At 48.5% G+C, this 71,867-nt stretch overlaps 3 protein-coding genes across 3 annotated transcripts in view; all 3 read right to left on the bottom strand.

Moving 5' to 3' along the window:
* The window catches only part of slc35e3 (solute carrier family 35 member E3), a 4,161-nt gene extending 3,620 nt beyond the window's left edge, over positions 1-541 (bottom strand). Inside the window, exon 1 of the mRNA XM_036520437.1 lies at positions 1-541. This exon is cut by the window's left edge and continues 131 nt beyond it. Coding sequence (XP_036376330.1) covers positions 1-271 — 271 coding nt within the window. The 5' untranslated portion in view covers positions 272-541.
* Positions 542-1,274: 733 nt separating this feature from the next.
* Positions 1,275-12,708, bottom strand: nup107 (nucleoporin 107). The gene is made up of 28 exons (XM_036520128.1): positions 12,576-12,708; positions 12,047-12,135; positions 11,394-11,486; positions 11,047-11,153; positions 10,737-10,866; positions 10,216-10,319; positions 9,627-9,754; positions 9,240-9,288; positions 8,498-8,569; positions 8,174-8,262; positions 7,861-7,939; positions 7,392-7,505; positions 7,195-7,285; positions 6,633-6,712; positions 6,276-6,335; positions 5,792-5,937; positions 5,576-5,624; positions 5,417-5,486; positions 5,071-5,186; positions 4,908-4,946; positions 4,659-4,809; positions 4,155-4,267; positions 3,919-4,021; positions 3,371-3,531; positions 2,689-2,814; positions 2,406-2,519; positions 1,953-2,120; positions 1,275-1,462 (listed from the first exon to the last, which is right to left on the bottom strand). The coding sequence occupies exons 1-28, from the start codon at positions 12,581-12,583 to the stop codon at positions 1,355-1,357; spliced, it is 2,757 nt and encodes a 918-aa protein (XP_036376021.1). The 5' UTR covers positions 12,584-12,708; the 3' UTR covers positions 1,275-1,354.
* Positions 12,709-18,091: 5,383 nt separating this feature from the next.
* On the bottom strand, positions 18,092-66,018 carry LOC118771955 (ras-related protein Rap-1b). Its single transcript, XM_036520147.1, has 8 exons — positions 65,940-66,018; positions 35,614-35,693; positions 27,864-27,932; positions 26,957-27,013; positions 24,769-24,909; positions 22,879-23,022; positions 20,446-20,561; positions 18,092-18,335 (listed from the first exon to the last, which is right to left on the bottom strand). The coding sequence occupies exons 2-7, from the start codon at positions 35,668-35,670 to the stop codon at positions 20,475-20,477; spliced, it is 555 nt and encodes a 184-aa protein (XP_036376040.1). The 5' UTR covers positions 35,671-35,693; positions 65,940-66,018; the 3' UTR covers positions 18,092-18,335; positions 20,446-20,474.
* Positions 66,019-71,867: the final 5,849 nt, after the last annotated feature.

Below are 71,867 nucleotides of genomic sequence, written 5' to 3'. Positions count from 1 at the left end.
TAAAAACGACGAAGCCACAGAAGCTTAGAGCCAGGAGGACAATTTTGGTTGGCCGTAGGCTCTTTGGCGAAAATATGTCCATCTTTTGGCATACATAAAGTCCTAGCCATGTCACCACGAAATGAATCAACGTCAATGTCATGTTTGGGAAACCATAATGCACGTAAATCCATTTGTTGATGAACACGATGCATATGGACGAAAGTAAGTTCACCAACAGTCCTGCAACGATGCGACTGTTCCCAAAAAGGCGAGCGAGTCGAGCAGCCATGCTGAGCTAAATTCCCTCTAACGTTAGTCACAGTCGTCCGTAGTTAAGTTCTCAGCTCCTCAGTTCCCCAAATTCGCAGGAAAAGATGTCTCCGGCCGCCTCGTATCTGACAACGCGCTGGTCCTCGATCTACGAGCTTCTGACCACGGTTATGTCGAGGAAACAATGTGTCACATTCTGGATGTGTATGACCCCGCATAAAAACCGCACGATGCATTCATATTTACAGCGCCTGCCGATTGTATGTAGAAAACTCTTTCATTGAGCCCAGTGACGTCACAAAAAGCGCCACTGTCGAGCTCCAGCGACGGGAGTGTCGCCACGTCAGTGCTCTGCAGCGGCCACTAGCGGTCAATACGATGAACTGACAAAACCGAATCGTTGAGAAAAAATATCTGACACACTGGGCGAAGTGACGCTTACTTCATAAATTAGATTACGCGATTACGGCAAATGTTTCATAGAACATGACCATTTCAATGAACTTAAAGTTTATTAACAAAGGCACATTTTTTTCTTTCGTAACAGCAACGATTAGGGAATTAACACCAAGAGCTAACCCTGCGATTTATCTGGTAAGACCCTGTGCAGTTATTTCCTAAACCTAGTCCTTGTCACTAAACGCCGTCATACATCGGCCCCACCTCACTTCATTTAATTCATGAGACTGGAATCCAGCTGTATCCAGTGGGAGTGAACTGCAAGGTAATGATTAAAGCCCATATATTTTCAGGCTTTGCCTTTCGACTGTGAGCATCTTATCCTGAACACTTGTAGAAAAGGATCCACAAGATTGTTCTGTGTGTTTCCTTAAAAACGGTGAGAATTTCTCAATGTGTTCTCTAAGGAGGGTATGCGCACATAAAATCACACAGACTCGTATGCTGACAAGCCATGGGGATGACTTTGTCGCATAGATATACAAAGAAAAAAAAACTTTATCAAAAACAGATTTCATTCAAAAGTTACAAACCTTTATTGGATACAAAATACAGACCGATTACCCAAATTTATTTTCAAACACAGATACAAAATAACCCAAAATAGAGACAGATGTTCAGAGCCATGGTGTCAGGGGAGGTGTTAGGACTGGATCTCATAGCCCAACGGGTCCAGCCCTCGATCCAAAAGGAGCAGAGACGACTCCCGCAGCTTCTGCATAAACTTACGCAGCTCCTCCTTGGAGAAAACCTGGAGATGACGACCAGCAAGGCAAGGGTTCAGAAGGATTTGTTACAAGCAACTATCCCCGTGAGCTGACTCAGGATCAACTGGCACAGCCTTGATCATAACCCCAACAATTCTGTGTAAAAAGCTGAACCTGATCTGGGGTCAGCACTCTTGGAATACTACAGATCCACAACTGTCAGGAGTACACTTGCAACTGTGAACGGAGAACTCCAGTACTACACCGAATTTAGGCAAGATACTCTAAGCTTTCCCAGACCATTCTGTGACACACCCACAGCTCAACTGCCTTTATGTTGTGGCCTGTATTTCTGCACTGTCCCACCACCACGGCAGAAGAGAGAGCTTTGCAACTCATGCCCATGGGTGGCTTGTAGTTATTATTCCAATCAGTACGCAGGCTAGTCAGAGAAATGACTGGTTGCCTATGAGCTGGAGATGCTGACACTAATGATTGGCTGTAGTGGTAGGTGTGGCTGGAGTGTGCTTGCACCTGGTAGAGGCGATGCTGGTCGGAGGCGATGATGTCAGCCAAGCGCAGGCTCTCCTGGTGCTGGTCTGTGCTGTGCAGCACGGTCTGCAGCAGGAAGGTCATCATGGGCAGGCAGAGCCGCCGCAACAACGCCATCTGGTGGGAACGCTCGGGGTCCTCCTCCGCATCCTATAGAGTGCATTCATTAGCACAAACGCACATACTGCCAGCAACACATCGGCAGTACATATGCTCACATTAACACCGAGTACGCTAAGGTACACAGACATCTGTGCATATTAACACAGACTTCCACATCACTTCTCTTATGCTCCCCCCACCCCACACACACACACACACACACACACACACACACACACACACAGAGCAAAGTCAAAACCAGAGGTTCTTCTCTCGGCTTTGAGGAAAGATGTTTCAGTCTGACAGGAGGCTCCCAGGACGCTACCCTCTCACCTCCCGGACGTCCACCATCCAGCCCCCGTCCACGAACAGCAGCACGTTGTAGATCCTCTCCTTCACATCGTCAGTCAGGGACTCCAGACGGCCCTTCCAGTTGTCATATTCCATCTACAGGGAGTGAGAGGGGACAAAAATACGCCTGAAGCGAAGGGAAAGGCCAAGCACTAATTTGGGATCAGTCCGATTCCATAAGATGGACAAAACACCCAGAGAGCACAAGAGGCTGTTTCCACCTTCCTCATCTATTAGTGTGAGAACAGAACTGGCACATACTGACCTTGTACTCCTTCTCTTTCATGTCGTGGGCCACCTTCTCTGTGAACTTGGCCTGGGGAGGGAGCGTGGGCTTTTGTGGGGGGGAGTTCATGTGCTTGAACCACTCATTGAAGGCCTCGTGCGCCTCCTGTTACCACAGAGACAGAGCAGGGGTCAGGAGAACGAAGACCTCGCTCAGATCCAAAGACCATATCATGCAAACGCCTCAGAGGATTCCAGAACTGAAGGAAAGTCCTTAAAAAAGAAGCCATGATTGTTTTCCCTGTTGCAACATTTTATGTCGGGGAAATATGAATGGTTTGTCATGCAGGAGGGAGAACACACACCTCTGCTAGCGAGGTGAAGACTGTCTTAAATGCAGATTTAAAAAAAAGGCTTCAGGCCAGCCAGTGTGTGTGTGGAGCATTTCCTCATGTTGGGTTAATGTTCTGCTGATAAACTGAAGTCCAGTTGTACTTAGCATAAATGGAAAAGCAAGCAGTGAGGTGTCAGAGGAACATGGGCAGTCTGGTGAGTGATAAAAAAGTGATTTTATATGCCACTCAGTACAAGCTTTCACCCCGCACAGTCAGGCAGACATCTTGTTGAGAGCAGCTGCAGAAGACCTCCTGCCCTTTCTGTTAAATACTATTGGTCAAACACACCAGCCAATCAGAGTGAAGCAGGAGTGAGGGGGTTCTCACCAAGTAGGCACGGATGCAGAGGTGCTCGCGAATGGCGTTTGCGTCCTCGGCGGGCAGGGGCGTGTCCATTCCTTGCTCCTCCCACTGCCTGTAGATCTCTCGCATGGAGTCCTCAGGGACCTTGGCGAAGACAGCCTTGGCAGCATCGTGCTTTCTGGAGCCTGACGGACGTATCGCGGGTAGGGAAGACAGTTTAGAGGCTTACACCTGGCAGGCAAGGCTGCCTGTCGCACCTGCACTGCCAGCAACTCGGAAACATTCATCCAAATGTGAAGGATTATCTGGTTTATCCTTCACAAATGGAAATGTCAGCTCACCGTGGCAAAGCATAATTCGTACCTTGTCTCTGCAAATACGGTGAGTGTACTTTATCAACAGCATGGCACTTCAGTGCTGCAAGCTTGCCAAAACAGTGAAAACGCAGGGGTGAAAAAACAAGCTTTCTGAGAAAGGTTTGCACTTTTCTCTCTTCACAGCCTGGTCCCAGTTGCTCTGGGCTGTGCTACCCCACCCTGCCCAGGAGGGGGCAGTCTGACTGACTCACTCACCCAGGAACCTCCTCATAATGGCATTGCTCTGCTTCAGGGCCTCGGCGCGCTGGGAGGGGTCAAACACCAGCCAGTCGATGACATCAATCTTCCGCATGTCCTCCTGAGAAAGCAGGGGTGTGGTTACTTAGCATTGCGCTTAGCAGTAATTTCCAAAAGCACACCTGTGCGTCTGTGTGTGTATTTACGTGTGTGTATATGTGTGTATGTGTGTGTGTGTGTGCACGTGCTTGTACCTCAGTGGTTCCTGTGTCCAATGCAGGGGTGAGGTCATGGTGTGCAAAGTCATCCGTGTCCCTCTCTCTGACGTTCTCCACCAGAGTCTTAGTGACAGCAGCCACCTCCAGTCCTAGGAACCATCACAAGACCACAAGCTCAGGCCAACGGGGGAATCTCCTGTCACCAGTGTAATCAAGGAGTACCTCTCAAATATTAACCTGTTCAAATTCTAACTCGGCCCTCTCTGTTCGAGAAGCCTCAGGTGGTTCTGGATCAGGGCTTGGAGGCAAACCTTCGCTCATCTACATCTTCCTTGTCCATCCTGTCCTCTTTCACATGCTTCAAACTAATTTACCCCTCTTCACTCTCTCTGGTTACCCCCTTTCCTTCTCTCTGCCCCCCACTCACTGTCACACCCATTTTCTGTAGCTCCTCCCTGTTTTAGTCTCTCCCTACTGCTCATTGGCACCTCCTCCCTTTAACCCCTCCCCCTTCTCCCTGGCTCCTCCCCCCTCACTCACCTGCCTCCCGGGCCAGATCCAGGCAGTGCTTGCGCTGCTCCGTCTCCGTCACTGACTCCAGGAACTGGGCGTACTGGGCCACCGCCATGTCCGGGGGCAGGTGGCTGACATAGAAGGCGATGAGATCGACCTGCCTTCTACTGACCAGCAGCTGGAGGTGAAGGGGGAAGTAGGTTAACCCACAATCTTTTAGTCCTGGAGTTTGGACTCGCTTAAAATGATATAATGAAGAAAACGCATGCAGCATACCTGTATGTAAGCCTTCAGAACATCCACAGATACCTCCTCCTGCAACAAAAATGGTGGTCAAGTGTTGAGAGCAAATGTATTGAGAGTGCATGTACTTTCATGTACATACAACATTATGTATAGACAAAGCGGGTGCAGGTTTGGGTGAGGAGGAGGAGGGTACCTTGAGCTGCATGCCCAGGCTACGGTAGAAGAGCAGCAGGTGTGCCATGAAGCGCAGCAGGTGGGCGGGCAGTGTTGACCCCCCCGCCAGCCAATCACTGAACTCGTCCACCAGGCCTGCAGAGACAGACACAGATTAACACACACGCACGCGCACATGCACACGCACACGCACACAGAATATACCTCAAACAGGCACACACACACATACAGTGTATCCCTCAAATCAACACAGAGCAACTCACACACAAACTATGTGCCGCTAACAGACACACATCACATTTCAGCAAATCAGCACCCAGTACATGTGTCTCTATCCACACTGGAGACATCAGAACCCTGCGTACCATCCAGGTCCCCCAGGATGACGAACTTCTGGATGATGTGATAGAACTCTTTGGTCTCCTCCAGCACCCTCTGCGGAGAAGAGCACCAATCAGTCACCTGATCAGCCCGCACAGGTCATTTACGGTTCACTGCACAGCGCGCACTGCAGGTAAACGCACCTTTGATTCTGTGGCTTGCAGCTCCTCAAACACCTTCTCCAAAGTCCAGCTGAAACGAAAGGCAACAGTGAAAGCCGGTTCGCCTCCTGGCACCAGCAACATTGAAGCACTGTGAGTGGGAAGGGGAATGACTGGCAGGGGCCTGGGGCCTCCTGACGGCCCCACTGCACTGCCCCTCTCTGGGCAGGGGGCTCTACTCCAGGCCGGGGCTCTTACTTGGCCTCCAGGTACTCCCGCGGCAGCTCCTCCAGCTCCTCGCTCCCCATGCCAGAGGAGCGCACCTCCTGCTCCACCAGCGTGTCCACCAGCACGCGGAGGTACGCCCACACCGTGTCCTCCCACGACTCGCACACTGGGAGCAGCTGCAGGGGGGGAGAGGAGCGGTCAGAAACGCGCACACACGCACGCACGCACACGCACGCACGCACGCACACAAACCCCGAAATGGTTTTATTCATTTTTGCTCACTGATTTAAAACACTCATTAAATTTCCTGTGGAAAAAATTCTTGACTGGTTCAATGTTTTAGTAAGAGACCACCGTGTTGCTGTAGTTACATGGTTCATGAAGCCTCACTTTCCCGTAACAAAAATGCAGTGCCCTCGTTCCTTTATAGTTACAGAAACACAATGGTTAAAAATGTAAACCTAAATACTGTTCAGCTGACTCGGGATCAGTTCAATAGTGCTAGGATTGGTACCTGTTTGAGGTTCCCACTCAGGGCAGCGTAGATCGCGCGTTCGTACCGGTTGAACTGCTCCTGGAATACGAAGTAAACACAACCTCACTGAGATACAGGGGTTCACAGCTGTAGTCACTGCCATGTGCAGCACAAGAACCCATAACTAACAGCTCTCTGTTAGAGCAGGTCATGTTGAAAAAGACAGAGGCTCAGCGATAATCTGTAGCCAGCCCTCATTTTCACCACTGGATAAAGCCTTTTCCAGCTCCTGCACACATATGGAGTGAACAGGCTGGGTGACTGAGCACAGGGGTGTGTGGGGTGGACCGGGAGCTGACACAGATGTCACCAGCAGGGCGGCGCTCTGCCTCTCACCTCCTCTGCCAACCTCCAGCAGCACACCTTCCACACACAGCGCTGGGGGTTCCCCTCCACGGGCTGCAGCTCCACCCCTCCTGGACGCGCGCACACACACACACGCACACACAGGAACACATCAGGACCGCACAACGGCACTCCACATAAAAAGACACCTCAAGACACCTTCATTGGCTCTATGAGGAAAATAACTCCAGGGAAAGCGCTTGAATGGACATACTTTACATTTATATATCACCCCACCCCAGTATAACAAATTTACTTAGGGTGTGTTAAGCATTTCCTGTGCTCTCTGTTAACATTCATAATTACTGACTAAAGTCACATTTTTTGAGACAATTATATCAGAAATATCTTAAACATTAACTTCATTGCAAGCTGTTCTCATCTCCAGAGCACATCTTTCAATACACTGAACTATGGAGGAACCACTGAGTTTCATATCACAGCAAAAGAAAGGTGTCTGGGAGGGATACTTCTTACTGAGCGGATAAAAACAACACATGGACAAACAGACAGAATCTGATTGGACAGTGTCTGTAAGGAGGCGGGGCATCACCTCCGTTGATGTTGGGGTCGTGGTAGAGCTTCCAGCCTTCCAGCGTCGCTGCCCTCCAGGCCTGACCACAGCGCTTACAGAGCCTCTGTGCCTGTGTGCGGGAGACACACACACACACACACACACACACACACACAGGGTCAAAGACCGGGCCGTCTGTGTGAGGGAGAGCTGCTGTAGGGGTGACCCCGCCTCACCTCCTCCGTCATGCCCGCCCGCACCAGGGTGAACAGGTACTTCAGCAGCCGGGCGTCGTCCTCCCGGTCCAGGTCAGCCAGTGGGCGCTTCTGTCTAATCGGGGCGTCGGGGTCCTACACACACACGCGCGCACACACACACACACACACACACACATGACACCACTGCATCTCAGGTACACTGTATGGAGATCCACTAGCATCTCACTGTTCTGTAGTTCCAGAGTCTAGATTTAATATCATTGTTACCAAAAATATTTATGTTCTGGCATTACATGCATAATTATCATAGTGTCATGTTAGTGATCTGGGTGCATAATTGACAAGCAAATATATAAATCATAACCTCGTGCTACATACTGCTTTACCGTGTTACTAAATGGGTATGGTGCAGCTGAGCGTAAACGGTCAGCGTGGTGTGCTGAGAACATAAGCTGTCCTGTACAGAGGCTGAGGACTGCACTCTTACCAACTCAGTGACCAGGGGCCTGTTGAAGCCCGTATAGGAGATACTTCTTCTCTGCTTCAGGGTGTGTAGGGTGTTCTCCCTGACGTGCCACACACAGACACACACACACACACACACACACACACAGACACACACACACACACAGACAGACAGACACACAGAGCTGGATTTAGAAACGGTTTCCACTGTGTGTATGACTATGAATTTACAATATAAACAAGGTAAGTTCAGAGTTTCACCACACTTCAAGACAGTTATCCTTCCACAAATCCTGCCTCCACACAGGGAGCTGCTGACAGGAAAAGCTGCTTACCAATACACGGACTTGGCATGGAACTCTATGTTGTCTGCAAAATCCGCCACTTCATCTTTCGCAATGCTCTCCAGCCAATCGACCACAAGCTGAGAGAAAAACAAACACCACAACCTCAGTAATCTAAGGTGTCAAGCAGCATTACATAAAACATAGCTGGGATTTAAGGAGCCCAGACGGTGCCATGCAGACGTTACGTATAAATATAAACAACACATCCCTTTTGTCTGAACCTGAGGAGTCCGTTATAACTCTGACAAAGAAGGCAGATTACCCAGAAGGCAGTCTGGCGGAAGTAGGGGTGTGGACAGGAAGTGGTCTTACCTGACTCTGCCGCACCACTGAGTCCCTGTGGAAGAGCTGCTCCATCACCACCTTCTCACTCTCACTAGGAGCCTGAGGCAGAGGGAGCAGAGGCACACACAGTCAGTTATCTCCAACAGCACACACACACACACACACACACACACACACAGGCACACACACACGTACACACACGCGTACACACACATACACACACACGTACACACACATACACACACACGTACACACACACATACGTACACACACATACACAGGCACACGTACACACACACATACGTACACACACACACACAGGCACACGTACACACACACATACGTACACACACACGTACACACACACACATACACGTACACACACGTACACACACACACGCACACACGTGCACACACGCGTACACACACACACAAGCACAAACACACACACACACACACGCACATACACATGCACACACACGTACACACACACACACACAGGCACACACACATACACACACACGTACACACGCACACACACACCCAGCACAAAGGAGCCTGCTACAAACGTCAAACACACAAAATCGCCACGCAGTTACTCACCCGGCTCACTATTCAAACACAACATGGTCAACAACCTGGTGCACTGACTGTGTGCCTCTTTCTGCATGCACACTGTGGATGTTTCCCACAGTACACGCCAGGACAGCAGCGCCCGGGTAACACGCAGACGACACACAGAGCAGCGACTCAATGCGGCTCCACTTACCGCCACATCCATCATGATGTCATCCTCCAAAGCAGTCTGGATTCTGTCCCTGCAGACAGATACTCACGTTAGTGCATGTCCAAACTCTAATGCATTACAAATAATGAACATTTACTCATGTGTAGGGGGTCTTTGATGTGTTATTTATACTAACGTCTTCAAGCAGGTACACACTGAGACTCGCAATGTCCAATGCTATCTTAAATGAGAACAATACCTGTATTAGTAATAAAAATAAAGACGATGACAATAAGAAGAGTGAGTGTAATCAACACCCTATTTTAACGAAGGTCTGAGATTTATATTTATCAAGTGTGCAAGCGAGGACGACGGGATGCACGGACAGGCAGGCAGTCCGACAGACGGACCGCAGACGCGCAGACTCACCTGTAGAGGGAGGTGACGAGGCGCCAGGTCACCATCTCCTGCTGCAGCAGCCACTTGACGCTGCTGGTCTTGGAGAATTTCTGCTGGCCGGGCGTGGCCCTCAGGACCAGCCTCTGCAGCACGTCCACCTGGGCAGACACCACAGCACAGAGAGCAACAGTCACTACAGCTGCTACACTGCAGACGGACAGCATGACAGCAACTTTGAAGAATCTAAATGATAAGATTTGTTTTGATTTGTTTCGTACATTTTTTTGGTCACTGCATAATTCCATTTGTATTATTTCATAGTTCTGATGTGTTTACTATTATTCTAAAATGAGAAAAATAGTAAAAAAAAAAAAAAAGAATAAAAGTTGTGGCCAAACTTTTAAATGGTACTGTAGCTTTGCAAATAATTACCTATGCAGCTTTGATTACAACACAAATGACTTGCACATTTTTGGCCACAAGGTTTTGGCTTTAGGGCAACAATCATGTTCTGCTAGTTCAGGGAACGAGGAAAAATTAAGGCATAAAGGCATGGCCAATTCATTTTTTCGCAATGCATGCTGGGACAGCAGGCAGAACCAGGGAGGAGTGACCGCACCTTATCTTGACAGATGGTTTCGTACTCCTCGAGCAGCTCAAACACAGCACTGGAGGAGTGTCTGAGATAGGACTGCAGGAACTCTGGGAACAGGCTCATGGCAGCTGCAGGAGACACACACAGACAAACAAACACACACACACACACACTCTGCAATTAGGATTCAAGCTGTCACACACATTTCATTTCCACTTTTGGGGAATGTTTTTGCTGGCCGCAAAGGACACAGTGCAGTTCCGCACTGGTCTGGATGCACGCGAGCGTGCGCGAAGAGTGTGTGCTAAAACACTCTTGTGCGTTCTGTATGCACTGTATGCAGGCGGCCTGTATCTGCATGAGGGAGAAAATATACGATGTCTGTAAACGAGGTGAGCGTTTATGTACATTTTTGTCTGCATACGTGTAATCTCCAGTATAGGTACCGTATCAGAACGTGGTGCATGTACATGTGTAGGTGCAGTACATGGGGTCTTTATACAGGTATATGTATGTACGTATATACAGTCTGTGCTGCCACTGACCTGCCTCTCCAGGGTCCTCCTCCTTCAGCATGACTGAACTCATGTTGACCTCGTCAGTGATGCTGGCGTCTGCCGCCACCGACGCAGGGGAGAGGTACGGGCTGTTGGTCCAGTCACTGTCGTCCAGAGTCTGAGAGATCAAGCAGGGTGAGAGGGGACAGCTCCATTACGCACACGCACACACAGTGCGTTTCATCATGCTTCACAGCAGGGCTGCCTGGGAAGCCACAGTTCTTACATCACCTCTCAAACCCTACGGCGGCCCTCTCGTGACCTCTGACCCCAGGCAGCAGCCCCTTGGATGGCTTACCATGCTCATGCCCAGGGGGCGGGGCGTGTGGATGTAGCGTGGCGACCTGCTGCCGGTCCCCAGGATGGCCGACACGTCGGGGTTCCTCAGGGCGCTCCTGGGAGTGACTGAATTCAAAAAGAGCTTTATTAACTTTCCAATGTGTCTCAAAGCATGGCCAAGGGGACACTCAATACCGTCTGCTGGCACTGGAAACATCTATCAGCCAAACAGTCAAGAAGAGGGGAAAAAACTGTCAGTGTTTAATTCAACTTCTCTGTAAGACAAGTTGAAGGAGAACAGAGAAAGGATGAGAGTAAGATGGGGAAGGAGAGAGAGCTGAGAGAAGAGGAGTCTGAGGCACTCACACGTCTGTTTGAAGAGGGATCCAGGCGTGTGGCGCAGCAGGGGACGGGCGGGGGTGATGCTGGCACTGGGGGAGTCATCGTGAGGAGAGGGGACTGGAGGCCAGTCAAGGAACACCTGTGATGGTGTATTGTACATACCCACCATCTAACATAACATCACAGCTATGCGCCAAATGACACATCACTACCTAGGCAACCTCAGCACCACGGATAACCCCACTACACTGCTGCAACATGACAACACTGTCACATGAATACAGAAACACTTTGACAGCTTTTCCTTCTGCTGGTCTACAGAGAGTGGGAACACCCCTTTCCAGCTCCAAGCCGTTTGTCAGTTTATTCTGCCTGACAGCTGAAATAACCACCAATCAAAGCTTGCTGTTATAATTAACCCGTTCATACAGATGTACACTAACTGAAGCAATTCGGGTTAAACACCCTCGTCCAAGGGTGCTACAGCCGTAACCCACCTGTAAATCTAATCGTCACCCTTGAGGTTACGAGCCCTGCTCTTCACCATCCTACCAAGCTACTGCCTTGTCACACGGAACAAAATCTCATGATCCCCCATCTAGGCATAAGAACCTAGCCAGCTAACTGTGAATCGTTACTGACTGTGCAGTCTGTTTTTATGTCGCTTTAAAGGATACAGGCCACCTTTTTGTGGCTGCTTTTTCTGCGAGCAGCGCGGGTCACCTCGGTGTCCCGAACGATAGGTGACAGCAACGCATTTTGGGCCCTACGAAACGGATCAAGGGACAGACAAGTTACAAATCTGGCAAACTTGAGTTAGATAGGAAGATAATTAAATAGACATGGTTGTTGATGTATTCTCTAGCGAGGAAGCAAGCCTCATATTATTATTTTTAGCTACCTAGCGAGCTAACTCGTTGGCCAAGTTCATCATCACACAAGACTAGCCAACCTAACTTACATTCATTTCCATGTTTTTCGATATTACCTGTCCATACTAACAAACAGCAGATGGGTTAGCTAGCTACTAACTAATATTTAATATGAGAAGAACAAAACCAGGTTTGGTGTATGGCCTTTCCCCGGCGTTAATCCACATGTGGCACTTATGAAGCTAATGGATTTTTTTTTTAACAGTACTCCATATCCAACGTTTAACATAAAACGCGGTGACAACGGTTTAAATTCTCATTATAAATACGTTACCAGTCCATGGCTCCAGCATTTAACTCCAGCCAACGTAATGCACTTGGATAGCTAGCTAGTCCGCTAGCAAGATTAGGTAGCTAAAGTTAACTGCGCTTTCCCCATTCCCGCTCGGCCAGGGCATACCAATCGATCTCAGATGTAGTCGATTAAAAGGTATGAAATTTTGTTTATTTTGAGTAAAATTACTCTGCCGTACAGAACTAAAGCATCATTTTACAAGAAAGCATCAAATATAATAATGTATCTTATACGTGAAAAAGATTAAACGTTTGTTTTAAATTCCACTCGATTTATCGGAGTGCATCGACCAAAGAAACAAGAAAAACAAGAGGGTACGCCACTGACTGACTATTTCTTAGTGCGCCACCTGCTAGCTAATAATGGTACTGCAGAATTTGATGGTCGTCAATTAAAAATTGAGTAGATTTCATAGGACACGACAAATCTCGAAAATTTTGGTATCATCGCATGGTATCTTGCATGAACAAGTGAAAATAAATTTTGATAATTTGTCACTAGGTAGTGATCATAATTATTAATTCATTAAATACTATTTGATCAATATTCATTTTATCGGTTTCATTTCAGCAAATTTCATAAATAGTTGAACAATATTAATGTTAAAGAAGTAGACAGCAACTGGCTTTTTAAAAATGTCCAATGTAACCAAATTCTCTCATCTCTTGTTAACCAAATTGGACATATTTTAAGGAGCATACTGCCACCTGGTGGCCGTTATGAATGGGGAGTAAACGCTTTAAAAATATTCCCTTCCTTTATTTAATCAGAAATAAATTCTCAGAATTCAGTCATATTATAGTGATTCTAGTTCAACACCAAAATGAGATGTAGAAGAATGACCACACATAATCGTAATACAACTTTATTTTTTCTAAAAAAGAAAAAGGAAGAGTAGCAGGAAGATAAGTATGGCTTTGGAGACAGTCTGTGAGGGGTTTGTCCTGGCTCTGCTTCCCTCTGTCAGAAGAGAGTCAGGATGCACCTTTTGACCTACAGTGTAAGAAGGCCGCGCTACACCCATACACATGAAGGCAAGCTGTTTAGCAATATTCACACCACGGCACTATGGCAGTGTGTGCCATACGCCTCCATCCAAGCCAAGTTTAACACTGTGTGTCTTTGCTGACACCGTATAACAGAGACGCATGATGGTGTGATGTCAAAGACGGCATTCTGACGGACCGCTGTATAAAAAAAAAAAGAGCCATCCTCATGGTGAGGCAGTAATTTATCTGCTGGCTCTTCCTGGACGCTGAGGGACGGAAGCCCTCCATCAGCTCTCAGTGTTTCCTGGCTGCCCAGAATAGCACCGCAATGCAGGCCTCTCCAGGATGTGGTGAGCGTGAGGGGTGCATCCAGACCTGCTGTGTGGGAGGGGGAAGGAAGACCCACCCTGCTCGGTTCCTCCATCCGAACCGCTCATCGGAGACTGTGTGTATGTGTGTGTGTGTGTGTGTGTGTGTGTGTGTAACTCCTCCCATCTGTCTCTGCCAGGTCCTGGACCAATGGCGTCGCCCGCTGTATTCTGCCGAGTCTGGCAGACGCCATCTTCATTGAGCCGATGATGTCACCACGAACAGTTACATGATACAGTGAGATACACATACGCACACACACGCGTGAACACACCTGTGTATTTACACGTACACATACATGCAAACGCATATGCACAGACACACATTCACACACGAGAAGGGGCGTGTTGTAGTCCTTGTCCCTAATTTGTCCCCGCTGGCCCCGCCCCCAAGGTGAAGCCTGTTGCATTCCCGTGGCCTGCAGATGAAATTCCAGCCACATCCCAAATACCTACCAGGCCTTCTGCTGAGTACCTCTGACACACTTCAGACATACATAAAAGTCAGACACAGCTTGTATTCCCAAACACTGACCCTATTTCAGACTCTTCACCACCACATAATGATCAGCTTTGAGGGTTCTGTTTGCGGAAGATGATACTGGATCAGTTGCTCAGGGCAAGAAGTACCTGGAGATCTTGTAGAATCTCACATTTCACATTTCTGTGGAAGGTGTCCTCAGATTGTAGACCCAAACACTGAACCTGGATCAGCTGCTGAGGGAAGAAAGTGGCTTCTCCGGTCCAATACAAGGTCTGCCAGCTGTGCCATTTCTGTGATTCCACTCACGGTGAGTTCGAAGGTCATGCTTCAGCACCGCACGCAGAAATCTGAGGGTCACTCCCGAGAACCCCATGTCTACACCATCAGAGTCACATCTAGTTTGCAGCAGCAGGCCACACCAGTTGACAAATTCATGAACTAGGACTGAGAGCAATGAAAAGCTCTTTCAGGCACACTTACAAAGCACATGTGGCTTTTGAAATGGAGTGTCTCATTGAAAATATTAGGACCGTCTCATCCAGTTGCTGGTCACATTCTAATGCTGACATTACCACAAACACCTTTTTTTATTGTTGCTTATGATTGAACAGAATATATGGAGGGGTTTTATGCAGTGCAGAGTCCCTGCTCATACATTTTTTCCAGTGAATTTCCAGCAGCATGGCCTGGAGGCAAGAACATGTGAAATAACTGAAAGTCTGTCCCCCGCTAGCTGCATGCCAGTCCAGTATCAGGGATATCTGCAGGCCTATCAACAGGACGCAATTAATTACCGACTGCCTGGCAACTCCTGCTAAACAAGCCGTAAATTAGAACCAGCCATCCAGTGCTGGTGACCTCTGCTCCTTTCCTAAACAGGAAAAAGCGAAAACCATCCCTGTCGGGCCGCGACCGTGTCCGATAAACAAACGCGTTTCCCCGGAAACCGCCGCTGCGCTGCTCAACTTCCTGTCCTTTCAGGCTGATATTTCCTGCAGCGGGACAGTGCCGAAACAAAGGAAGGGCTGGGAATGGCTCAGGCAGATGTGCACAGCTCAGAGCTCACTGCTATTGGCCCTGACCTGTGCGTGAGCCTCGGTCTGTCTGTCCCCACCCACTAACACCTGCTGCTTGCGTTATTTGCTGTTTATTTTACGTGTAGTATTACGACGTGTTTTGGATTCTGTGATCTAGTGACTGATGTATGCTAGTGTAGTTGACTTCCCTTGTCTAGTCAGGTTGCACAAGTTAACTTAGGATACCCTTGAATAGTGCCATGAATAGGCTTGAATAGTGCCATGCTCAGATTCACTGGTTTGGGAGTGTTGTTAGCCTGGTCTGACACTGTTGCTCATTCCACCTGAATGGATACAATTCTGTTCTTTTGTGTTGGAAGTCACTCTAAATGAATGTAATGTAATGTAATGTAATGTAATGTGTGACACAGGAAAGGATCCTGTCTGCAAGCGGGACCATACACAGCAGAGCATGTTCACTACAGGTAACTCGAGCCCTGCACCCTTTGCCACTACACACCATTTTATCCGAATAAGGCTGCATATCCGAACCATGAGCACAGACGCAGTAACTCCATGCTACAGTGGATTTCAGGCGACTTTTTCTGGCTCGTGATCATCGCATAAATTATCTCCATGGTCATCTCAGCCTGGCGCTGTGGTTATTCTGCAGAGGAGCAGCCCAGCCAGTTCAGAAGGAGGAAATCTCAGTCCCGCTGGCAGGGCTGTGATTGGCTGGAGGCTCGTCACATGACCACCTCAGCAGAGCCATGGAGCAGCATGGAAGCTCATAGCACTGTCAGCACTGAATGAAATCCAGCTTCAGAGTCCGGAGCAGAGTGCAGAAAGCAAGGCTGTTAACAGGCTTCCTGCTTTTAAAAGGTTCACATGCTGACAATCTCAGTCTCAATCTCAACCTGTAAGTGGTATCAGACACTGTGCTGTTTCAGCTGGATAAAATACATTTTCTTCCCTCCTGAAATCTGAATACATCTGATGTTATTTGCATGCTCACAAACCTGACTTTCACAGCATTCTCTTAATGTTGTCTCCATGTTTTTTTTGGCATGCTGGTTAAAAGGACTCCTAATGTATTAAGTCTCTGCTGTTGATTATGGAATGTTTTGCTCAGCTCACTGCCTAGCCTGGAACGCAATGTTGCCATTACATTAGCGTAACATTAACCCAACATTTATCGTACCTGCAACCCATTCAGACAATACACACACATTCAGATGGCAGGCCGGCCAACTTGAGTGCGAGCCCTTGCATGGCAATCCAATTTATTGAACTACAGATGCGAGGTCATACAAAATTGCACCACTTTAATTAAGGCGTTTAAGTTTACATTTGGCCACCCCCAAGTAAGAAGCGGATGTTGCATTTCAAACACCGTGGCCCTGCACTGGAACATATACACATGGTCTTACATCCAGGAGTTTTTTTTTGTTTCGATGCATACAAAGCAACAAGGCATTCTTTTTAAATAATTCAGCAGAACTCGCGGGGAAAAAAAAAAAAAAACACCCTGCAACTTTCACACCACCCCTGATCATCACCCCGAGTTTCTGCCATTCACGACTGACAAACCCACAGTTACTCTTCCACCAAGAAACATCTCAACCCAAATATTACACAGGTGAAACAATCACTAACAGGCATTTTTTTTTTACTAAACTGGATCCAATATTTGGTTTTTATATCCTCATTTACAATGGATGCATGAGCAAGCATGGGGTGGGCTAGGTGGGGGGAGGGAGATACAGTGAGAATCTACAGCGACAGAATTGCAGAAGATGACTTCACTAATGACATTTTTATTCATTTTTTTTAAAAACCCTTATTTTAAAATATATACTTCCTGTTGTTGGTCAAGGATTCCGTGAAGAAAGACGGGACGGTCTACCCAGAATCTTGAGCAGGAAAGCAGGAGCCTCTTGGAGCAAAGTGTTCCCTATGGACCCTAACAGTTTGGGTCACACGGTCAACTGTCCCCTCCTTCTCCCAGGAATCCCTATAGTAAACCCCCACTGTACAAACATCTATGTAAACCAAACAAAGAAAAAAAAATACATTTAATCAAAGGTTGATTTGAATTCAGTTGGATTTACCTCAAAGAAAAACTAACATATTTGAAGGCAACATCTTAGGCTAAAGACAATATAATAGGAACAGGAAAAACCATTATACTTTTTTTTTTTTAAACTTTTTCTTTAAACACAGATATTACTGTATCCACAGGTTCTCCTAAGATAAAATCATATTAATAGCAGTCGCAATATAGCATCTTGGTAGAACGAAATCTAATAACTTTATTTAATAAAAAAAGTACAACAACAACAACAAAAAGGTCCAGAAAATAAAAAAAAGGAAAAAAAAGGTAGAAAATACCAGAGGAGTTTAGTCGGCTGTATGAAACAGGCTTAATAGGCGCTCTTTGGACTTTCTGGTTTCTCTTGCTAAAATAGTGGTGCTTTTATCCGTGTGACAGTGCTGTACTCACCAACATGAAATGCCTGTCAACTTTTACAGTCTGGACAGACATCGGTTTCTTACATTAACCACGGTAGTTGGAGAAGGGCCTGACTCCGTTAGCAATAATACTGTGTGTAGGCTCTGGGTCTTTTTTTTTTATTTCGGTTGCATACAGTTAGATATTTCTATATATTTATATATAAGTAAAAATCTCTTTCTCGCCACGCGGAAGGGTGATTACAGTTATTCTATGTGCAAAAACTGATGTGGTAGCTTTGAAATCCATTGGCCGGTGAGTTGGTTTTGGGTCGTTAAAGGGAGTCACCACACGGGAAAGTCCGCTGAATGTTAGGTTTAGTAAAGTCGGGATTGCTGGCGCTGTCGGGAGGGACAGCAGTTTATCAGACCTGGAGGGGGGGGTGGAGAGAGAGGAGAGGAGAGGAGAGGAGAGCGTTAGCAAGGGCTCATACGAACGCATACACACATCCACAAGCTCCCAAGCCTGGGGTGAAAGGTACATGGTTACGCTGATAAAGGAGCAGTGCCCTAACATGGCTATAGCTCCCACATAAACCTTTGTTGCACAGGCACAATTCTTTGACATATAAGGGCTTTTACAAGTGAATTACAACCACTCCTTTACCAGCTACAGTCTGGTACAGCCAGGAGAGAGTGTATTTCACCACAGAGGGAGGTGTTTTAAAGGGCTGTGTTAAAAGACATGATGGCGGATTGTCTTCTCTATGGGTACATCGCATTACATTAATGGCATTTAACAGACGCTCTTATCCAGAGCAACTTACACGGATTAAAATTTTTACATCATCCATTTATACAGCTGGTTATTTACTGAGGCAATTCTAGGTAAAGTACCTGGCCCAAGGGTACAGCAGCAGTGCCTCAACAGGAAATTGAACCAGCACCCATTCGGTTATGACCCCTGCTCCTTACCAGTATGCTACACTGCCACGCTTAATTTGGGTAAATCATAATTTGGGTAAATTAAGACTTCCGACCTGAGACCCAGTGCAGCACCCTGCTCTGTGTGTGCCCGCTATGTCCATCTGAACACCCTCCCTGGGGGTGCTTTGCAGATGCTTACCCCCTTCTGAAAGCTTTCATTTTACATCACATATACAGGCAAAATGAATGGAAACCGCTAATCACTTTTACTGAACAACTCAGGTGGCCTTTAAGTCCTTAAACCCAACCCATCAACCACCATCTGTGTGCTTGAATTTGGACTGAAGTCGGGTCAACCAGAGGGAGCTGACTACACAACAGGACGAGCTGAATACACAACAGGACGAGCTGACAACAGCCCTGAAGTTAAGATGCTCTGCGGCATTTTTTTCATAAAAAGAATCCTTCACAGCGGCACAGGACGGTTGCTATTAACATTGTGAAGCTCGTGTCAATTGAACAGGCTGAGCATGGGCAGTCAGAAGTTGCTTTAGGGTGGCGTTTTGTTTTGCAGACCTGATTGATTCGATTAAAACGAGCGTCTGGTCTTGGGACGTTTTCTCCGTATCAGATGCTGAGGCCTTCAGGCCCGGCACAGTCTGTTAAACGCGCAGGCTCAGCCAGAAACACATCATTAGAATGCAGCGCAAGATTCGGCCAATGAAACGTGAGGAGAGAGTGCCGGTGCCAGCAGTTTTGAGAGAGGTGGCTTCGAACAAAGGGCTCACATGGGTTTGGAAAACGGCACAGCTACCAGTCAGTGGAAAACAAATGTAATTTGGGACTTGTATCTTTCAGAAACCATGTTATATATTGTGTGTTGAATATCTGTATTCTGCAGGTATGAGGAGACTCTGGTTCCTCTCTGGATCACTCATGGTTAATAACAGCCTGGCCAAAGACAGCGTGTGGCTTTTTGAGAGTCTCAGTGGAAATATTAGCATCGTCTCACCCAGTTGCTGAGTGAGGCACAGAGTCACTTGGTGTATAGAGACAGAAACGGCGTGCAGCAGATTCTCAGGCACATTCTAACGCTGACATTGCCGCCAGCACAGTTTTTGTTGCTGCTTATGAATGAACTGAATGGAGGGGTTTTGTGCAGCGTAGAATCCCTGTACATTTTTAACAGTGAATTTCCGTCAGCATGTCTTGGACACAGTTATCAGCCAAGAAAATGTGAAATAACACCCCGCTCAATGGTCACCAGCAAACACACTGCACCGCTGTGTCTTTAAAATCCCAGCCTGTCACTTTGGTTGGGAGAGTGATGCTTCCTGAGCCTCAAAGTGGGCCGAGGGGTCACATTTCATCAGCGACCTGCTGATCTGAGCCAATCACAGCATTCGCTCGAGTCACTGACCGGGAGTGTGTGGGAGCTGTTCCTATTACAGGGTTCAGGAAGCCCCCATCTTCCATCCCCACCTCCCCCACCATGCCGGAACACTCCCCCTCACACCACCCTCTCCACTGGCCCCTCCCCTTTTAAACATCCCGACCCCCTCAGCCAATCCCATCCTCCCCCATGCCTCCTGACCCCTCCCCTCCCTCACTCACCTGGCTCAGAGCGACAGTACAGTTGTGTATTAGAGCAGCTGGCAGTTGGACTTTTTGCGTGCTTTCCCAGGTACCGGGGTTTTCCTGTTGATTTGCCGCACCAGGTCATAGAAGATCTTAAAAGAAAGGAAAAAAAAAAGCAAGAAAAGCACACGCGTTACAATGCTCCAGTCAGACAGAGTGAGTCACAAAGGGCCTAAACACACTTAATATAATGGAAATAATAAGAAGCACAATGTTTCCCCGATTTGTGTCTATATAGGGCGAATGAAGCCGTTTTTTTAGCAGAGCGATGGATGGTGCTCTCCTACTATGGGGCAGACATCTGGCGGCCCAGCGGGTCTCTCGGCAGAGCTCTCCTGGGACAGATTCGGACGCACCGATGAAGCTGTGCAGTCCTCTGCCAGTCAAGCCCGCTCTCACGCCCACGTGTCAGGCGCTGAATAAATCGCTCTGCATTTGCAATCAGGTCCGCTCACTTTCAACCCCGTCCTGAATCTCTAATGACAGCCTGACTGACGTCCCTCGTTGCGCTGGCTGACAGCCAAGCTGAGGCTCCGGGCCAAAATTCGAACACGAAAGACAGATTGCCCCTCCACTCGCGAAGGCACGAGGAACACCCAAGGGCACGCGCGTGCACGGACACAAGAAACCGCTGCCCCCGGGACATATGAGTCTCAGCGCAGCAGCGACAACACAGCAAGCCACATTGCCATTGGCCGGAAGGAGGAGAGAGGCGGGGCATCCCTGTCATCACTTATGAAAAAAGGAAGGGCCATAAAAGGTCAAGCTTATGTGGCCGGCGAAACATCCTCGAAACGTTGCTAAAACGTCAGAGGAATGCGACGTCGCTGCATCCAGCGCGTCCTTCCGTGCCTCTCCCCCTGTCGAGCGGACCTCCCAGGAGCTCGGTGCATCAGGAACAGCGCAGGTCTGTGAGCGACGTCACTCCGCGCTCCTGACTGCCTCCACCTGAAGCCCTGTGCACTCCACAGCCCACACCGCTGCGCTTCAGAGCTTTGTCGCAGCTTCACCTCTCACTTCCACCAAAAAAATAAAAATAAAGAATTATAACCACATTATTTAACCCAGCGGTTCCAGGGCTCTTCTTGCTGCAAAACGTTCTCTTGCTTTAAAAGCTTTGATACAGGTCTTCCTGTGAGGGAAAAGAAAATCCTCACACACTCCCGTATTTTCACTCCATTTGGTATTAACAGGAAGTGGGAAATCCCCCCCCTGCCACATCCCTGTGAAAGGATTCAATGGACTCAATCCCATCGCCATATCCTGCAGGTCATCACTTAATGAGCACCATCAGGCTGATGAGACTAATGCATCTATCAGATAGAGAGGGAGTAGGTGGTATGGATCCTCAGTTAGGCTTTCCCGCAACCAATGTCCTCTCTGTAAAGTGTGAACGCTGATCCTGGATCAGCTCCAGCCTGTTGCGGACTAAGCGGACCGGGTAAGAATTTGGATTGAGTCAGCTGATCCCAGATCAGTGTTTGGAGGCACTACGCACAGCCATCAGGATTGGATATGAAACAGGCCGGACAGGGGTCCTGCAGGACTAGTGCTGGATCCTACTGACGGAAACACACTGCTTTCAGACACTGGCTCTTCTTCGTCTGATTGAATGAACTGTGGTGGACGCCTTATTGAAAAGGTGTCACGCTTTAGCTGGCTTAGGTAATGAGAGGATTTAAAGGCGGATCGAGGATTTGGTGTGGACAGCAGGCCTCTGGGAGCCATGGAAGCCTGGGTCTGCTGGAAACAGGGCGTGGCCTTCTCACTGACAGAGGGGCAGTGCCAATGGATTTAAATACCCCAAGGCTGAGGGCCTGGGACACATGGTCTCTGTGTGGGGCTGCTGATGACTCATGCCCCTCCCCGCCCCTGTGCAGCCCCACAGGGGATGGAGCCCCGGCGTGTCTGCCCTGCGGAGTGACGTTGCCGGCTGCCTGTGGCACACACGCCGGGGCTCCATCCCCCGATCCCCGCGGCAACCGCGGTCAGACGACAGCGGCGGCCATTGTGACAGGAGCGTGACATCACCCCGGCCTGACGCCGTGGGAAAACCGTGCCGACACAACGCTGGCTGATATTATACCTCAAACCTCCATGGCTTCATGGGTCCTCCCACACAAACAGCCTGGTTTCATCTGCACTCCTCTTCCCACTGCTTCACAGTTACTTATACAATTACCACACTAATATTCCACACATTCACTCAAGGAAAGAAATTGAGCTTTAAACGTTGCCAAATCCACCCAACAGTTTTGTCAAAGCTAGAGAGGAAATCGAAGACAAGCTGAAAACTGAACAAACTACTGTGCTGTGCTGTACTGTCAAGTGCTGAGGCAGGACAGCTTGTGTCTACGCTTTTAAAACACTCGCTCATGCTTTCTGAGGGTGCAGAGAAGGCGGGCTCACCTCGTTAACGTTAATCTTTGACTTGGCGGAGGACTCTAGGAAGGCACAGCTGTTCCACTGTCGGGCCAGGTTCTGACCCTGCTCCTTTCCCACCACCCGCTCATCCTCCAGGTCACATTTGTTCCCCACGAGGATCATGGGTACCTGGACGGGGCAGAAACAAGGGAGGGTTAGACGCCGTGGGCGGAACCTGCCGAAGAAGAGCCTCTGATTGGGTAAAGCCACACCCTGTCATCAACTGAATACCTGATTAAAGTGCATTACCGCAGAGGCTACAGTGTTTTTAACGGCGAGGATTGATAACAGAAGATATATCCACTGCATCACAGTGACTTCTCTTTTATAGGATGGGTGAACTGAAGAGTGCACTTCCCCTGTTCTGTGTGTCTGCGTGAGTGAGTGAGTTTGTGTGTGAGTGAGTGAGTGAGTGAGTTTTTGTGTGTGTGTGTGTGTGTGTGTGTGTGTGTGTGCGTGCATGCGTGCGTGAGTGTGTGTGTGTGTGTGTGTGTGTGTGTGTGAGTGAGTGAGTGAGTTTGTGTGTGTGTGTGTGTGTCTGTGTGTGTGTGTGTGTCTGCGTGCGCGCGCGTGTGAGTGTGTGTGTGTGTGTGTGTGTGTGTGTGTGAGTGAGTGAGTTTGTGTGTGAGAGTGAGTGAGTGAGTGAGTTTGTGTGTGCGCACATTTCCTACGAATGATGATGAAGTCATTCTTTGCATTTCCCTTCTATTTTCCCCGCCGTGCGCCGCGCCGGAGGACCGTAAATCCCCTGACAGACGGTTAATTACAGTAACAGCCCTTGAAAGTGCTGAGAGCCGGTCTAAGGGAGCAGGGCCAGGCTGCGGTTTTCAGGGCAGAGGAAGCTGCTGCGGTCAGGAGAAACGCTCTCCGTCACGCTGTTCCGAGCTCCCCCCCCCACCACCACCCGCCACCCGCCACCCGTCACCCGTCTACCCCCTCATTGTGCCAGCACTGGGGTACTCTTGACGCAGCAACGCGGTTAAGAAAAAGGAGAAAAAAAATAAATAAAAAAAGGCAAGCGGTTCGATGACTACGTTTGCAGTTCTCGCCGTTTCCCGACAGCTGCTACATCCTTTCTTTCGTGCGGCGAGGTCCACTTCCCCTCACTGACAGTGCATTGTGCTTCACGCACACGACCCTGCTGTAAACCTCTATGAGCCACCAAGGCAATTATTCACCTTACCACTGCCTGCAAGTCGATGCACAGAGAGGCCCCACATCTATCACTGCGCTCATAATGGGTTCTGCTCTATTCTGTGGTAGGAGTAGTTTTCCATTTAGGCTATTTGATTATAAAAGTATACTTTAAATCTGTATTCATATATGTATTGATGTCAGATGCTGTGAGTGTACTGTGGTCTACCTGGTATGTTAAACAGACATGGCAGACTGTTGCTACCCCTCTTCAGATCACGTGATCTTAGGGCTTCTGGCTCCTGAGGTCTCCTGTATAATGTGTGAAGACCTGCCTGGAATACAGCGCAGTAGTGGAGAGGTCTTAATTATTTCCCTGATAATACCAGGTCCCACAGGGCCGGCGTGAGGGAGTTCTGTGGTTCTGTGCTCAGAAGCCGTCAGAAACACAATGGAGCTACAGATCCGGCATGCCTCTCCGCGGCGGGAAGAGGCTGCTGGCCCTTTTAATCAGCCTGGTCTCCCTGGTCAGAGAAACATGGAGCATCATTTATGAGCTCATCTGAGGGGAGAAGTGGCTGCACTGAGCGGGAGTGGGGGGAGATCAAAGAGGCCTACACACACACACACACACACACACACACACACACACACACACACACACACACACATACACATGTGCGAGAGGCAGCTCAAATCTAAGGCTCCAAGTGTGAAAGGGTGCCCAGGGCAAGGACTCACGTCGTCAGTGTCTTTGACTCGAAGGATCTGTTCTCTCAAGTCCTGCAGGTCGTTGAAGGTGGACTGCGCCGTTATGGAGTATACTAGCGCAAAGCCCTGGCCATTCTTCATGTATAGGTCCCTCATGGCTGTGAATTGTTCCTGGAGAACAGACGGGAGAAACAGAGGGGGAGATTTAGAGACAGGGGCCACAGACTGCAGAGTTATGGGAGTTCGGCTGAGGTGTGAAGGCAATGCTGAACGCAGCAAACATTACACACCAGTAACAAAGAATTTACATAAGACTGTGCAAAGACAGTCAAGAATCAGTGCACTATATAAGCATCAAAATTAACAGTGTAACCTAAACAAAACATTAAACAATTAGAAAGAAGTAACTGCAAAATAGCTGTGTGAAATAAAACTGGACAAATTTTTTTATCCACTACTTATGATAACAGCCAGCTTGTCTAGCGTGCCTACATCAAAGATACTGCCTTCTAATCACCTTTTTGATATTTTTGTTATTTTGCAGGCATTGAAGACCAATGATGTACCAAGTGCCTTTATTTCATCTTCACTTCACTGCAATGCAAACTGAATGGGATATAAATACACACGTGTATATGTATGTGTAGGTGGTGTATGTGTGTGTAGGTGGTGTATGTGTGTGTAGGGGTGTGGTGTGTGTGAATAGCTGCAACACACACCATGAGAAAAACAGCATTGCGTGACCCTGATGGTCAAGCTATTCCCCTGTGTTTTCCCTGAGAAAACGGAGGCTTACATCCATTCAAACCGCAATATTCCACAGCTCCCACCACTTTCTGTTACTGATTTCAGATACAAACCCACCCACACACACACACACACACACACACACACACACACACACACACACACGTGCAAGCAGAGGCTAATGAAGCACTTTATATGTGGAAGTGCGCCTCAGCGCCGAGCGAATGACTTCCTCTAAACCCCCGGCGGCCGCGCCCGAGAACGCCGCTCGCTCGGCTCCGCTGGGTACGGGCCCTCAGACTCAGGAAGCGATAAACCCAGCGGTGTGAGAAGCGAGCTAGCGAGGGCGTCTTATCTGTAATCTTCAATTCCACACCTCCGCCCCCCCGCCGACCTGAAGGGAGGGTTCGAGACGGGCGTCAGCTGTTTCCAAGCTGCCTCCTCGTGAGGCGACCCCCAAACGCTGCGTGCGTCTTGAAATGAGCGAGCGCAGAGTCATTAGGTATTGTACAGCCTCGTCCTGGTCTGTCCCTCAACGGATCACAATGGAAACGGACAGTAACATGTTTTAGTCGTGATAAGCTGTGCGCGGGTTGCAGGGGTTGTAGCGTGTGAGTACACCGATTCTGCTCAAGAAAAAGTGTGTTTCCACAAAACAAAACAAAAAAAAACTAAGATTGGTAGCCTAACAGAGGTCATCATTCTGTGAAGTAATAACAGTCACTTTTTCTGATTTCTCAGTCATTAGGAGTGGAACTTGTATCACTTTCTGAGAGGAAAAGGCAAACTCAAAAATGAAGAAGTAAGGGGCATTAATGATGAGAAAGGAAGATCATTAGGGCCAGTGTTTACTTCTCCGGGCCTCAGAGATCATTAACGGCAGACGGGGGAGGCTGGCGGTGGTCTGTGGATCGCGGGTGTTGGCGGTAAAGGCTGTATAAAGATAGCGGCAAGAAAGCTGAAGATGCGCTTTCTGGGTATAATTACTCCCTCCGTCCAGCGTGGCACCTCCGCCAACTACCCCTCCTCCTGCATTGGGCCATGCTGCGGGCTTTTGAAGAGTGATGTGCCACAGTGTGACGGAGCGAGGGACAGAGATTGAGAAGCGGCTCTGTGGCTTTGCTGCATTCGGTATGCGTGGCTCCGCCGGAGTAGCTTCGCGCTCGCTTTGGTTTCACACTTCCTGGAAAAATTTGATAACTCAACCCTCTTGTGACCCCATAGCACACACGTGACTATGCGCGTGTGCGCGCACACACACACACACACACACACACACACACACACACACACACACACACACACACACACCAATCACCCTGCGCTCATTTTCCGTCCACGGATAACATGGAGAACAGAATGGAAAATGTAGTAGTATGTAGTATTGAGTTCAGGTAGGCGGGTGCAGTTTTGTTGGATGTTCTGAACGCAAGCATCGAGGCCCTGAACCGGACGCCTGCAGTTCACTCACCGTCCCGGCCGTGTCCAGGATCTCCAGCATGCACTGCTGCCCGTCCACCTCCACTTGCTGCGGGGAGAAACCAAACACGAGCAATTAGCCGGGGCCCCGTGACGAGGCTGTTACTCATTTTTCACCTCTCGACACGCCTGCACAACACCCGCCTTCATGGGAACCGTTAATTACCATTTCCCTCCCTGCGGGGCTACCCCCTTATTCCGCCACAGTGCAGTTCCGACAGCCTCCTAATTAGGACCGTGGCGAGGGCAGCCTGGTATTTACGTCGGAGGGGAGCACCCACTGTGGTGACATTAACGCTCGCCCCCCCTCTTCCCCACCCACCTGGAGTGTAAATGGTACAGCCTAGCCCCTGAGTCTCTCATTCTTTTCCTGTGTGGTGTGCTCCTCCCACAGGAAGTGCTTGAGATGGAGCAGCAGGTGGTTATGGGAAATGAAGTTCTGGCCTCCTAGGTGGTACTTAACCAGGTGGGACTTTCATTTTCTGTTCCCTCAGGGCACCGCTCGTGAGGACATCTCCCGCTCTCACTTATTCCATTCTCAGCGAGTTCTGCGCCAAACGCTGCCGCTTTATTCAAATAAGAGCTTGAGATAAATTCACCGGAGAAGCGGCGTTCTATTTCACTGCCCGTGACCCTCATTAGTAGGTAAATCATTGCCTCATCCCTGGCTTCGCTTTATCAGCTTGAAATAATACCCCCTTGTAAACCAGCTGCCTTCGCTGCACTCTGTAACCATAGAGACAATGCAGGCACAGCCGTGCGGACCTGGAGGTGTAGCTGGTCTGGCATTATAATGCGGCACTGTGTGCTGCCGAACGTTCTCAATGAAGGCAGGCTATTCAGCGACGACACTCATTCCAGAGCTATTAAGAAATATGACAGGGGGAAATGACACTTGCCTTTCTGTATGAATCTTCTATTGTGGGGTCGTATTTTTCCACAAATATCCCTTGAACGAACTGTACGGTCTGTAAAGAGAGGAAGAAAGGGACACGGTGTCAGTGACAATTCATCTTCAGTCTTGACACTTGAATCACCAGCTTTCAGCAGCAGGTTTGGAATATCCTGGCAATGGAAAAACCTACACCACATTTGGACTCTGTTAAATTACAGTCTTTCTGTGAGGAAGCACCATCAATATTTGAAATCTGTGTAATGGTATAACACATACTTGTGTAATATGTATATTAAAAGGTCGTGCTGTCAGGATATACTACATTATGAACTTGAAGATCATATCAATGAAAGTTTAAGAGAAAAGCGACATCACAGTCATAATGCAATCAAACAGAAAAATGAAAGCAGGGATCATCTCTCATACTCCATCTGCCAGGACCTCCAGGCTGAGTAGTCATTAACAGGACTGATGCGGCGCGCGAAGCACAGTTATTGACACTAATTAAACTACGCCAGCGTTGAGCCCAGCAGCTGAAGAAGACGCCGAGTGTCACACCCTTCGCCCAGATGCTGAGTATCATTACCGCAGAGAGTAATTATTAATCCAGAGCATCGTCGGCCGCACACATCTCTTCTCCACCAATTAACAGCCACCTTTGCACTGGGGGGGGGGGGGGGGGGGGGGTTTAAGATTCAGCCAATCTTGAACCAGTTAAAAGGAAAATGATGTAGAAGAAAAAAAAAGACAACAACACAGAGGCACAGATACGGTGTTGCCATAGAAACAGCTGATTTTGGAGGGGGCTGAGAGAGGGCAGGGTGGGTTTGTGTCGCCTTCCGAGGCCTACGCGGCCTCCGCATCCTGCTTAATTAACCCGGCCGCGCTGACGGAGAGCTTGAAACGACCTCGCCTTCCCGCTTTAATTAACTCCCGATGCTGCGACTCTCTCGCTGAGCGACGGACAAGCAAACACGCGGGCGGTAATTACAGAGAGAGCGTCGCGGGGGGAGAGACCGCGTCGGGTGGCTCGGTTCGGCGATGGTGGCGGAGATCGGCCGGTGAGACGGGGCAGGGTTAATGCGAGCCGACAGCGTGGCAGCGTGTGCGAAAAAGGAGAACGCTGGAGGGACACTCACAGGCCGGGCCTGCCCGCCCAATACAGACACAGGGATACTTCACTTACACTGGCGGTCCAATACAGACTAAGACCGCGGGGCTATGGTGCCGGCCTGTCCAATAGGAAAAGAGGGATACTTCACTGAGACTTCACTTGTGGGGCCGATGAAACCCCTTCACCCAGATCTGACTGACAGGGCTGGCTTAAGGACCTCAAGGGCCTACAGTTAGAAGCCGTGCCGGAGCCCTGTTCAGACCGACAGCCAAAGCCCACTATTTTTAGATCCAATCCCACTGATCTCATCTTCATGACCATGTCTTCAGTTAGATTTACAGTAAAGTGAAAAATCTTACAAGAGGCTACTAACTGAAAGAACATTGCGCAAAAAAAAAAAAAAAAAAAAAAAAAAAAAAAAAAAACTCAGTTTGGGCAGACATCCAGCACTACCTCTCATCTTGGTCTAGAGCAGGACATGTAGAGACTCAGCATAGTGATGAGACAGAAACATCTCTAATCCCGCACCCGGTACAATCCCAAACTCAATCGCTTCCTGCCCCTTCCAGGCAAACGCAGCAAAACTGCTCAAGAGATACACCCCTTCATCTTCATACCCCCCCCCCCCCAACTCATATTACATTTGGAGGGTTCAGTGGGAACACAGTGCACCTGGGTGACAGGAAACGCATCACAGGTGAAGGTAGTGGAGGTGTAGGATCGGAGGGCACAGAGATGCAGAGAGACGCCCCCAGGCTATGCCAGCTGCCACGCTCATCATTAGAACGAATCTCTCACTGCTTCTTATCCACCTCTGCAGGGCAGGGTGTACCATTCTCCTAATAATCCTAGCTGAACTGTACCTTATGCAAATGAGGACAGCAGAGGAACACTGTAGTGTCATAATTAAAGGGTGTACATTAGCATTCTCAAGCCTATTCTGCGAATTCTAGAATGGCTTCATAACGTAGGTAATCCTGTTCCATTTCTACAAGTGAAGTAGAGCAACACTAACGTACACACCGCCTCCCCAGCCAGGCAGCCAGCCGGATCTCAGCATGTATAAACTGTTTGTGCTGATGAAGAAGCCGAAAGCTGCCACGTCCGCTCAGCGTCAAACTTATTTCTCCCGGCCTGTCGCAAATTAACACAGCTCTTTAGGCTCTGGCTCAAAACAGGATGTTTAGACAAGCACCTCTTTGTAATACGTGCCACTTCGCTAATCTACAATGGGGGTTTTAATCAGAAGATATTACCTTGAGAACAGAGGCAGGGGAGTAGGAGTGAAGTTAGACAGGGTATCTGATGATTCAGAGAGATAGGGATCAAAGCAAGCGGGAGCTGTATGTTAATGAACGCTTTCCATGCCACGAGCGCAGAGCTGAGCTTTGTAGGAGGCACTTGAGCGCAGAGCATTCTGGGAATGCAAAAAACACACACACACGCACGCACACACACACACACACACACACACACACACACACACGCGCACACACACACACGCACGCACACACACACGCACACACACACGCACACACACACGCACGCACACACACACACACACACGCGCACACACACACGCGCACACACAGAAACACGCATACATGCACACACACAGACACAGACAGACACACGCGCACACAGATAGACACACACACGAAACCTCTCGGCCCTCTTACCCCAGGGCTGTGATTGATCAGGCCCACGTCTGAGCTTTGTCTGTTAACAAGCAGAGGACGCTCCGGTGTGAATGTGCGGGGAGCCGGATGATGAATTAAAGATGCTAAACTGCACCCTTCTCCTGCCCGGGAGACGCAGTCTCTCACCCTCACCCTTGTGGCGCTTCTCAGCACCCTTTCAGCAACCGCCTGTTGCAGCTGGAGGCAGCATCTCATACATCATCTCCCTGTGTCCGGCCCCATCGGGAACCCAGGCTAGTGAGAACCCTGTCTAATCTAGAGCCTGGTTTAACAGAGAGTCTCATCTGGTTTAATCCAGCTACCACATTCAGAAGCAGTGCCTGGGCTCAGGCTGGCTCCATGAGCAGGCCTGGGGGAGATCTTACAAATGTAAAAGCATTACTCTCGCTGCGTAAGCGGACCTACCTGCGCTGACACCATCTGTTCCCACGCTTCACAGCTCGCTCCCCCCCCCCCCCCTCCACGCTGTAATCATTCATTTAAACTGGCTGACACGTGCTCCATTAAAAACCACTCGCGTAAGGCTGCCACTAACCTCTCCTAATGACACAAACTTTTGCTCGTGCATGCACCCCCCCCCTTTGCTCTGTCCTGACTCCGCAAGGCCAAAAATTCTTATCAAATGGAACAGACCGATAAAGGTTCTGGGCCAAGAAAAGAATCCCACATGGACATATCTGAGCCTGGCTGCACGCTGGATGTGTGTGAGTAAGTCAAATCACACACGCGTTTCCCTCGCAAGCTGTTGCGACTGCCCAGAAGGCACTGCCTTTTTTTCCCCAGCTTGGACAGGAACTGTTCCAAAGCCTGCGACTGCATCACAGAAGATGTTTATATGAAAAACCATTGTTTGCAGGTCATTATGCTTTGAGGAGGAAATTAGCCGTGATAATTTACCCGCCTCTCTTCTGACAGAAATTTTATCTACAAGGATGGAGTACCAGGATGGAGCAAATCAACAATATCTTCAAGTTAGCTGTACTTTAATTTAGCAATGTATTTTAAATTAATGAACCTGGTGGCACCAATTAATAAAAAACAAACAAGAGATGTCTGAGCGAGACTCGTGGCGCATTGCTTTGGGTGTGCTGTCACCTCGCCCACCACAGCAGAGGCGTCAGTAACACGAAGTTCAGCCACACGATGCTTGCTTTTTTTCCCCTGCTGACACACGTATTCCGCTCAGAGTGAGCTTACTTGTTAGTGGGCGCATCCGTGAGCGTGTCCACGCCGACGACCTGCAGGCCGCGACTGGTCATTTGTGTGTGGGCGTGTCCACCCACTGGTGTGCCGTAAAGTAGGTGTGTCTTGGTGTGGGGGGGAGTGAAATGGTGGAGAGTCACCTATTAGAAGGAGGGTGGAGTGACACCAAATGCACGCCCGCCTCTCTCTTCAGTGATAGACTCGCCCCCGCACCTACCAAATGCGCTGCCAAATCAGAAGAGGCAGACCTGCTGCCAAGCTTTCCCCCGGCTTACCTTGGCGCTAACGAGGCCGGCCGCATGCTCGAACCCAGGCTCTGGGCGCCGGGCCAGCCGGCACACGGCGTGGCTTCCTTTTTAGGGAGGGGAAAACAGACCGCGGCCTACACGTGACAGCCAGCTGACGAAGACCACACCGGGAGCGAGGGAGGGAGGGAGGTGAAGGAGAGGAATGGAGGGAATATAAACAGGAAGAGGGCAGCGTGCCGTGGAGCGGTGAACGGCAGGTCGTGGTTAACATTCCGGGCTGCTGAGAGGAGCTGCCTTCCCTGCTCTGGATTTCGAGCGTTGCCACGGTACGATGATTAGATTAAACTGGGCTGCACCCGGGAGGTCATCACGCAGCACATGTTCTCTAACCTCTGCTCCCAACAGGCCTGGTGATTCAGTGTCACACGCACACAAAAAAAACAAAAAAAAAAACACAGAACTGAACAGGAGCTGCTCCACAGTGCCCCTAGTGGTGGACTGTAGTAGATACACTCAGGAAGGGAGTAAATTGGTTAGCAAGTCAGTGAATGAGGGACATAAAGCAGTGTTTCCCTCCTGTTTCAGGCAAAAAGTTACATTCCATCCATTCTATAAGAAAATAGGCAGTTTCACAGTTTTTTTTAGGCTGAAAATGAAAATATAACATTTTGCTGTATTTCAGTGCAATTCAGCAAAAAACAGCTGATTGGTTCTGCTCTTGTGTCCCAAACAACAAGAAAGTTCCAAACACAGCCATCATGATATTGTAAGTAAAATGAAAAACACTCTCCATCACCACAGCTAAGTGTATGAGGACCGAGGATGGGAAATAGTCCCGGCTTTTCAGCAAAATTCTGGTTTTTACTACCCTGTCATTTTCATACTCTCTGTGTGTGCGGTTATGCAACAGCCGCTTTGCACCGGGTTCGTGCTGACCTGGTTGCTTAATGACGTGCCTCCCCCATCTGAGCATCTCGTACCGCGGGCTGGCAGACATCCCCTCCCCACCCCCCCACCGCAAATCAGCATTTTTAATCTTCAAAGTCACATTTGCCAATTAAGACAAATCAATTTAATTACCGAGAGTCCGGGGCACTCTTCTCCAGTCCTCGGATAGCTCCATTCTAATTTATGATTGCTGCCGTTAAAGCCGTTTCGGAGCTAAAGTCATTTGAACGGAAGAAAGCCAAGTTTTCTGAAGCGGGGAGTGGGGGGTGGGGGGGGGATTTCATTTGAATGGATAATTGCCTTTCTCTATTCTCAGAGCTTTTTTCGATTTTCTCGGCGTCTGCGGCCAATCGGATACCGGGACGTGCACAAGAGGGAAAATAATAGAGGCTCTGAGAGGCTCCATATGCATGCGGCGCCGCTCACCTGCTCTCAGAGGAAGGCTGCTGTTTAATCCTGGTGAAGGGCCGTGGAAATCACCCACATTTCCACCTTTTTATTAAGCCCATTGATTAAGCCCACAAGGCCCCCTGAGACCGTTTCGATTCTACCCCTTATAACCCACGGAACATCCCAAACGAAGGAGTGATGACCACCCTTCATGGGCATGGATTATCTTCATCATGGATTAATCTTAATCTTGTTTTAATCATGAATTAATCTTTCACACCCCACAGTCATTCATTTCTCCAGAAAATCGGCTATCATGGTGTTGTTTCCAGGACACCCCAGGGATGTGGAAGGATTTCACGCGTGATCTTTGCGTGTGGAGGCGTGTTACATGCGTGCCGCGCTGCTCGGGCAGTGCCATGGGGCGCAGGGCAGGCGAGCACACTCTCCCCTCCGTCCCCGCACGGGCACGTGGCTGAATCATTCTGGAGGCGGGTGATCGCCATGGCAACCGCACGGAATGGGGGGGGGACGACGACAATGTTTTTGTTTCAACTGCAGACATTCCTGAAGCATCTTGGTACAGAGACAACGACAGCGGGAAAGAGAGTTATTATGGGAGATGGGAAAGGAAGACGCATGGCTGGGAGACCTCTGACCCCAGCGGTTTGGAGATCCCCAGCGTGTTACTGCGGGGGAGCTGCCCTCAGAGAAAGCCTGGCACCCAGCCTGACGATCAATCACGTGTGCTGTCTGCTCCAGCCGCCAGTGCTGTTGATAGGCCCCCATTGCTTAGCGGCCGGGAGGGATTCTGACAGGGCGGGAGAGGACGGAACTTCTCTAGACTAATGTTTGCTGGCACTGTCCCCGTCCAGAGACCTTTGGCTCCGGCGCATCAGGGTGGGCTGTGTACACATCAGCGACACTGGGCAGAAACGCATATGACCATGTCTGCTGAGGATCTAACTGTTTCCCAGACAGATCTTCTACGTCTCCACAGAAACGGAAACAGCCGCGCGCTCCACAGACGCAGACCTGCATCACAGTTGCATACACACGAAGCCCACACCAGGACTGCTCGGGGACATGCACTGATGGGAATCAACTGTGATTTAATCAAACACGCTTCCAGTTTAACCAGGTCCGATTCCTTAACGCAGCACACTCACAGTGCGATTAACTCGGCCGTTTACTGCAAGTGCACCCACAGAGTTTCAATTAGCCATAATGGACGGTAAAAGTCTATGTGCTGTACATTAAAAGGGCCGCGCTCCTAGCAAGCTGAGAATGGGGTCAGGGGCGCACTTCTAGGCCTGTGATGGCCAATGGCCAATGGGCTCTTAGCTCTCCGCGGCTTTGGATGTTTTCTCTTTTTTGTTGGTATTCAATGTTACGGCACTAATTGGTCCAGAGCACACAAATGAGCTCACTGCATGCAATCAAACGGCAAACAGAGCACTGTGGATGTAAGGTGATAACAGCATTCATTCACGTCATACAGTTCCAGTCAAAAGTGTGGACACAACTTTTACTCTTTATTTTTACTTTTTTCTACATTTTAGAATAATAGTAAAGACACCTTAACTATGAATTAACACAAATGGAATTATGCAGTGACCAAAAAAGTGTCAGAAACAAATCAAAACTAAGTTATATTTTAGATTCTTCAAAGTACCTTCCCACTTTTGAACTGGCAGCCTTGCGGTAATAAGTCCTGCTCCTTAGCTACTATGCTGCACTGCCAGATGTGATGGAAAAAGCCTCCAAAAATCAGTGACATTCTCACACCCCCACAGAAACCCAGGCTCGGGACAGGGGCTCCCTTGAGGACGCTGGCTAGCCGTTTCCTCGGTCAACGCAAAACTGCAGGGGCCACCATTCAGGTGACATCGATCACCGCCCCCCCACCAGCCAGGATCTTCTGCATTTAGCAGCTCGGTACGAAAACAGCCTAATCCACTGCCTGTTTGCACAGGGAACAGATCAAACAAACATCAGCCATCCAAGAGTCCGACGCTGTTTGCTGAGAGGAGAAGCAGCCCGAGGTCTGCCCGGCTCATCCGGTCCCCTACACAGTGTGTTTTTACATGCTTTCAGGGGCTGCTGAGTGCGGTGTCTGCAGGGTGAATGGTGTGAGGGGGGGACACTTACCAGAGCAGATTTGCCCACACCTCCTGACCCCAGGACCACCAGCTTATATTCACGCATCCTGTTCTGCTTCTGGTGTCAACCTGTGAGAGAGCAGACAAGGAGCTTACTGCAACAGCAGGTATTTTTGTGTTCATAAACACATACACACACACACACACACACACACACACACACACACACACACACACACACATACATACATACAGCTGGGCTAGTCATGCATCAGTCCCTACACAACACACCATGCAATGCTGTAAGCAGTAAGCTTGTGGAGCTAGCAGTGGAGATGAGGTTATAGAGGTTGCAGGTCGTAAAGAACCTCATTTCATAACCCAGCTCACACTGTCCCTTTAACTGGAAATTCCCTGCTGTCCCGAAACGGCACTTCTCACAGGCCTGCTGCCTGCCGCTCACTTATTTAGCACACTGTCCATGTGTCACAAACCGCTAAAAGCGCAGACAGCCCTGCGTGAGTCGAGAGAGCGCCTGAGTTTACAGCAGCCTCGGCCACCGTAGAAATAAGGAACCAGATCGCAGGCCAAATTCCCCTTTTTTAAAACGCTGCCACGGGCTCAACTGTAACAGTAGGACTCGCTCTGTTCATGTGGACATGCACACACACACACACACACACACACACACACACACACTCGCACGCGTGTACCGCTCCGCCCACACACACACCCACTCAGCCTGCTCCAGCCCCCGCTACCACCTCCGCCTTCCCCGTCCACAGCTAATTAAATCCGCACTCGCGGAGAGATGGGCTGGCATGAATTAAACAGGCTGGTTGCGCGCTTTCTCCGTGACCTGCGGACGAGCGGCCGAGCGCAGCGGGATCAAAGAAGAAGAAAGGGACAGAGGGGAACAGAGAGGGAGACGCAAACTTAACGCGGCTCAAACGCCCACGTGGCCACGCCCCTCCCCACGCAACAGAGCCCCACGCTACAGCTCTGCCAGAAGCACTCTGCAAACAGAGGCGATCAACGGGGAACGCACCCATTCCAGTCAACACACAAACACAATCAGACTGCAAGGAGTGGCAGGAACCGTTCGGTACCGCTCCTGTTTGCTTTAGCAGATAAAGACTCAAAGACGTACCAGGCAAACCCCCCGTCACGTTCGACACTGGGCTGAATCACAGGCCTAATCCTTAAATTCACAAGAACCACCTGACGGGAGTGAGCCGAGTGCCGTTATGGTGCTGTTGTGGCAGCTCTGTCAGAAGTGCCGTGTCTGCATGCCAGATCTCTGAGTGACAGCGCTGGCACCTATGTCAGACTCAGGCCTGTGGGCTGAAGGTGCCAGAATCAGCACGAACGCAGCAGCTCTGGGACAGAGACCAGTGGAGGATCAGTACCACTAGAGCCCTGCAGCAGCTCTGGGAGAGAGAGCAGTGGCGGATCAGTAGCACTAGAATTCTGGAGCAGCTCTTGGAGAGAGAGCAGTGGCGGATCAGTAGCACTAGAATTCTGGAGCAGCTCTGGGAGAGAGCGAAGTACATTGCCTTTACCACTGGAGCCCTGACAAAGAGCCGAGAGCCCAGATCCCCGCTCCCAGAGGCTGAGCTCGTGCAACACAGCGTCTGCTTTATCAGCACAGACACAGAGCAGGGATCTGCAGTCACTCCACTCGGCTGCCCTGGAGCTCTGGCTCGCTCTGTCTCTCTCTCTTTCTCGCTCTCTCTCTCTCTCAGCCTAACCCTTGCTCCTGGGGGGGGGGGAGGTGACGTTCTGTTACCGCTCAACAATGACAAATACTTTGTTAGTGACGCACCTTAAAAGAAAGGGTCACTCAAAAGCCATACGTCCATTTAAGATTATAGTTTTTGCCTGGGCTTCTACACCCCATCATACACCACAGCGCCTGAGTTTTACATCACCACGGCTCCTTACAAAGACATCACAGAAACTCCCCTGCAAACAATGTGAGGCTGCCGATGCTCGTATTTTATCTCCTCTGAGCAATTAAGAACGTGCGTTTTTGTGTCGTCCAAGCGATCCTACGATCTGGCACAGTGAACAACAGACATCAACACTGTAAACTGCTGCTGAACAGCACTGCAGAAAAGAAGGCATTAAAAGATCAGGGGAATGGGGACCTGGGATGGGAAAAGCACAAATAAACGTAATCACACTCCTTTCATACGACATTTACCGGCCTGCTTCCTATTGGTTATAATATTGGTTTGTAGGGATCTTTCCCCAACAAGAATTCAACAGGAACACCCTCCAAAACAGTACGATTTTAATGTCTCATGAACATCTTTCAGCGCTTAAAGCAGGCAGAAGGGCCCCTGGTACAATTCTAAAGCTTCTGTGAATAGCACCAAAGCTGCTGTGAAAGTGGGAGGTGTGACCTCTGCATGTTTAAAGCTGTCTTCAAAAGGCAAGCAGTCAGTGAGTCAGACACGAGAGAGATCATAAATCAACAGCGAGGCTCCACCATGCGATCCGCTCTGGCCCTCTGAGCCAATCGAGTCGTGCCATCAGCAGCGCGTGGGCGTTCGGGTGTGTCCTCACAGGGTGCAGGCGCTGCAGCGTCCGACTCGCCCCGCCCCTCGTTCTCGAGTATAGACCTAAGCCGCCGCGAGTGCTGCCTAAAATTCTCTCGCCCCAGTGCACAGAGGAGGGCCTCAGCCTCTCTGCGCTTGCTCGGAGGGGAGAACTGACCAGAGAAAATTCAATTAATCATGCAGTGAGACGCCCCAACAGAAAGCGACAGGCCTCTTCAGGGGATGAGATGAGCTTGTGAGGCTGTTGGAGGGAAACGGCCATGACAGGACAGGTCTAGGAAAAGCCGCTAGCCACACCCCCTCAAATTCCCAGGATGCTCTGGGACCTGTGAGGAGAAGGCAGATTGAAGAGGCAGCGCCTCTCCAGGGGCTTATTGAGGGTTCCAGACCCCGTGAGTCCGCGGCTGGGTCCAGGACCCGCTCTGATCAGGCGTGAGAATTACCACGGGCTTTGCACTAAACAAACACGGGCTCACAGGATGTCGCCCAATCCACAGGAGCAGCACCGATGCTCCGATGTGGGAGTCCGTGCCAGGTTTTTTTCCCCACCCTCAATGGAGTGTCAGTGACTGGTCACAGCTCCGGACCCAGACAAGAGCTCTCACACATGAGATTGGCTCCATATGTCCGACAGCCTCATGACCAGAAAAAAAAAATTAAAGAATGTGTGTCTAAAAACAGGGAGAGATTCAGAGCTGGCCATTTTCCTCACACATTATTATCAGTGCCTCGCTTAAACCAGTGCTTTCAATGGTCAGAATCAGACGACCTGCAAACGGATACCTACAAATGATGACACCAATCATTAAAAAAAAAAAAAAAGCCCACAACTACGCTGTTAGCATTACACTTCGCTGTGGGTCATAGTGTGTACTAGCAATTGCTTGTGCCAAACATTGGACCCCTCTCCTGGGACTGTTTGTGAATCTCGAGGGAGAGCTCAGGACAGATGTTCTTGTAAAAGACACACTTCCCCTCCCTATCCCCCCCCATTCCTGCTGCCAGTCAATCCTCAGGATGTGAAGAGGGGCTTGTTTACTGGCCAGGCCCCTGGCAGCCTCCACAAGAGCCAGTTCTCCTTGGTCAATCCCTGCTTTGTCTCTGACAGATAACAAACAAACACCAAAAATCATTCCCTTTGTTCTCCTCGATATTTTTAAAACGCTGCTGAGGGAACCAGGAGCTTCATGGACACAATACAATAAATTAGAAATAAAAAAAAAAAACCTTGTGTGACATCAATCAAGCTGACTGTGGGCCACCTGTGTAACTGTAGGACCCCGGTCTGAAAGGCAGGGGAGAATCTGCAGTTTTATCACAACAGCGGTGTGGGAACAGAAAAATAAGAGTTCTGCAGAGTGTATGAATCTTTTTGGCGTTCCTCCATGCAGCAGTGACCTGGGGAATGACATCATAGAGTTTCAGGTTTGTTTGAGAAAAACAGGGGAGGCCTACGCCCTCGACAGCTGCAAGTCGTCCGACTCTGCAGAGCCGGCCATGCCCTGTTCCCACCACACTTCCATATATGAGGGAAGCGGGAACAAAACAGTCAAGGTCAGAAGTCAGGCACGAGAAAGGTACTAGAAAGTTATGAACACACATGAATACACACCACCATGGCTCCTTCAGTTCAGACCAGTGAAAATCAGCTGAGATTCAAGTTTATTACAGACCATGACTCTCACTAATATTCAGAGAGCGAACCGCCCAGTCAGAAGTGTCAAATTTTCAGATTTTTCATCATAAAACAAGAAAATTAATCTTGTACATTCACAAGGACTTCTCTCATTACCAGAAACTCTATGTAGCCTCATTTATCTAAAACACAAAATGTTTCTGTTGTGAAGATTATATGTCAGAGAATAATCAAAGTTTTACAATGAAATAAATTGCTTCTGCAAATTCATCCTTCCGCATCCTTGTAATGAGAATTTCCTCTGCGGTCAGCTTGCGCATTAATGACGGACTAGCTCCAGCACCCTGTACCAACTGACGAAAAGGACCTCAGGTCATGTTTATAAAAAGGTCAGACATTAACAGCCGAGCTGGGAGAGAGATGCCTTTGTGCACCTATGTTAAGAGAACTATGGCCGGCTCTCCCTACACTCCCATTCCTCCAAAGAAAGCTTTTCGGGGGGACCTGGAACCCTCTGGGCCGTGTGTCACAAAGAGACATGGCAAAGACAGGACCCTTTCTTCCGTACGTGGAAGGCAGCTGACAGAATAAAAGGACATAAGTGCACATGTGTATGTAGATGCCTGGAGGCGCCTGGCCGTCCCTTAATGCCACTTAGCGGGAAATGTAGGTCAGCACGTAGAGAGAGGGCCCAGGGTTTTCTGCTCGGGCCCATTTTGAAAGTGTAATCTGGTTTGGGGGCTTAATTCGGCTCCTTGGGAGACCGCTTCCATCGTGCACTTGGGGCAGAGCGAGGTTAAGAATGAGGAAGGAGGGGGGGGTCACATGGGACTGGGAGGGGTAGTTCTGGATTTGACCCTCTGCTTGTGTGGTACAGGCATTAAATGTGTGAGGCCCAAGCTCCCTCCTCCCCCTCCTCACTCCTGCTACTGTGTCCATTAAGCTCTCCCGGCCCGATCTCTACATTTGTAATAAGTTGCATCTAAATCAATGCTGAAGTAGTCTGATGTAATTCAGACTCTTGTTCATTACTCGAGATTCCACGGAGGCAAAAATCAATCCGTCTGTAAGAGACAGGGCAGAGGGACAGTGATGGGAAAACGATACTTGGCAGCCAAACCAAAGTTCATTCTGCAGCAATTTGTTGATGATGGCTGTGTTTTTTTTTTCCAGATTGTTTGTCCATGCAAGGATAGTACACCAGCAAGCAGTTCCAGGTCTTTTGAGTAGGGTAGGAATTACCAAGCAACGCAAATCAAATCAAGATGGGCCATTCCGCAGCTGGGAGAAAGAGAGAGAGAGTTCCGCGGTGACAGCAGGAGAGAAGTAGAAAACACCTCTCACCATAACGGAAGGGGACCTCTTGTTTTGAGCTCCGTCGAAATTGCGTGTCGGTATGGAAGTCCGCTTCCTTGGGGCGGTGAAAGAGAAAGCGCTCCCAGGGCGGTCGGTGCTGACCCGGAGCAGGACCGGCCAGGGGCGAGGAGGTAAGGAGAGCGATGAGGCGCTTCGGAGGGAAAACGAAACCAGATGGCAGCTCCGGGGCCGCTCCCTCACACCCGTACGACTGTAATCATTTAAAGGGCTAACGCGTGAGGGTAAGGCCCTCTCACGATCCAGGTGCACTGCGGCTTTCGTAGCCAACTCCGTTTCCACTGTGAGCGAGATGCAGCTATCACGTTACGAATGAGGTGCTCCTGAGATCCACCACGCTGCTCGATTTTGAAGAAAGCCCATCTCTTCTTCTAGGATAACAGCGTTTTAGGTTAGCCGTGCTTTGCATTTCATCCAGAGATCCTACCCAAACTGGTATATTCCACGCTATTAAAACACACTCAGGTCACTGGATAAACGTTAACTCCTCAAGTAAAATAAGATTCCTCTACCTATTTGCATTGAATTCATAGCATTACCGATCCGTGCATCCTCTTAATCTCTATTCTATTAAGACTAATCTCAATTAGTCTATTAGACTAATCTCTTTGTCTATTAGTCACACAACACTGTTAGTCTAGTATGAGTCCTAGGGATTTGCAGTAAAACCCTTGCAGTTATAATTGGGTACAGTGGTAGTAACTCTTGTTTTTTCTGAGGGCTGAAGGACATAGAGTACTCTGCAAAACTTGGCAAACCAGTAAGGCAGATAAGGGGGAGTCAACATGCCACTCACACTCATGCCTGCAGAGGGGTGGCCACTGACCACAGCCCACAGCTGACCTCGGGGCTGGACCAAGTGGCCTAGAAGTATAGCATTTCCCACCTGGGTAAAAGGTGAAAGGTCTGTGGGCATGCCTATTTTAGAGGACTTCAGAGAATGCTGTGTAGAGTCTGTACAAACCCGAGCGGCTTCTACAAGTTCATTCGAATGCCATCCAGACTCAACCACCAGCCCGGCACGGAGGTCCCCACCACCCACAGAGCTGCAGGACTATGCCACCCGCGGCCGAAAGGAGAGCAACCGCACGGAGCCACCGCAGATTCAAAATGGGCTCATATGCATTTCAATTGCCTTCAATAAGGAAAATTCCATTCCCCTGGAGAAGATTGCTTCTCTGTTCATTCTAATCATCTTTTTAACAACTCTTTTAAACTGTCTTTAATGCATTGTGGTACCGAAAGTCTCGTTCTAGACTGAATTTCAACATGCATAATTGTACCAACTTTAAATCTTATGATCCGTATTACATAATTGAAAGCAAAGGACAATCCTTGGCAAATGCTTGGGGTACTGGATATATGAGCTAATTTTCAATATCGCCTGTACAGAGAGGTCATGTCACTGTGAAAGAATATGCAGCTGCTATAGTTTAGCCTGCAAAGTGTGAGCAGCAGCTCAGGTGTGAATGTTCTGTTGCAACAACTGTGTTTCCTTATTGCTTTTAACCTGGCAGTGCTAATTAACTTCGCACAATCTTCGCTAATTATAAAGCCTCAAAATCAGCTGATAAACATAAAGCTTGGTTTTTAAGTTAACAGCAGACTGCCACTGGTAGATTTTCTGCGCTCGTGTCTAAATGCATAGAAGCAGGCCAGTGATGCAGCTGGGGTCCAAGACACCTGCATGCAGCAAGCTGTGGGTGACCGTTCACGTGCCCTGTTAAAGCTGAACGCCATTTTGTTTCTTTGCTTCATCTGGGGACCCGAGCACAATACTGGAACCTGTCTCTCCCTGGCTAGAAGCAGAAATGGTCTGAAGTGAGGGAGTTTCGGGGGCTGGTGGCTGGGATGCTCAGGAGGCTGGGAAAGAGCAGTCTTTTCTGCTCGCAGTTCATCTCCCTAATAATAACCCGCTGTGCGCTCCTGATTGCAGGTGTGCAGCAGACACAGCGGCGTACCCAGGTGCTTGTCACAGCGATGGTGGAGTGATGGATGCTGGGAACCACTGCCAGGCCTGCTGCCGTATTTCTTATGAGCCTCGCAATGTGATTTACACAGCAGCACTGGAAGGAACAGTGTGACACTCTGTTCAGCTGAAAAGAGGCGCTGCATAATCAGCTGAGCAGGCAGGGCCTTGTACGCAGTCACACAAGCATTTAAACAACAACAACAAAAAGCAAAAAACAAAATGCTCCCGCTAATGGACCCACTGACTTACTTTTCCCACTCAATGTCACAAACATCCCTCTGAGGAGTTCTAACAAACACGCCCCGGGCGACAACGGCTTTGCCAAATCTCCCTCTGTTACACATAGCTTTACGTTACACAAAAATGCTTTCCAGTCAGTCCTGTGCAGGTTTTCTGTGCTGCAAAGCAGAGGGGACACAGCCGCCTGCCTGTCAGCCCTAAAGATTACTCGCGTGCTGTTCCACAGCGTCCCCATGCACCTATGGCAAGGCACCATCACAGCAGAAACAGCCTGCCTTGCGCGGTTCTTCTGTTCTCATCTACAATGCGTCAGCGACAGTTTTGTCCTCACCCAGCTCTGCTCCCTCTCTCTATCTCTCTCTGTCTCTCCCTCTCCCTCCATCTCTCTTCCTCTCCCTCAGGATCGGAAGAGCCAATTATGCTGCAGCCTGTCCGCGGGGGAGAGGGACTCGGTGGAAGCAGAGATCAGAACCTCCATGCTGTCAGGAAGTTAAGCGGAGCCAAGTCATGCGGAGCCACCCGGACCCCTCTCGGCCCTCTCATCCGGAGCGATTAACCCTCTCCCCGGCCCCGAGGAGGGTTAAACACCGCCCCTTTAATGACAGCCAGGAGAGGGGGGTACCAGCTGTTGCAGAACATCACAGCTGTTTCGGGCCCAGGTGTCACAGAGATGATGCTTGTCACGGTAACCACATTGCTAGGCAACAGTGTGTGCTTCCTGTGCCGGAAACGGTGAGGCAGGGAAGAGGCAGGACCATCGGGCAGACCCACAGTAGGGTTGGGGGGGGGGGGGGGGGGGGGGGGGGGGGGGTTTGGGGGGAGGGTTGGGAGCAGGGAAGCTAACTACATGCCAACACATCTCAAACAGCCTCTCTTTGGCACTGTGTCCCCACCGCTAGGTTCAGCTAAAGAGCATCAGCACCAGAGATAGAGAGGGGAAAAAAAGGGAGGAGGGAAGGGAATCAATCTCACTGCAGGTATGCTGGCTTCCCCCCACCATGCTCCTAATTAACCGTTTATTCCTGCTCTGTGCCATGGCCCTGCCTCTCGGGTTGCCATGTCATGCGTGCGCTGATCCCACCCTGCCGGGGAACGTGCCGCGTCCTGCATAAACGCCTGTTAAAAACAGCTGCCTCTCTGGAGCTGGCTGCCCCCCCCCCCACCCCCCACCCCCGGGCAGGCTCAGTCCTCTTGATCACACGGGTCTAATTGGGGCAAGGCGGAGAATCTCCATCCCACCGCTGACCCCATTATCCCAGGCGGTGACTCCTTGACTCCGAGGCGCTCCGTCTTGCCTCGCCTCGCCTTTGTGCGACTTCGCTTGCTGCTACTGCACAAATAGATCAGCTGCGCTGTGCGCTCTGTTGTGGTGGACCACCCCGCTGAGCTTGGGTACTGAGCTGTGAGTCACGTATACATGGCAAGTTATTACCAGCTGCTGGGGGAGCGAGCACAGAACCAACTTTCTGCATCTCTATCTGCTTAACATGCTCAACGAAATAACCAGCCCACTCATTTTACAATGAGTTAAAGGGTGCTAAAGCGTTTATGACCTCTGGTGTTACTGAAAGCCAAAAACCAGCCAGTTGACCATAATGTTTAAAATCTAATTTTGCCATATATACAATTGTTAATACATCATATTTAGGCGTCCTAATACAAGGTAATAAAACATACAATAAGAATGTCACTCCCCCAATCTGGGATGTAGGGATGCACTCGGGTTGTACAGCAATTTTACAGCAACATAAAACACAGCTGGTGCTGTAATGAGTAATATATAATACAGCGGACGGGAGTGCAGGGTAACAACACTTCCATATATCACTCTGGGGTCTCTGATTTACGTCCACAGCCTCGGTCAGGGTCAAGGCCTTGCAGAGCAGGAAGGAGAGGCCCACCTGACAGGCGCCGTGGGAACGCAGGCCTCAAGGCTAACAGGAGAGGCTGCTGGGAGCACACGTTCAGTCGCCCGGTGTCACGCTTAACGGATTCAGCCTCCTTGTTAGGCCGGCCCCCGGGACAGCGACGAGGGCAGGAGCTCCACTGAACCCGCCATCACCTGCCTCATCTGGCTTCTGCCATGCCAACGCGATCAATGGCCCCAGCCCTACCTGCCACCCAAGCATTTTTCACAAGGCTCAAAGGGAGGGGTGAAGTTTAACAGACAGATACTACCCTCCCCTACAGGGAGAGATATTGCAGAGGGTAATATGAACGCCACTGGCTTAAATGAAGCAGGTGACCCTAAAGTACCGCTGGGCAAAAACGTTACCCGACTAATACATTTACAACTCGCCATGAGATGAATCAGGTTTTACACATCAATGTTAATACTGAAGAGCAAATAATAAAGGATGGAACAAGTGTATCACTTACACAGTAATGATAACATCATTTACACCACAAATCTTTTTCTTATTAACTATGACACATAACACCACCATTGTCCTGACACCTTTATAACCAGCCAATCCATTAGATTAAGAACTTCTGTTGCTCAATAATTCAATCATGTAATGAGTCTCTAGCTTTTTCCCTCAGATAATCTTTAACTTAATTGAGAGCGATTCTTACCATTATAATAGAATTTACAAACCAATCTCTCATTATTTGCAGACATCTGGGAATGCTTGTACTTATTTAGTCAGCTGTAATTTTTCTGGGTATAAATCATTTACACCATGCACAGACCTACAGAAACAGAAATTCACTTTTTTTTTTTTTACTTAATATAGTTATAAGGGGCACTGTAACATTACTTGAAGCGACACTGAGCCTGGGTAATTTTAGTCTCAGGAAAGATGCACAAGTCTCTTGGTTTCACTCCTGAGATTTTAATATTGGCAAAGGAGGAAGAATCCATATTATCAGTTATTACATGACTATATCAATGTGCAATGGAAAGATAACAATATAATTTGCATGTATCAAGCCCCGCCTTGACACATGACAAATGAGAAGAGCACTACCAAATGATTTCAGTAATTACTGTGCGCTGAAATGTGAAACAGGAATGAGACACAAACATCTATCTTTTGCATGTGTGGCTTGTGGCCTCTCAATATCCAATGATTATTATTCTGATCACTATCATTACCACTATTTTCCTGCAATTTATTCATGGTTTATGTGCTCATTTGTTGGCATTTTATAACTGAGGAGAACTTAACTGAACTTATAACTTAGGAAGAGAACTTTAGACTGAGGGTCAGGCCCATCTCATGAAATGAGTTCACTGGTCCTTTGCTTTTATGGTGTCCCGGGGCCTTCAAGACGTCAATGAAATGAGAAGGTGGAGGGGTGTCTTGTGGTTTAAGGTCAAAGTTCAATATGCATCCGTTTCTCATGGTGTAATCAGAGGAATATGCAAAACCACAAAGGCAGAGAGCAGAACTACGACAGATGATCTATTACTTTGAACCTAATCGCCATAATTAAGTAGGAGGTCAACCAATCGGTGGCCAGAGAACACAGCCATCCTGAACATGCACAGAAAGTCTAGGTACGTTAAACAGAACAGAATTCCCCTACAAACCGCTGCAGAATTCAAGTACAGGCATGTTGGTGAGGTAAGGATGGCCGTGTAACATTCCTGACCAGAGGCATCTGGCAACACACCACATCAAGGAGGTCAAACCCAGCACAACAGGGTTGTTTTCCAGTGGAAAAGAATGTCCCCAACCACACACAACCACCCAAACCCACCCCCGTACCCGACACCATGGAAAACCACCAACGCTTCTCCGCAACTGAGTGACCCACTGAGTGACCCACTGAGTGACGAGGCAGACGGCAGTCATTGTTGACACTGCTCAGAAATTCCAGCTGCCAAGAAGGGGACAGGAGGAGCAGTGCTTGTGCCCAGTCCAAGGAGCTAACATGAACCGTTTAACTGGCACTGCGAGCGCAGCTTAGAGCTCTGACCTCTTATCGGCTCCACCGCACAAACAAGAGGAGGATTATCCCAGCGCTATGTTTCGGCTGCACTAAAAACAGTCCGACTGGCAAACGGAAAAGTGGACGCCCGCCGATGATGATTAAATCTCTCTCAACGCCGGTAAAGCTTAATTTCAGCAAGTCGTCACCACTCCAGAGACGGACAGAGCACTCCCAATGCATAGCAAATGGAGCCATTCAAGGTTTTACAACAAACAGCTGAGTGTGGAATCCAGAATCCAGAATCCAGAATCAGAGTCTTCCACCCAGTACGCTCACCTGTTCCGAGACCAAAGCAAAATGGCCCAAACCGATACACAGTGAGAATTCTATACCCATCCGTGCAATGTGAAAACAAGTGGGCTAAAGAGGCAACAATGCTCCACGTGAAACCGCAACAACCTGACCAAAACTCTTCCTCACAGCTAGAGGAAGAGACTGCTTTTTGCCCAGAGAGCCTGGCTGGAGAGGCCGCAGGACTGTGCAGGGCTGTACAGCCGATGGAGAAAGCTTTGCTTCTGAGCGTAAAAGCCAACTTCTGCACTTAATTTAAAACAGGGAAAAAAGCAGTCCTTTTCCTGGAACGCTGGAGACTTTTCTGAGTTCTTAATTCCATGATTGGATCAATTATTAAGCTAAATGAAGGCAGGTGACCATGCGCTTCAGGAGAGAGGCAATTTCCCTAACCCACAAAAGCCACAATTACGGCTAATGGTTTGTAGCCAACTAGCACTGTTAGTTTTACGGTGTAGAATGGGGCTTTCACTGGATTCATTCATTCATTTTAGCGCTGCTTAAACACTGAAATGGATTAAAATTCAGAAGCCATCCATTTTCATGCAGCTCTTAACCATGAGCGCAACTGCACTGCCTCCTTCCGTATCTCCACAGAGTGCAAAGCCTTCAGCCTGTCTGAGCCAACAGATCATCACTGCCATGTGTACATGTAATGACACACTGTATGTAGCCCTAAGCTATTCAGAACATTCACACGTCAGAGGTGGTAAAAAAAAAAAAAAAAACATTCTATGACAAGCTCAGGCTTGCACAGCAAATGTTTTCAAATGATCCAAAATTTAAATGAAAACATACAATTCCAGCAACATCATAATCTTTTATAGAGACCGTGTTCATATTTCACACACATTCATATCTGTCATGTAAAACCCTCTTTTGCCACAGTAAGCGGAAGGCAGCACCACACTGCATAGAATGTAAATCCAAGGCGTTTTTTCTTAAGTGACCAGAGTCCTGGCACAATGAAGTCCTTGCTTCTTTCTGAAGAGCAATAAAAAGCTGCATAATCAAATGAAAGCGGGCCGAGCTCTGCGCCCGAGGCTAGGGCGAACAATACGCGTGCGGGGCCTCTCTCTGAGCGTGCTCGCCGTGGCACGCACGAGGCCGTTTACGTGCCGCCCGCTCGGCCGCACGCTTGCGCCGGGAGGCAGGAAGGAGAGCTGCGGGGATGGAATTCTGCCACTCTCCGGAATTCCACTCTGGAATGCGCGACCCGGGCCCTGCCTTTTGTTCTGCAGTTGTTGTGCTGGGTGATTCTCAGCTGGGGCTTGGCTTTCCAGGAGCATGGTGGCTGGGTGTTGGGGGTGTGGGGGGGGGGGGGGGGTGTTGGTCTCAGACATTATTGGACATTCCTGGACTCTGGCATTTCAGAAAAAAGCGAGCTTCGCCTGTACACTTCTGAACCCTCTCATTTCCAGTCAGCCTCACTAAGGACAAAGCCCACTCGCTGACTGTAAATTCTGAAAAAAATGTTTAAGATAACTTAATTTTGCCCATTTGCCTTAGAGTGAATTTTTACAGTCCCAAATTTTATTTGGAATTGAATTCATAAACGTTGGGTATGTTCCAACCAAGCACTTTGCGGGTGCTGTATTGCCTCACATAACCCCCCGCCTCACCCAAAACGTCTGACCGGCACCAACGCGCCTCATTTCAAAAGGAAAAAAATTCAGAACACAACTGAAATGAAACCACTTCAGGCCACATCCTTCGCACCGCAGCTCAGTGGCTTTCCGTTCAAACTTGCAGGTGTGAGAGTCCACCTACACACACACAGGCCTCTCCGTTAGCCTGGCACTCCACTCTACTGCTGCCTGGTCACCGCGGGGCTAACAGCGCCAGACCCACAAGCTGCCGCCCCAGCTGAAGCCACTCTCACGCTATAATTAGGTTGTTCCCAGGGCTGAGTGAACTCTTGAGCTCCTGTTGGTACTGCTTATGCGAACGGCTCGCCCACCCCTGCTAGGGATCAACCTGACAGCGTCTGTTGAAATAAATCACATTGACCGGGCTGGGTGGGGCAATCGGACCTTCTCCTTTCACGGCGAAGGGAAGGAGTCCTTGCCGTCACGGCCGACACAGAGACGACGGGCATCTCCCAGATTCCCCATGATGCACGTAATGTCATGTAACGTCATGTAAAGTAATGCAATGTAATGTAAGGAATGTAAAAATAAATAACTAAATAAATAAATTAATTAATAATACAGCGCTCTCTCACCCAGCCAAGTTCAATTACCGCCGAGATTCGTGAGCAGGTCCAGCAGGGTAGCCTGCCACAGGTGTTACTCCCGTTCAGCAGGGCTGTTCCCTGCTGGCCCCCGGGTGATGAGACAGACCTGACGGCTAACACTGGGATCTGGTCTGCTTTCCACTGAGGCTCTCGGCGGAGAACCTGGAGCTCCTCAACGCCCATGCATTATTCATACGGCTCCTACAGCCACGATAAGATCAGAGCGTGCGGACTGCTTTAAAACAATCAACACCTCAGCCATGTCAAGCCCCGGCGCTGGATTATCTCAAATCCTACAGCTGTGGAATATACTCTCAGAAGATAAACCCAGGTAGCTGATGCAAAGATTACCAAAAAAAAAAAAAAAGAAAAAAAGAAAAAAAAGAAAAAGAAAAAGTCTGTCTTGAGCCACACAATACAGAGGTTCTTCCTTGGGGGGGGGGGCATTCTGAGACTTTTTTCCCCATATAGGTGAAACACAAAGCCAGAGCAGTATAAGACAGTGTATCAGATCAGGCTTCTGCCATGCTCCACTGACCATGGAATATCACAGCGGATGATTCTTCACAAGAGGCAAGAGGAATGACTGTGGAATTACTGTATTACGTAACAGGAGGGTGGATGGGGGCGGGTGGGGTGTGGTGGGGGGATAGGGGTGCTCCCATCTCAGACTGGTGAGGGCCAAGGCTCCCGTAATGGGCAGGGACCGACTTTCTGTGCTTGAAGATGTGCCTGGTACACACCCACCGGCGAATGCAAATGACACCCCTCTATCCCAGTAAGCTGCAAGTTTCAGAACACCAAGGTTCAGCTATACAGGTCTGCCGATTTCCCACGCGCGCAGCATGAGGGTCAGAACCGTTCGCCTAAATCAGGACAGCGACTGAGCAGCCTTGTTTCGAAACACTAGCGGGCCGCGTTAATCTGCAGCAGATTGTGAAAATTCCAGGGCAATAATCTGATGTTAATTCCCCAGATGAGGCGATATCGATCAGGCCTGCGGCATGGGGGGGGGGGGGGGGGGGGTGTGCGCAGAGACACAGTGGGGGAGTGGGGCGGGGGGTAAATGTCACCACGGGAACTTGTGCGGTGAGAGCGGCATTTCCTCCCGGGCCTCGGCTTTGCTCTCCTCCTTCAGAGAAGCGGGGAGGGCCGTTAGCGGCGGGAGCCTTGCTCAGACAAACCCGATCATTAAAATCAATGAGCGGCCAGTCGCATCGCCCCTGCTCGCTCACTCGCTCGCCCGCTCCCGACATGTCGGGGCGGCTCGCAGACATGGCGGAGGAACCTGCACGGAGCACTCAGCCTGGAAATAAAGGCCCGGACGCCCTCAGGGCGCAGCAATGGCCCTCTTCTGTCTGCAGGCGCCTCCGCCTCTGGCCTCATCGCTCTGAGACAGCCATCATCGCGCCCGTCTCCGAAAGCACAGGCTAAGTCCCTGCCTCCTCCACACAGCTTGTCTCTCAATTGACCTGCTTCAGTCAAGCCTTGCTGTGTATTAATTTCATGCTGACTTCTGTGATATTGCACCCAATTACCGTGGGGCATGGACGGCCAAGAATATCCCGCAAGGCCAGGTTATTTGGAGTTTTTTTTTTTTTTGTAAATCTTAAATGCACTTTCAATTAAGGACTGATTAAGACCTTCTGAAGTAGCAGGATGCTGGGATTTCTGACTGACAGGGTTTAAAAACCCTGGACTGAGGTGCAGTGCGATGGGCTGGTCGATATGCGCAGTCGGACGCAGAAGCCACAGCGGAGCAGTGCAGTGCAGGCGAGCAGAAAGAGGAGAGCGGCAGAGAGCAACAGCACGGCTGTGTCACCAGCGTGGGGCCACCAGACCCCCCCCCCCCTTCCAGCTCACACAAAACGCTCAGCTCCTTCTGACAGCGCGATGCGGCAGGAAGTGATGGAATTCAAGCTACAAAAGGATAAATGAGGATAAAAAAAAAAAAACGCAACAAAAAACACAAGTTGGGGTTAGAAAACCCAGGCTGGCTGCTGGTGACAAGTCAAGCCTGTCACTCTGCAGAGCCTGAGGTCTCTATCTTCCCACAGGAAAGGCTTGCTGGTTGTGATTAAGGTAGGTGCTCCCCCCGTCGCCCCCCCAGAATCCCACAAGCCTTCCTGTGGCGCTGGAACCCGATATCCGTTTCTGATAAACCGCGAGAGGCCACGCCCAGCGCAGCCGGTTCGGATCTTCACGCTGGGGGCCGCGGGGGGCGCCGGGGGTGGGATGGGGGGCTGTGAGGGATGCCGGGGGTGGGGTGGGGGGCCGCGGGGGATGCCGGGGGGAGCCGGCGTGCACCCGTTCTTGCTCCCACACTTGTTCTGCACCTTTTGCGGAAACAGCTTGGCCAATCGGATGCCACGTACGCCATTACCTCCAGCCGCTGTAACGAGCTCAGGCGAGCCCCTTGGTCCGTCCCCCGGTTCAGCCTCACTTCAGAGGACGCAGATGCAGCAGACAGCTTGCGAGGACTGTGGGAGCCCCATTTCCCAGGAACAAAACTTCTCTGCACTTCGAGCTGCTTAATATCCTTACAGCTGGCGGATGACGGGGGGCTTCAGCTGAAGTAATGAAACTCCCCCCAAGAAAAGGAGAACAGAGCAGTACAGCTTCGCACTGACAGCCCCGTCTCACTCGGTGGAGAGAGCCAGTGTCCATAGGTGTGACAGAGACAAACAAACCACACACTAGCTAGGTAAATATTTGCTTTTCCCATTCCAGTCTGTGTAGAAGCCTTACCTCACTGCGTCTCTCTGGCGAGGAGCCAGTTAGTCTGCTGTAACACAGTGAACTCAGGGAGGTGGGGGTGGGGGGTGTCACGAGGGGGAGAGAATGAAGCAAGCGCCACATGGAAGGGTAATGACAGCTCAGGCCCATGTGACCGCCCGCCCTGCTTCTCTTCTCAACCGAGCAGCACGAGCTGCCGGCATTATCCTGCTGTCACCGGGGAAAATAACAGCAGCCAGGGGAGTGAGATGCCAGTCATAGCTGAGCGTGTGTGTGCACGACCCCTGCAGGTGTTGCCGGCAGAGGCGGCCTGACCGTACATGACCAAACCACCCCCCCCACACACACACACACACACACACACACACACACACACCTACACCTCTGCCCCGGTTCCAAAACCTCTATTAAGAAACACCAGGGAGCTGCGATGCAACCCGTGCAATTCTGCTAACGTCTTCTAACCAGTTATGCAACCAAAGCCATACTACGGGAATAGGGCTAATCTAGGGAAATGGAGGCTGCGGGTTTAAATCCAGACGGGTCGCAGTCACAGTGCTCAGCCTGGAAGGCTGGAAAATGTGAGCCATGGAAATCTACCTGGATAGGATCACCTGCTCAGCGAATGACTAACTAAAGAACGAAAGAAAAAAAAGAGTGAATAAAAGGGAACAGAACAAGGTCTGGTGGTGTAGCAGACACCGTGTTGTGCGATCCCCGCACACCCACCCAAGCCAGGAGAAATAAATGGAAAGAAGGGGGGGGGGGGGGGGCATTAATGGGTTTTTAATGTCAGCCTTTAAATTACGCTGTTTTAAATTCCAAATTAGACGCCCGAGGGTGATGAGTGTTTCACTCATTAGTTAGCGTGCTGTATTGAACATCTGAGTTAGCCTGCAGCCTCCTCTCTCTCTCTCCCCCTCTGTCTGTGGGGGTCGGGCCCTATGGAGGGAGGGGCGTTGGGTCAGCAGCACAGAAACTCCACTCAAAGCGGGCTATCATAACTGCATCAAGTAGGACATCTGCCAATTTGGGCAGAACTCGTTTTTTTTTTTTTGGGCAGAGCCTACATTTTTCTTTAGAGATATTCAGAACTACATTACCAACGTAACCTCTAGTACGTAAGAGGATGAACAAATTATCTTTGAAATTAACAGTGTCATCATGGAAGGAATGTGAGCTTTAAATGAAATTTGAGGATCCACAGTACCAACTAACCTCAATACTGAGACAGACCACTGTGCTGGAATCATGACAGCAGAAAGACTGATACAGTGAAACATGATTCTGCAATTGGCATCTCCCTACATCTCTTTATAACCATGACATACGAAGCAAAAGCACAATCAGACAGTTGCCTTTTTTCCCCAAATGATACACTGCTGTTTCCTTTTTCTCCGTTTCCTTCAGAGAGACCTAACGGTCCATTTCTGCTCCAGAGGGGGCCCTTATAGAAGACAATACTGAAAAAGACATAATTAGGCCTAACACAGAAAAATAATAAAGAAATACCCAGACGCTTTGGGGGTGGGAAACATTCCTCCGACACAAGGACCCGGCGCAAACGGATACATTCTTCAAGGTCATACAAATACTCCCAGCTCACTCCTGACCTCTGCTATCACTGGTCTGACTGCGGTACGGCGCCACGGGTTCTGTGGAAACATCGCTTCCTTAAAGTTTGCTTTCCCCACAGCAAGTTTCCATGACCGCCTTCCTGCAGCCCAACAACATCTACCACTCAGATACTGCCAATCCAGCTATTCGCAAGCACATCGAGGCACGGCCTGTGGATTCTTTTTTTGATTCACCGTAAGATCCACAAAGACTTTCAAAGACTTTCCCAGCAGGTATCTTAACCTCAAGCTATAGATAGAATAACCTACTTGGGAGACAGTCTCGAGCGTACCCTCCAGCTCCCGCTACGCTTCTTCTAAGCTTTGTAGGCTGCACAGGTGGAGAAACAGAGAGATTAGCCAATCCTGAGATCCCGCCATGAAAAGGAGGCAGAGATTCAGGGGATATAGGTTTGAAGGGTTTTCTGCTGCTGTCGCTGTGTGACACTCAGATCTCACTACCGACAAAGGCCTCCTCAGATCCACCCAGTATCACGCACTGATTCCTGCTCTTCCGAGAGGCCCGTGCAGGTGGTGGAGGGTAAGGCTTTTAACATGACTCTAACAGCGACGTATGTGAGAGACCATACGGCAGCTCACAACGGCAAACAGAGATTCCAAAAAAGCTTGAGATAGCCTGTTTGTGTTAGTTAGTTAGCTGTGTTTTAAACTCTGATTTAAGGTTGGCATAATCAAATCAACCCAAGATGGGCTTCTCAGTTCAAGGTGTGCGCACATCTAATGTAGACTATTTAAATCAGCGACAGGTACTACTCAACAATCAGACAAAGAAGGGAAAGCGGAAAGCCTTTCCAAATGCAGCCAATCTTAATCTAAATGGAAATATGTACGAGGCTCAGATAAGAAAGCGTGAAAGACACTGCAGCACCGGCCCATTCCATTTGTACTGCATTAAAACATAACGATGTGTACATAGTAATCTAGCAACTTGGGTGCACTATAGAAATAAAGTCGCAAGATTAAAATGTCGTATAAAGGCTTTTAATACAATATCAGAACAATGTACCTGCATACTCCAACAGCAGCAGTCATTTTCATGATACAATACACTCGATTTCACAAATACGTAGCATGTAACATGCAATATCTACTTTTAGGGGCAACAAGGGCAAGTGTATGGATGAAAACGCTACACTTTGTTAGTTCTTTGGCTGTCAAAGGAAGCGCCCCTTCACACTGCAACGCAGTAGACGCCTTTTTGGAGGAGCTGATGAGGATTGCTTTGTGGCATCGTAACAGAGACATCTGGACTACTGCCAAAGGAAAATAACAAGGGCATTTAGGAACAAGGCAGCAGAGAAGATAGTCCGAAATACATATAAATGCAAATACCGGTAAATAGAAAGTTCAGCTGTGACAATTTGCTCTTGTTGTTGCGATTTTGGCATTGAGGTTCCACACTGGATCCTTATCATGTCTTACTTCCCTCAGGGCAGGTCTGCACAATGGTGCACGGTGACACAACTAGGGTAGAAACCGGCCAGCGTTGCCACACAAATGGAGCCAATATGGGCTATGACTATGATGGAATGCAAGTCAATGCAAAGGACAGTAATTTGGCATGACGAATGTTAGGTCCTTACCACAGGCTCCAGTGAGCTAAGCATTCAAATTCAAGCCAGGCTGGACACACTACAGCCCCGGCACTGCACATAAAACAAAAGCAAAACAAATGGAAATTACTGTACAAACACAAAAAGCATCATTAGATTATCATTCTTTCCCCCGGAGGGGAATTTAATCAAGACACCGCATGCTGACTTCTGTGCACTTCAGCAAATACGTTAAAATAGCCAGTAATAAAAGAGATGATCAAACAAATTACATTCAAAAAGTACTGAATAAATTAGTTTTACTGTTTGAGGAAGGTGGGTAATTAAACGGTAATTGCTTTCTATTTGGATAAATCAGCCCAAGAAAAGAATGTTTTTCCCTACACGTGGAATTAATTATGCTATTGAGCTAACATCATCCCACCAACAGACAGATCCCTGGCAACCGATATTAGGTCCAAAACATACTTTCAAAAAGGCTTGCACACAAAAGCTCTGCTCAGCACTGACTCATTTACACAAGAGGAAGGACAAGAGGGGGAGAAGGGTGAACCCCTCCACAGCACAAAGCTGTGCTCCAGAGACGGCTAGTGCCACAGGGAGGTGAAGCCCTTCCCTGGGGTGCGGTGACAGATTCCCCACACATCTCTGTCAGGGAAGGGGGATGCCTGTCACACGCTTTCCCAAGAGTGAAGCAGAACAATCCACAGGCCACACACGGGGAAAGGGAAGCGTGCAACATGCCGTTACGAAATGTAAGGCGTTGCAGTGAATGTCAGAATGTAAAACAGTACAATACAGCTACCCATCTGGCAAAAAAAGTAACATGTAACCAAGTAACAAGCCGCATGATAAAACTCTAATACGTAAATGGAAATAACACTGTAACAGTACAATGCAATAATGTAAAAAACTATCTGGCAAAACACATCACAACACACTTGAAAAAGAGAGCGTGCACTCCCCCGTATACACAAACACACGCCAGCACGCACACACAACCTCTCAGAGCCCCGAGGAGAGAAGTGACACTCTCCCTCACAGATGCTCAGACAGAGAGAGTCATCCGGAGTGGCATTATCCGCTGAGGTCCCTCCTCACAGTGAAACACAAACACCCGAAACGACACTCCCACGGGCCAGACACACGGAGACAGAAATAGATTCCCGCCGCTCTGCAACTTCCTTAGCATTGTTTATACTGGGTGTATTCCCTCGTCCGGGTATGAATTGTATATGATGACATCACTGTCCTGAAAAACCCTCTCAAGTCAGTTTCGGATTTTACGTTTTCTTTACCCAACAGAAACCTCTCATCTGAGCCCGATTAATGCATCACAGCTCAACTGCCTCTGAACCCCGTTCAAAAAAAGCAGGCAGCCCAGCAAGATACAGGACACTGTGTCTTGGAAGCATTTTTGATGTTGTTGAAAAGTTACTTTTGAGACAGGAGCCTCTGCCAAGACAGTAGCGAAGAATTCATCAAATCCCCGCTGTATGGCTGATGCCCTCCCAGCAATGTCCCAAACATCTGGGTTACATATGAAATAATCCCCTTCCTTCAGGCATTAGACGCCACCCCCAGAACTCTGTTAGTTTCCCAAGACAGAAAGAGCAGGCTGCGAAATTGAACTGCAGAGACAGACAAGAGACAATCTGTGGCCACACACACTTCTTCCCACATACCAAAACATAGAAAAAGCTTCAGACCGAAGGCACAGTTCATTTCAACAACAGCAGCGCACTGAAAAAAAAAAGAAAAGCTCGTCTAACGAACAGCAATTTTAAAGGGGCTCGGCAAAGGCTGTGGATTCAAAGGCCTCCTTAATCAAAAACACATGTTTGATTAGAGCCCAGTTTGGCTTTTGCAAAGCGACAAGGAGGCCAAGTAATGCTCTATACCACACACACTTTCTGATCCCTACACATGCTCTCCCTGTACTACCCTCTAGCATTGTTCCCTGAAAAGTCAGTGAGTTAGGAAACACTAACTATTAATAGAGAACTTCAACTGTTCTCATTCCCGGGTGACACTGACTTGATTCCTAAATAAGGTGTGACATAGTATCAGTTCCCTTGAAGATTAGTGGAGAGCAGACCCACAGTGCACCAACAACGCTACACTGACCAGTTTTACATTACAGAACAGTTTTGTAAAGGACGATTGTGACTCACTATTCTTTCCACAGCTTTTGAATGGGCGTGCTAGCTGTACTGATGGTGTGTCCATTTCCCGAAAACAGCTCATTCAGATCTTCCAAATAAAGACGTGCCCATCGTGCTCAAAATTGCATTTTAAAAGCTACGGCGCAATTCATGAAACAGCACGCAATTCCACTGACATCGCACACAACCAAATTTAAATACTTCAATTACAAAGTGATAAAAAGCTGTGCTTCTTGCACCCCTCCTGGCCGTTCCAACAGCACTGATGCATTCCTGATCACGATCCTCATTTCTACTGCGTATTACGGGCGAAAATATCTTGATGGGCCTTGTCACTGAAGACACAGTAGCCCCCCCCCCGACACTGAAGACTGGACACCAGCTCTAGCTCCTGACCCCACTTCACCCTCCATGCACCACACTGTTTCTGTTGCATAAGGAACAGCTTCGCCCCTCTCCCAAAACGAGCAGCCCGGAGAGACTGAGCACTGGCACCGGCCGGTCGATACCCTTGCTGAAGAAGGAGCTCGCTGTACTCGTTTCAATCCTTTAAGCCTCCTTTTTTTATGGCAAGCTTCATTAGTGCGTCTGCCAACCCCCCCTAAGAGACCCCCCCCCCCCCCACCCCCCGAATGCAGGACATACAGCAATCGCGTGGCCCATGCTGCATTTCAACGGCGGCAGGAGCCTGCCTCTGAGCGTCAGGCCTCTGCTGCAGAGCATAAACGTGATAAAACCACGCGCTGGCAAACGGATGTTTTCTAACGGAGTTCACACTGTTGCTCCCTCCCGTGTGTGCGCTGTGCGCGTTTCACTCGAAATCGGGAACTCGGAGCTTCTGAGCAGGCACAGGGGGGAGAGGAGAGGGGGCAAGAGGGCGTGTTTGGGAAAAACCAACGGTTATTAAAAGTCGAAGCAATTGACAAGATAAACCGTGTTCTTTTGAGTGAAACTGTGTCTTTTAATTAGAAAGCACAAAGGACTGGTTTAATGAATTGATTTATCAAATATGACTATGGACAAAAAAAAAAAAAGACCTCGTTCCCAGAGGCTCGGAGCATGACAACTGCAGCTAAAAGATTAGATAGGTTTTCAGCTCATTTCCAATTTTGATGATGACAACACTGCAAGACCACCTAAACTGACAAGTAGGTAGTCCTCTTTCACTCAGATACATTTTCTTGGCAACAGGTGCTCCAGAGACTTTTGCTATTAGTATTTCCTCCTAAGTGCTGGATTTCAGAAACATGATAAGAACAGACTGACAGTGGTGTTAGAAGTGGGATGCAGAGTAGCACCATGGTTGTAATGGTGACAACTGAAGACCAGCAATGAATTTTACCCTATATGGGATGCACTAAGAATTGATCATAAACACCTAAAGGACTGTAAAAACACAGAGGATGTTTTTTTTTGCCACAGAGAATATGAATAAAGTATGGATTGATCTGGTAAACCAACTGTTGCCTCTACTTTTGTTCTCTGGACTGGCGCAACTCGTTCTGGTGCCAGAGACAATTTTCTGACGATCCTGTGGTCAAGACAATGTATCCGCCCGCCCTACAGGCGGGTCATAAACACGCAGTCTTATCGCTGCCTGCCAGTAATTCTGAAGCAATTATTGTCAGCCTGTCACTTTTGTCATGCAACTCCCTGTATCCAGGGCCGGCAGGTACCAGTGTTTTCATGGTAATGACTAAATAAATGGGATTTTTTTTCCCTGAATTATTTACACACACACACACCACAGCAGGACAGAAAAACTGCTGCTCCATCCACAAGTACACAGGCCTCTCCAGAACCCCATTTCCAGCAGAATCCCACAGGATGGAATAACAATGAGAAGCAACAACAAGTGGCACTAAAAAAAAAAAGCCACTACCACAAGACCCCAGTGCCTCCTCAGCAACACGCTGGAATATAAAGGACATGAAGAAATCAAATCAAACACCACTGTTTCTCTACTTAAAAAGCAATTTCCCCCGTTCGCTCGGGAACACCACCGTGACATTTCGGATTCCTCCCTCTCCTTTGTCGCCACTTCCAAATTAGGCTGTTTTTTTTTTTTTTTTTTTTTTTAAATTTAGCAAAAAAAGAGGAGTCAGTCCACTGCAAATGAAGCCCTCATCAAAATACAGACAACTGTTTAGAATACGGATTCACATTTAACATCAGTTGTGAGAGGCTTTACAGTGCAGAAAGAGGTATGACCAGTCTGGCCATTTATTTATTCAAATACGTGGAATAAAAGCTACTACATCAATGCAGACAAACATACAGCATATTTCTCCTCTTTCACGTATGCATACTTATGGCTTCTATCAATCAGTGGCCTCAGGTTAAAATCTCAGAGATAACATGGGTGCTAATCGTCAGCTCCGACAGATGTTAAAATTCGCTGGCGAGTATAAATGGATGTGTTCTCTGGGTGAACTCAGGAAGCATCACCTTATAACACCCCTCACTGAACACTGTGTACCTGCTGCTGGTTATTACTCAAGCTCCTGTCCTGGATGACTGATAGCATCACAGTGCGTTGAACATCATTACATCCAATATCAACTTCAGATGATTCAGAAAAAAGAGAGAATATTTTGTACAGATTAAGAACATGTTGAAAGAACTGCAAGGGAACCCCGAGTGACAATAATGGCTAAAGGGCAAAGTATTACCATGATAAACCTCTCCACACTCACTGACTCATCTATGGGCTTGCTCGAGTAAAATCTGAGCATTGAATTCTGGAAGATTCACATGGAAGTTCTTGTTGATGTGGAGAAGGAAGAGAAAAAGGGGGCGACAATCCTTATTTTTCAAGAAGGATTAAAAACTATTAACAAGCAAAAAAGACTACAAGGAAACCCAGGACACCTCAAACGAATTCACAGTTACTCGACCTCTCTTTAAAATGCTCAAGTTTTTTTAAAAGTCCGTAAGTGTTTGACTTCATCAAATAACACCCCCTCCAGGAGATGCGCTTACAAGCTATTTCAGAGAAACAGTAACTGAAACTTCAGCCCCATGAGTTTATCAACAGCTTTTTATTTTTACAGCAGATATCCGTATGCACTACGGGATATAGTCATAAAAACTGCAGTATCATCCTATTGAGTCCCAAGGATTCACGTCTTGACTCCCAGTTCTGGGTGCCAACCCCGATGTTAAAAAAAAAAAACAAACCATGTAATTCAAGTATCAGTGTATGATTGGAGAGACAAGCTCTTTAAAATGCAAATACTCCATTTGCTTCACCAGGCTCTGATGTGTTCTAACACCGCAGCTAAAGGCAACAGGCACATGAAAGGACATGCAAAAAGGCAGCGTGACCCTGATGGCCAGACACAGATTCAGAAACGCTCCAATTTCCCTTTCATATCAAAATCGTGGAACCCACCAATCTGCTCTGAATCTCCATTCAAACGTCACAGGGGACAGCAACAGAATAACCTAATACCGAGGTACAATGGACAAAATAAAATCTAATTAAGTTTCTCTTCTCATGCAAACGTTGTAGCTGGATCGTGAAAAATTGATCACAGATGTCCAGGGTTTGAGAAGTGGAATTGATATATGGTAATCTAAGTAGCTGCATGCGTTCAAAAGCCAGCGCAGCTAACAACAGTAATGAATCAACACTTGAAAGGAAATAAATGCCTCTTCTGGCTGTTCCCCCTCTAACTGCAATGCTGAAGGCATGAAGGGTTCTGTCTCAGTACAAAATCTCACCCCATTGACTAACTCTTCAGGTACTTATTCTAAGAAATAGTACATCTGGCACTGAGAAATGCATTTTGGAAGGATGAAACTGACCCGATTAAAGCTGAGGATCTCAAAAATACTGGGTAGCTGGGAGAAAAAAGGGTTTGAGAAAAGCTTTTTGGAGATGATTTGGAAAAGGCATAAACACCCATATCGTGGGTGACCTGCGTGGCTTAATTTTTGCATATTTACTCATTTATTTAGCTGCCTGACCCCTGAAATGATGCAAGCAGAAGCACATAATGTGACTGGCATCCCTCTGCTTAAAGGTGTAAGTCTCAAACCTACACGCCATACTACCCAGCCACGAGACCCCACTGCATGGAGACATCCGCAGCAAGCAGCCAGACTAAATTTGTATGCATAGCAGAAACTGGTTGGCATTAAAAACAAACACGAGCACCAACGTGATAGATGACTAGGTAGTGTTCCCTCTGACCCCAAAGTCACTCCCAGTTCACAATATCAAGAGAGGTACGTTTCTGCCCCCCTGTTCTGCAGTTCACAACACTGTCTTGCAACTGGTGAGAACACCCTAACAAAGACTTTCTTAACTGAAGGGATCCCCCCCCCCCATATATATTATCAACAGGCAACATGTTAAGACATTCCGTCCTTTTTTCTCCATGTTTAAATTTGTTGAATGTTAAATCCAGTTTAAATTTTAATTTCAAGAGAAGCCCGATGGGATGAGAAAAAGGCAGGAGCGCCGTGTATGATAGTGGCTGGTGGCTCCAGGTCAGAGAGTGCAGCACCGCCCTTTGCTCCTAGACACTCATCATGAGATGCTGAGTGTTGCTGTTCACATGCCATCAAGTTTCTTCTTTTTTATAATGAGGAAGTGCAGAGCGGTCACCCTCCCCTGACTTTCCGCCACGTCACACCAAACACCAAAAAACTCCCTCTCTACTGTGGCTGTAGTGATAGCTACCTGCGCTCATCAGGCCTGGGCTACACGCATGAGCAGAAATAATGACAGGCAGCACTGGTGTGGGGAACTGGTGTGGGATCGCAGGAGCGTGGGCCCGGAGAGAGCACTGACAGCCAGCCAATTAGAGCATCACACGTACCCTCGGTGCCCTGAGAGTGGCCCTGCGCTTTAGGGCAACGCCCCTTGCACGTTAGGGTGGCGGCCCTGCTCTTTGGGGGGGGTTGGTGGTGGAGGCGTTTTACGACTCCCTCCAGCCCCCTGGGGGAGGAACTGGACCAGGGCGAGTGTGAAGAAGCGGCAGCCGTTTTCATGGTCACCTTCCTCTCTCTCTGTCTTAATCTTTCGGTTTCCGAGCACCACTCTCCCCCTGCAGCCCTTTCCTGTCACAGATTACTGCTTGTCTCCAAGCTGCCCACACGCATCGACGCACGCCCGGTCCTGAGGTCTCGGCACGGCCGCGTGTGTCGCACATGCGGGCTCATAATAAGGGCTCCTCTGGGATTGGTCCAGACGTCTGCGCTGGAGGTGCCATTTATCTCTGACTGGGGTGAGGTGGGGGGAGAAGGGTGCATTTGCTGCTCCCACAAGTGTAGTTTTCTGCACCTGGCCATTAGACTCCTAAAATCCCACAGGGATCCTCTATGACAAGCTGAGTGCTTTGGGCCTTACTCTAATAATACACCTTCAACATCACATGACATGCAGGTCTACTGATATGACACATCCCAGAGCGCAGACCCTGGAACCAAAGCTCTGTGAGATTCTACCTTCACACCACACGACAAACCTGGTATTCGAAAATAGGCTTGAAAGAACTTAGACAGACAAACTGTCTGGGGGAGGAAAAACACAAAATTCAAAAAAAAAGAATCAACTGTGCCACTTTGCTCCCTTTATCACACAGAGCAACTCGATGTTCAGGCGTTAAGTGTGTCATCTTTAAATCCTCCCTTTCAAGGGAAGGCCGCCGAAACGCCCCCGTTTGTTTTTCCAGCGCGCCCCTGAACCCGGCATTCCTCCGAACCCCCGGAGGACGGGCCATGGCGAGGAGTTCCTTCCTCCCGCCCCCGTCGGGGGACGTTATGAGGTCACACCTCAGACCGGCGAGGTCACCGCCGCCACCCCGTCACGTGACCCGGCGGAGACAGAGAGGGCAGGGGGAGAGAGAGCGTGATGGGACTCACCCCGGTCTCCAGGCAGGGACACAGAGAGGGCCTCACACCTCTGCTCAACAGCCCATTGTCTCGGGCTCGCCCCGAAGGACAATAGGCCTGTGTTTCACGGGCACCTACGGTGGTTCAGAGAGAAAGAGAAACCCGAGCAAAGTGCCTGGCACAACTACCAAGCCTTTGTAGAATTACCTCACAAGCGCCAATCACTCGGTACATGCCTGGTGCCCTGAACTTCATTTTCAAACACTCATGGACTTCTTCCGTGAAAAAACTAATTCATTTTGAGCTGCATTTGCATGTTTAATTGTTAGAATAATGAAGGAAATTACTGCTAATTTTTCATACAGCACACAGTCAGCGCTCATTAATCAAAAACAGTGCTCATAAACTCCTCTGGGTTCAGGCTGGAGCCAATGGCAGCTCGTGTTCTGGGCTCTTTGTCTCCAACCTGCAGGATTGGGCTGGATTCGTGCAGCAGGCATCACACAAGAGGCCATCTCTAAGCTCTTTGAAAACGATCGAGAATCATCTCTTTTTGCCATCGGAACAGGGCAGGATACCAACGGTCCATGGGGATCGAACAGATTGGCAGAGAGTCACTTCCTCGCTAAAAGCTGTACTAGCGGCTAGCACATCCTCCCTGCATCGCCCAAACTCTAAAGCAGCTCTGAGAAAAAGAATGCGGCGCAATATTTTCCTTTTCAACCAAAGGAAAATCGTTGTAAAAATGATCAAACCCTCCTGGACCACATCAAATTGTGCAGAAAACGAAAGGTTTAAAAAACAGTTTTGCAAAGCACCCGCGCCACTTTTTATTTCACACTGAGCTCTTCCAAGCAATGAAATAACTTTAAAACGATGAAACCATTATTCATCCACACAGATTAGATTTTACTTGTTCCGACCGACTAGATCTTTACTTACGAATAGCAACATCCTTAATTATCAATGCAAAGACTACGAGTCCAGTGGACAAACTGTACTGTACAAGTTTTACTGCACCAGGTGGAAATCAAATTAAACTTCAGTGGGAAAACGTTACTCGTCGACCAAAAAGAAAAAGAAGACCGGAGAGTGTCAATTGTGCAAGGCTCTTGAGTAATCCATTCCCGGATTACACTAGGTTTTACTAACCCAAACGGATTTTCACACCCGCCCGGTGGCTACCACAAAACTGACACCTGTATCCTAAAAAAACATCGATTTACGTTCCATGCGCACATAACACGACGCACGAGCGAATGTGTACAACCACGCTGGTAAAAAAAAATATTATTTCCCAACCATCGCAAACTTAATTAAACGCTTTCACATTCATCAGACGAGTTAAGTGCGAAATACTGATGGTCGGATGACTTGTCTGGATAATCTTATTTTACATGCAAGACCTCTAATGTAATGTGAAAGATGACTGCCGCATAATTTCGTCGATAATCTGGAGGTTGTAGTTCTGTTGCGCTTTTCGCATGTGTTGACTCTCCAACTCCTTTACGAGGAAACCAGTTATCTCCTTCCACATTGTACTGAACTAGGCGGGGCACGTTATCAGATACATGAACATCAGGGGGCTGCTTTGCTTGCAGTAAATAAAACGTTCATAAAATGAACGTCGTTCCAGTCCTCAAGTAAGACGCAAACCAGGAATTAACAGGGAGAAAATATACAGGCCTCTCATACAACGATCGGTATTACTGGATGCTGGTTCCACTAAAGAATTTGCGTTTTTAACTACAAAAATGTTATAACTTTTCCATTTCCGCTATAACTTCTACACTGTCACTGGCAGAATTTTACAAAACGCCATTGCTCAAACCCTCCCACCGTCCTGATGGAGGTTAATACTTAAATATGCAATGCTTGGAAGTTCCGCGTTGTTCACGGAAGCGGCCGAGAAAGGTAATATTGTCAAGTAAAACATCAGGAGTTGGGTTATTTCCACTCACGCTCCGCCATATTCTAGACATTTGACCTGCTCTTCCGCAAACCGTGTGTTACGCGTTTTAAACCCGGTCCCCATGTTCATTCGCAAAACAGTTAGATTGTGCAGTCAGAGCACGCGTCCCGTATCGATAATAAACTGCGGCCAGGGACCGACTCAGAGCCTCCCCGGCACACATCACGCAACAAAGTTGCAGTAAAATCGCATCTATCCAGCTACGGTACTTACGGTTTTCCCTTTCCGTCGCTCCAATCTGTTTGCCTTTCTCCCTCCGCTCGCTAGCTCTCGCCTCTCTGGGTGAGGTTGTGAGTTTTTGCATGACGTTGCAGCCTCGGTTTCAGCGCCACTCACAAACTGATTTTGCAACCGCGCTGCCCACTATTGGACGTGTAGCGCGAAAGCGGTGGTCCCTGCTGCTCTCTGACATAATTTGCTAAACAATATGTAGACAATCTTTTTTTATTATTCCACGCTGCCTCCCGTGCTGTTTGTAGTACCAGCATGTTTTCTGTACTCCCTTCTGTTTCTTAGCAAGCAGGAGGAGGCTACGTGTATTTTATTAGCTTTCTTTATTTGATAAGCACACACCCTGTAAATATGATGCACTCAACAGCTAAACAAAATTTTGAGAACCGGTGTTGCCACACTTTTTATAAAACAAACGAAACAAACAACAAAACACGGATATTTTCAGTCCGCTGCCTCTTCAGTCGTTGCTTGTCCGTGCACATCACTCGAGAGAAGGCACTGCACAGATTACTACCTTTTTATGCCGTCAAGATGAGCTGATAATGGAAAGAACAGATATTATCGCACCCATACAATATAAAGATTATTGCATCTGCGCAGCGCCTGCCCTAAGATGATACCTGAGAATAAGCAGATAGTTCAGTCGTACACACAGTACAGCGCGACCAGAACCACTCCCTGAAAAATTGGTCGCTAGTTGCTTACAGTTGTTACTAGGTGTGTCGAAGACATTGTAATTATTTTTACGGTCTATGTCATTCACAAATATACTTGAAAGCTGTGTCACAGTTGTCATACGGAGGAAAGTGAAATTTGACCTGTCGTAGATACATTTTCGCTCACGTGAACAGGCTACAGTCCTGTACAGACCGGCCAAAAACACATTTTATTATTGTAAACACTCACCGCATTTGCGGACTCGAATGAAACCCGATGGCTCGGTAATTAATTTTCACCTATTTTCGTTGTTGCAAGGGCCTATAGAGGTGTCAGTCATACCACTACATACAGATATCCTCTTTTGCACATTGCTGTCTTTACAGAAGTCCCCTAACATTTTATGACTGGCATTAGTGCGTTGCTGTGAGGTTGTTTGCACAGCGTGGGCTGAATATGACAAATTGGATTGTAGTGACAGAGATCTTACTGTGTTCCACCTCAGATGAAACCAACGCCATAACTAGAAACCTAGGAAACAGAGATAGGCCTACAGGAAATACATTGCCTTGTGTTTCTACCCCTCTGAGAAAGGTCAGGCCCTGGAGTTTCAGTTCTGCTGCATCTGCTATCTGACTCTGTTATATAATTAGACTTAAATACCTCTTTGTGTGGCTCCCACCTGCAGCAACAGATGGAAATGGAAATTTGGATAGTGTTTACCAACCCCCCCCCCCCCCACACACACACACACACACACACGCAAGCGAAAAAGCACCTAATAGAATGGTTGTCCGCTGTGAGTATGTGCGAGTGATAGGCTGTCATTCCTGCGCTCACCTTGAGGGGGGTACAAAAGAAAGATTGCGGGACTCAAAGCGGCTTAAAAGTTCCACTTTCATCCAAAAAAAAAACAAGCTTCACACCTCGCGCCCGAATGGACTTCATGTGAACCGCAAAACAACAAAGGAGCCCGCGTTTTATTTGTGGTGAGTTTATGTAACAGGATCTGAGGGTTTCAGAAATTGGTGGTGGATGTGGGGGGTGGGGGGTGAGTGTGGGGATTTCACTGCAGTATTCACCCTTACCATCTGAAAGAACAGAAATGACAGTGAATGAAAATGAATCCCATTTTGCTCTCTGAATTGCCTTTGGGGGCTGAACAACCAGCATGCACTGCAAATGAAAAGCTCTGGCAGCAGTCATACTGGTGAACTTACTAGTAGCTGGTAGTCTATTGAACCCCTCAGCTCTGTCATCTACGGTAAACACTGTACAGGTCTGCTGTGTTTACCATGCATTGGGTTTGCAACAGACACAAATCTGTGCAAGAATCAAAGGCCCAGCAGCAAATACAACACGGAGACAAAGATTATTTGTCATATTGTCCTCTCAGCAAAGAGTTTTGACTTTGTTTCAGACCCTGGTGTTCAGAATTCAGCATCACAAACATGCTCCAAAACCAAGCTCTATGGTTAACGTATTTTAGGCGGACTCGAATCTGAAATCATGTTGCCTTTGGCATTCTTCATGGGCATAGTGTTCTGTTCTCTCTTGCAAACCATGAGTTACGGTAAGAAAAAGACAGAAAAAACTGATCGCATTTGGAGGAAATGAAAAAAAAAAATTCTGAAGAGCAACTGAAAGAAACTGGGATGAGAGCAAGTGTGTCATCACACTCAGAATATCTTTAGAGATGCTGTGAAAAGCAGAACAGTTCCACTTACCTTACAGTGCGTCTCCCCTGCCTTCCTCCTACAGGAAAAGCCCCAGTGGATATCCAGCAGCTCATTCAGATACATGCGAGATACTGAGAATGTCAAACAGGTGATGCAATATGATTATTTCACCAAAGCACAGTACATTTGTTGTGATTACAACAAACAAATTTCCCATTTCAATGCTTTATTCAGGTACATTTTCTTTCTGTGTGAAATGTAGAAAGAAACGTGTTTTCCCAAATACCCTCCTTCCTTGCTGAATGAAACTTCACACAAGGTCAAGCCAGGTCAAGGCAGGACACTGATGTTTATATGATAACATTCAGTCATAGCTGAGCACACAACGCAATGATGATTGTGACTTGTAAGCAAGCAAATATGCTGCTCACCCACTACATAGCGCAGGGCAGTCACTGTAAAAAAGGTATTTTATTATTTTTTTTTTTAAAAGTGAACCATTCAACCGTTTAATCTGTATATTAACCATTAATGGATGAAAAGGGTTCTGTGTCACCTAAAAAAATGTGATCATTAAGCAATCTGAAAACACATCCTGAATCGAGTGTAGGCTTGTACCAGTCCTTTTTTCAGGCCAGTAGGTTAAGATGAGGGTGTAGGAGGAATGTCACCGGAACACCCTAAAGCACGTCTTGGGAAAAATCTGCGGGAGATCCATCTCCGGTTGACAGCAGTGTGACGGAAAACACCAGAGCGGCTCTGCTATCGGAGCTAATCTCACCCTGTGTGCCTCCCCTACAGCCCAGAGGTCCCCCCCATCCCCTTAACCTCAGCCTGTTCACCTGCTGCCATTGGTCACGTGACACCACGACCAGCCAATCAGCCAGAGGGACAGGCCCAGCTGAAAAATAAAATGGATCCGGGGGAAAAAAAAAAAAACCCGGGGAAAGTGCTTGGTTGGATGCACTGCCATGGTGTGTGGATTGTACAACTACACGCTTTCCCTGGGATTCATTTGCAAATACTCTCTGATTTTTTTGACCAAAAAATTCACTTCAAATTATCGTAGGTATATACAGTATGTCAACCAATGGTTAAAGGATTGGCCATAGGTAATGATAGAACAGAGGGCAAAAAGGGAGGTGAACTTTCGTAAGGTGAAGAAGGCAGACAGATTAGCTGTAATGAAAAGGTTTGGGACTTGCTACCCTGCTGTTCGGTGTCCCAGCCTCACTCACCCAGAGTCAACTCCAAAAAATCATGGATCCCAACAGAGGGGGGAACAAACATAGCCAATTCGACAGTCCAAAGCAAGCAGACAGGGTGAGAAACAAACTCTTTAGCAGTTTCACTGGTAAAAAACAAAATGTCACAAGATATTAATTCTCAGTGATATCATTGTTCCTCTTGGGTGCATGTCTCAATGCCTCATGATATTTGCGTAGCATCATCGTGTTTTCCGAAAGCGGACGGTGAGGAGGAGTGGAAAGTGGGTGTCACGAGTTACGGGTGTGTCCCCCTGCCCCCCATCTCCGCATGTGTGACATATCTGTTGTGTGAGGCCTGAACTTTGCCCTTTCAGGACTAGAGTACTGAGTTTAGTGTCTAACCCGCCACAGCACCTGCTCAGACATTTTAAAATGGAACAGAGCATTCATGCTGCCTTAAAGATCTCAGGCCAAGCTGCTCCGAGGCTGGACTCAGTGAGGTTCTGGAACAAGTTAGCTACCGTATCATTATGCTAGCAGATTGCACTACGCCCTCGTTATTATTGTGTAACTTCTGCTCTGCTATGGTGCGTGCACAGATATTTAGTCACTCTGACACCCACCTCTTAGGGACAGATTACCTAATATAAATATTTACACAGCAGCTAATGTAGGGCAGCGACACGTGGCATTACAGTGTATTATGGGTAATGTAGTCACCTGTGTCGCGAATGTGAGTGACCGAGATTGAGCATCCAGTCACTGGGCCCTGTAAGGTTATAGTGCTGAGGTTCATCTGTCATCATTAGACGGAGAGATGGCTTTCGGGTGGGCAGTGGGGGTGACGGGGGGTATGTTGGGGGGGGGGGTGTTAAATGAGGCACCCAGCTGTCATTCCAGGAGATATTGCGTAGCAGAGATGAGGGCCACAGCATATACCCCCTGCCAGGAGAGAGCTGGGCTGCTGGGCTTAACTTCAGACATCTTTATTGTGAGTCTCAGCTACTGGGGTCTTACATTTACATTACATTACATTATTTAGCAGACGCTCTCAGAGTGACTTACATAGGTTACAGTTCTTTACAATGTTATCCATTTATACAGCTGGATATTTACTGAGGCAATTATGGGTTAAGTACCTTACCCAAGGGTACAGCAGCAGTGCCCCAGTTGGAATTGAGCTGGCAACATTTCGGTTACAAGCCCTGCACCTTAACCACTATGCTATGCTGCCACACCTAAATCTGATAAGGATGGGGTCCCCTCCCCAGAAACACACACACACACACACACACACACACACACACACACATATTCTCACAACACAGATAAGCAATCCTCCAACATGCGTCTGTTTTGCACAAACGTAGCATTTTTCCTGGGATGTTTTAAACTCCAGAAGCACAACAGCACGGGTAGGTGACTGCATTCCTGGCGTGCCGTGGCTCCACGGACTCTCTGAATCATCAATTACTGAATCACTTCAAGCTCAGCCACTTTAATTCGCCCCTTGTTCGGTAATTGACTCAACTGCATAATTAAGGGTTGCAACGAAGCAAGTATCATCTGTGCATCTGTGCCACTCCAGGACCTGTGCAGCCCAGGCCTGCATTAAGGACATGAAGTGTAAAAGCACAGTGGGCTCCAGCACAGGGGCTGCCCTCGAGTGCTGAATTCAATTAACCGCTGCAAGTTCATTGGCAAACACTACAGCAGAATGAGACGCACACAAGACATTAGGCAATCGCAGAGCTTTGCCTGGGCGAAGCCTGTTGCTACATGGACCTCGTAAAGTCTTAAAGTACATAACGCATCAGTGTTTTAACACTGCATGAAGGTGAAAAGAAAAAGATAAAATCCGAGAACAATTCCCACTGACAGACAAATAGCGGATGGGACAGAAAAAGGGGTTAATTTTTTTTGCATTAATCTCAAATAAAACATAATAAAATGAAGTTGAAAGTCATGCTATGTGAAAACCAAATGAGGTACCTGAAAGTGAAACGCAGCCATAAGTGTATGCGCAGGGAGAGAAGAACAGTGTTTTTGAAAGACGCTAACTCGGACCTCCAAACAGTTATCATGATTCTGGAGGAATGCAAGGAGGGAGAGATGCTTGTCTCTTGCCTTCCGGAATGTTGCCGATGAGCATGACCAGTGTGTGTGGTCACACACTCTACTCCCCCCCCCCCCCCCTCCCGCCGCCCCCGCCAGCTCCCTAGGGAGCGACCCACCCACGGAGTCATCAGGCAGCAGCTCGCCCTGGGCCCGGGCACACACGCCAGCGGCCGGGTCACTTCCTGCCACAGGTGGTGCAGAAACAGGAAGTGAGGGTTGGGAAATGGGGCAGATATGCTGGAGGT

This window comes from Megalops cyprinoides, chromosome 25 (genome assembly GCF_013368585.1).
Source record: "Megalops cyprinoides isolate fMegCyp1 chromosome 25, fMegCyp1.pri, whole genome shotgun sequence".
Lineage (NCBI taxonomy): Eukaryota > Metazoa > Chordata > Actinopteri > Elopiformes > Megalopidae > Megalops > Megalops cyprinoides.
This window is presented reverse-complemented; position numbering and strand designations above follow the sequence as displayed.

Coding starts and splice junctions, on each gene's coding strand:
- nup107 (XM_036520128.1), bottom strand. Junction 6,713..7,194: donor CGACCCCAACATCAACGGAG/GTGATGCCCCGC, acceptor GCGCGCGTCCAG/GAGGGGTGGAGCTGCAGCCC. Junction 1,463..1,952: donor ACCAGCATCGCCTCTACCAG/GTGCAAGCACAC, acceptor CGTCATCTCCAG/GTTTTCTCCAAGGAGGAGCT.
- LOC118771955 (XM_036520147.1), bottom strand. CDS start 35,670: ATGCGTGAATATAAGCTGGTGGTCCTGGGGTCAGGAGGTGTGGGCAAA. Junction 27,933..35,613: donor GTGTGGGCAAATCTGCTCTG/GTAAGTGTCCCC, acceptor CTCTCTTTACAG/ACCGTACAGTTCGTTCAAGG. Junction 27,014..27,863: donor TAGAAGATTCATACAGAAAG/GCAAGTGTCATT, acceptor TTCTCCCCGCAG/CAAGTGGAGGTGGACGGGCA.